Below are 72089 nucleotides of genomic sequence, written 5' to 3'. Positions count from 1 at the left end.
GGTAATTGAACTCGAAAAATTTGCAATCAACTCATTAAACTGATAAAATTTTGCAGTTAGGTAACTACCATTAACATACACTTACAGAATGAACATAAGTTTATTTAAATTTCTTGAATTTTATAATAAATTATATAATTTCATAAAAACGATAATTTCAAAAATTTTATAAATTTATAAGAATTTTTTTAAAAAATAAATAAAGTAAAAAAAGCAAACTAATTGATTTATTTAACAAAAAAAACTATCCAATTTAAGCATAATACCAACATATTTATTTACCAATAAAAACCACTTAATATATTTGGCAAAAAAACACTAATGTATTTAGCAAAAAACACTAATGGATATATTTAAAAAAAAACTACCATTAGGAATTTTTTTTAAAAAAATCAATTGGTTTATTTAGAAAAAAACGAAAGCAACTAGTGATTTATTTAGAAAAAATAAAAAAACTAACAGATTCCGTTTAATTCAAAGATGATTTAATGTTTGGGTAAAATTTTTAATGTTTAATGACTAAATTGCAAGTTGAATGTCACTACAAGAAAAACGGTTAAATACAACTGGTCCAGAACCGGCCGTATTTAGCTAAATTCGACCGCCAGCGTTCGAATTCAGTTAAATACGACCGGTTTTTGGACCGATCGTATATATGAGAGTGATATTTAGTAAGTCGGTTGTATTTAACGTAAATTCGATCGGCTAATTTCGGCCGACTAAATACGACGATCAAATTCGATTATCGATGGTCAAATTTAAATTTTCACTTAAAAATTGAAATCCCGCCTAAAAAATTGATTTTTTTTGAAAATATTCAAAATGTCAAGCTAATCAATAAATACGACCATATATAGACGAATATGTGGTTCTAAATTCGACCGGATGCGATCAATCGCCGGAACCGAAAAATTTCCAGATTCTGGTGAGCTTCAAAAATTCGTCTATCATTCCGGAAGTTCAGATTTTGCCTAAAACGAGATTTTTCGATTCATTTTCATACATCAAATTCGTCTACATCGAACCCACAATCCGGAAACAACCATATCAATAACGCATCATCAACATAATCTATTTTCCGATTACAATCAAAACAAAAAGAGTACATGACATTGGTGTGTGGTTAACAAATATATGTATATTTATCATTTATACATAATGTATGTCTACGATGTATTCTAGTATAAGGACTAATGTAGCGTTATTTTAATCGTTGTTAAGTTTTGTTCGTGAATTATTTCAGCTTTTTTTACATACTAATTTAATACTAATATATATTGTTATTCCAAGTAAAATTTATAAATTTGTTTAAAGTTTCATAAATATTAGTAATATTATATTCTTTTAAGCTCTCTATGAAAGAATTCATACAATAATTTATGTGAATAATTTAATCATTATTCTTTAGATAACATAAAAAGAAATAAATCAAGTGATATAATCGAGTGAATTTACAAGTTTTATTAATATATTGTAATTCTAAATATTAAAATAATTTTAAACATATTCAGTTAGATTGAAAAGTCTACAAAAGCAGCTTGAAGAGTGCAAGATCAAAGGCCAAGATTAACTGACAAAGGAAAATCACAGATTCACTGGATTTGCAAAGACACACTAAGCCAGAAATGGAAAGCTTTAGAGATAACTTAAAGTAGGGTTTAATACATCTTATTGCATACTGTGTAAACCTTTGTTTACTCATCTATAAAGTAAACACTGGTCCTTTGCTTTTAATTGTATCAAACAGATCTAGAATTTCTTGTAACTCTCTCAAGGAAGAAGCCAAGTTCTTTACTTACAAAGGACCCAGGATTTGTAGAAAAACACTACCTTGATTTTAATATAAAATTAAGTGAGTTTTGAAATATTATGTGCACTAATTATTTTCAGTTAATATAATATTGCTGCATTTTTATCTGCTTTGTTTATCAGCTAACAAACATTCAAAAAGCCTTAAAAATATCCAAAACACATTCACCCCTTCTGTGTTGTATTCATACCTAACAAGTGGTATCAGAGCAAAATCTGAAAGCAAACAGATTAAAGATTTTGGAAGAATGAATACACAGAAGATTAGCAGTATCAAGATTTCTGCCTTTGACAGATGTAACTGCACATTATGGAAAAAGAAAATGTTGCTGTTTATAAAGATGGTCAATCCACTATATGTTCAGATTCTCAAGAATGGCCCTTTCACCCCCGTGGAAAGAGTTGAATAATCTATAGATGGAGACATGGTCATTCCAGCTCATTATGCTCCTAAAGATCCTTTATAATATACTAAACCTGAAAAGGAGAAAGTCTCTCTGGATAGTGGCTTGCAACTAATTTTAATAGAGTCACTTGACAATGTAATGTATAATAACATTATCAACTGTGTCACAGCCAAACAGATATGGGATAAGATAGAAAATCCGTGTGAGGGAACATAGGAAGTTAGGTCAAACCAAAGGAGAATTTTGGTATTTCAGTATGAGGGTTTCATGGCTAAACCTAAGGAAAATATAACTGATGTTTTTGAAAGATTCAATAAGCTGATTAATGACTTGCAGTTTCATGACAAATACTATGAGGCTGTGGAGGTTAACTTGAAGTTTTTGCTCACCCTTCCTGAACATTTGGAATAGAATATCTCAGCTATTAGAGAAGGGAGAGACTTGAGCAGGATGACACTGGAGGTTTTATATGGTATCTTAAAAACCTATGAACTGGAAATGATTCAAAGAAAGTCCTTAAGAGATGGTCAATGGCACATTGTTGATGGATCAAGTGCTCTAGTGGTTAATGATATCCAGTCATCTGATGATGAACATGAAATCCAGACTCCAGTTGTCTCAAGCAATGAGCAAAAGAACAAGGAACCACAGAAGCAAATTATTCTTGAACTTGAAGAGAATAAATTTTTTACCTTAGATGAATTGGATGAGTTAGATACCAAAACACGGAACACCAAATAAGTATTGTTAAAAAAGTAAATATTATTTATTTCTCAAACCCTTACATAATACATAGCATAAAACCCCGTTGAGGTTACTACTCACAATACATTACAGGTTCTCTGTGGAATTAAGAAAGTGTCTTCGTTGTAAAATACAAGATGATCTTCCCTAAAGATTAGCTCCCCTTTTATAGAGTAAGGAAGAGATTCTATTACAAGATCAGTCGTCTTCTAATAATTCATAAAGTAGATGCTATCTGCTTTCCATAAAGTAGACGCCTTCTGCTTTTCATAAAGTAGATACCTTCTGCTTTTCATAAAGTAGATTCCTTATGCTTTTCATAAAGTAGATTCCTTCTACTTTTCATAAAGTAGATTCCTTCTACTTTTCATAAAGATAAGATGCTCCTATTAAAAACGATGTCCCGGTTCTGCTTTGAGCAGTATTCCTGCTTTGGGCAAAAGTCCTTTGTCTTCTGCTGAAGTGGAGGGGTCCTCCATTATTCTTTTTCCAGATTCTTTATCTGGGGTGGTGATACCGCAAATTTGACATTCGAGATGGATTCCAAATTTGTTTATTTCCTTTCTCTTTTTCTTGCAGAAGATTTCTTGATGCAATCCAACAACATCTTTATGTAACAATTGCCTTCTGAAAGTGACAACTTTGTTTTAGTCATCTTCACTTAATCCTTTATGGGAATAAGAGGTCATTAAGGCATGCTTGTTGCTAAATTGACTTTTAGCTTATCTTCCTTTTGAACACTAAATAACTTATTGATTAAAATCAATAACTTATTTTCAGCCAGTGCTCTTAAATCATTCTTCTCCAGTGTAGGTTCCATTGCTTGGCTTGGAGAATAGATCTTTTCCTTGGCAGGGCCAACCTGAAGATAATGTAAAGGTTGATTAGGTGGAAAATCATATTCTTCTTCATTTTCCCAACATATAATGGTACTAGTGGTTTTGACGAAGAGGTCGATCTCTTTTCCTTTAAGACAGTTATTTTTAAATGTCTTGACTGCCTTTCTAAATTCCTTGGGGAACTTAGAAATTTCCAAAAGGTTATTAGTAGGATAAACTTGTGCTAATAGTCTATATTGGTACGCTTCATAGACCATGTCTGGATCAGCATTTGGATAGAAATTGAAATAGCTGACATTCTTCTTGTCTGTGGTGAAGAAATATTCACTAACGAATTCCTTTTCAGTGGCTATTCTTCCATATTGATAAAGATAATTAAATCCTGAAAAATAAGATTCAATAGTATCTTCTTCCGTCTGCATTAACAGCTACTGAGATTTTGAGATGTTTCCCAAATTAGTTTTGCTAGAACTTTCTTTTAGGTGAGTTACTGTTCCCGCATAAGTTGGATGTATTGCTTTTACAGAATTAATTAACTGGAGAGGTGGCTTTAATTCTTGTATAGTATAAATATTTGCTGCAACTTTTGCTTCAGCAAAGGATTTGTACTTCTTATGTTTGATACCTGAGAATCCTTTTACAACTTTCTCAGCTATCTCCCATCTAGTGTATATTCCTGCATTAGAACCATTAAACACCACATAATAGGTTTTAGGGCCTTTGTATCCGTTTAGGACAGCTGAAGTATGACCTTCAGTCTTTGTAGAGATTTGAATTCCCCTGTAAGGCCTCAAATTTAAATTAGAGGTTTTTTCTAACGTTATGGAGGTTTGAACCTCAGTCTTGCTTTCTGGCAAAGCAACAGCCTTTAACGGATTTGTTATTTCTTTACCTGGAGCCATTTGCTCAGGAATAGACTTATCTTTGTTCATTTCTGAAGATGGTGATGAAGTAATCATTTTTTGTGAGGTATAAACCTCAGTCTGGATTTTTACCAAATCCACAGGTGTCAATGGATTTGTTGAGCCTTTACCGGTAGCCGTTTCCTCCGGGCTAGTTTCAGAATTGTTCATTACTGAAGAAGGTTCTGAAATAACCTTTTGTTGTTCAGAAGGTTGAAACCTTCTTACAAATTCCATATCAGCATGAATTATATGAAGTTCATCTTGTAACAGCTGAATTTTCATCATAGCAATAGCTTCTTGCATTGCTAGTTTGTCCATAGTTACTGGCTTATGGTAATCTCAAAGAAAGAGATGTATGTAGGCAAAGAAGCCTTATATGTATTCAAGGTTTGGAATAAATATTTGTTGGTGTTTTCTTTACCCTGAATTCCTCTGTATTTATAGCCTGAAAAGTGGCTTTGGATTCCTGAAAAGTAGTGTAAAACAGTGTAAAACATCACATTGTTACAATAATATGTTTACCTGATCTTTCCGAAATTCTCTTGTTAAAAAATCTGCTAAACAGTTTTTAACTCCTTCGATGTGCTCTACATTAAAACTATAGCGAGATAACCATTGCTGCCATCTTACTAATCTTCCTTGCTTATTATCTCCCTATAACTTAATACAAAGAAAATAAGTGAAGTTTCTATTATCAGTCCTTACCAAAAATTTGACCGGAGTTAGATAAATAGAAAATTTGTTAATGACTCTAATGACTGCCATATTTTCTTTTTCATTTGAATGATAATTTTTCTCGGCATCTTTAAAGCTTCCTGAGACATATCTACATATTAATTCTTTATCAGAATTAACTGTTTTGAGAACTCCTCCCTAGTATTCACCTGAAGCGTCAGTCTCAATGATAAGCTTGTCATCTGGCTCCGGATGATAGAGTTTTGGAAAACCATTGAGATTCTTTTTTACCTTACAAATGTAATCAGTGTCTGAATCTTTCCATTCCCATGGAATATCTTTCTTGAGCTTAACCTGCAAAGGTGCACGAATGGCTGCAAGTTTTGGAATATAATCAGATGCATAAGTTCATATACCTAAAAACCTTTGCAACTGTTTTTTGTCTTCAAGTTTTTTGGAAATTTATTAATATGTTCCAGAATATGAGCTTGAGGACAGTGCATTCCTTGATCAATTTCTAATCCTAAGAAATTAATATTTGTTTTAAAAAGTTGTGCTTTCTTCTTGGATACAATTATGCCAAGATGTTGACATCTCTTTAGAACTGCTGCTAAATGCCTTAAATGATCCTGTTCATTATCACTAAAGATTAGGATATCATCAACATAAACGCAATAAAATGATTCAAATGGCCTAAATGCATCCTGCACGTGTCTTTGAAAAATGGAAGGAGCCTGTTTAAGACCAAATGGCACCACAATCCATTGGTAATGTCCTTGGGGACATGTAAATGCTGTCAGTAACTGTGATTCTTCGTCTAGCAATACCTGCCAAAAACCAGATTTACAGTCTAATGAACTGAACATTTTCTTACCTCGGATAAGGGTGAGAAGTTCATCCTTATTTGGTAGGTTATGGTAGTCTCCTATTGTAGCCTCATTGATTGCTTTATAGTTGACTACCATTCTTTTCTTCCCTCTTCTCTTTTTAGCTTCATTTTCTACAAGAAATGCTGGAGACATATGAGGTGATTTACTGGGTATGATGATCTTCATATCCAGAAGCTCTTGAATTTGTATGCCAAGTTCTTTACGATCTTGTGGGTTGTACTTCATAGGTCGAACCTAGATTACAGATTTAGGATCTCTGTGTTTGATTGCTGATTTCATCCATTTCTTGGTCTTTGTAGGATCCAGTGGATTTTCTGAGCAGACAGAGTCTAATAATCCTTCGATTATAGTCTTCTTTTCTATATCAAGAATTAAATTTTTACATTCATTTAATTCTTTGAATCTTCTAATAACATCCTTCCCCCTTTATAAAAGAAGTTTTTTATTAGTGCTGATATTAATAGCATCAGGTTTTTTGGCTTTAGAATTCTTTTTCATTGATTCTAAAAAACCTGGAACCCCAACTTTACGAGTTGTTGTTATTTTTCTGATATATACTTCTTGACCTGAAAGGGTTAGTATAATCATTTCTGTATACTGAGTGAATGGTTCATATAATTAGCAAAAATTGTTACCAATTAAAAAATCTATTCCAGCTTCTTGTTGGTAAACAGTAGGAATATGAAATATTTCACCTGCTATTAGTATATTAAGGTTGAAAGGCATATGTCATAGCCTATTTGTTTATTCGAGGATTTAACTCAACTCAAATAAGGATGTAACAAGTAAATAGTGGTTCTATCGTCAAAGAGATCTCACTAAGTAACATATGTCAAAGGATTAAGTAATATTGTTCATCTACAGACTTGAGAACTTAATTCACTGGAAGAAGCTCAAGAAATTGATCAAGCCTCAGTGATATAAATCAAGATTGTGGATTTAATCAAGTGACAGAGATCTCGTCAGGGTATCAATTAATTACTGGGATTTAATCTGAAGAAAATCAAGACATGAAGAAACATCACAAATGTTAGTCATTCATGAACCAAACCGTACATCGAGTGTCAACATTGAAGTGGTGAAATGGATTCATAAGTTTCAGTGATTTTCAGAAGATTGTCAGAAAAGTGGTTGCTGTTCAAGATTAGTATTAATTCTCTATTAATTAATTAAGTCATATAATTTAATTAAGAAAATAAATTATATCTGCAAAGATTAATTTATTGATTAATTGAATTAATTGGTTAATTAATTCTGAATTAATATTATGCATTTTTCAGAAATGATTTTGAATTAATATTCAAAATTAACTCAGCAAGACAAATATTTGAACTGGTATGACATTGGATTGTCATACCGAAAGTCTTTCCAAGTCTTTTTAGATTGTCTTGCTGATACTCTTTCCAGCTTAAAGGATTGTCTTGCCGATAGTCTTGCCAGTTCAATCAATAGTCCTACCGAAAGTTCTACCAGCTGTGGGGATTGTCTTGCTGAGCTAAAATGATTGTCTTGCCAACAAATCAATTGTTTTGTCTGATTACTTAAGTACATAAGCTTTTTTTCAACAGAACAACATTGAATATCAAACCAACTGAAGAACACAGAACAAAAGCAGAGAACTTATTGCAATTTCTCAGGACATTAATTTTAGTATTTATTGTTAAATCTAAACCACTAGAAATCCTTCTCTTGTTCTTGTGTAACTATCCAGCGGATCAAAATCCCTAGAACTTAATCTCAAATTGCTTTTAGCATTTGATCCTTTTTATTTCAAAAATAGAAAAAGTTCATGTCGAATTTATTCTAGATTTGGAATAATTTATTTGAGATTAATCCCTTGTAAACGATAGCGTTGTTGTAACACCTTTCAAGTTTAATAATAGTTTTATTTAACTTGAATTTTGTTTCATTTTTTTTTATTCCGCATTTTATTCGATTAAACGGTATAGTTTGTATTCAACCCCCTTCTACAAACTTATTGGGACCTAACAATTGGTATCAGAGCCTTCTGATTAACGAACAAATCAAGATCCTAGACTTTTGTGATTCTTCCACTCCTTGAAGTTTTATTTACTCAAAAATTCATAATGACTACACAAAAAGTTGGAACCATTTAAATTCCACTATTCGATAAAGAAAATTATGTTATGTGGAAGAAGAAGATGCTCTTGTTTTTACAAGTTGCAAATCCCAAATATCTGGAAGTGTTAAAGAAGGGTCCAAAAATTCCGATGGTTATTGAACCAGAGGTAATATAAAATGATGTTGTGATTACCAAAACTAGAACCTATGTAAAGAATCCTGAGGATTTTTCTCCTGCTGAAAAAGAAGAAGCCTCCTTGGATGCTAGCCTTCAATTAATTTTAGTTGATTCCCTTGATCCCTTGATGAATAGAAATGTGATGAACTGTAAAGATTCCAAACACATCTGGGAAACTATTGAGGTGATTAATGAAGGCACAGAGGAAGTTAGGGAGAACAAATTAGAGATCCTAACCTCTGAGTATGAACATTTAAAATCCAATCCAGGAGAAGGAATCACTGAAGTGTTTGAGAGGTACAATGCATTGATCAACAACCTGAACATAAATGGTAAATATTATTCAATCAGGGAGGTCAACAAAAAGTTCCTTTTAACACTGCCAACTCATCTCGAACATAGAATCACTGCCATAAGAGAAGCAAGAGATCTGAGTGAGATTTCTTTGGAAAGGCTCTATGGTGTGTTAAAAACCTATGAGTTGGAGCAGATTCAGCAGAAGGAAGTCTACGGGAAAGGAAGAGTGGTCAGCACATCTACTGCTCTAGTAGCTGAACAACAACAACAACAACCACAACAACAACAACAATCTCAACAGTCAGAGAGAATGGTACAGTCTTCCAAGGCTGAAGAAAATGTGATAGTAGCAGAATTTGACCCTCCTACTACAAATCAATCAGGAGATGATTTTTACTCCTTGGAAGAACTTGAGCAATTGGAAGATGAGTCAATGGCCCTGATTGTCAAGAGATTCTTCAATGTCAGATTCAAGAGGAATCCCAAGTTCAAGTACAAGTCCAACTGCAACAGATTCTAGAAAGGTGGATCTTCATCCTCTAACACCAGTAGTGGATGGTCTATCAAATACTTTCATGTATTTGGTGCCAGATGCTTCGTGCTCAAGGATGGAGATGATCGTCGTGGTAAATTCGAGGCAAAGGCATATGAGAGTATTTTTGTTGGATATGGAAGAAGATCATACATGGTGTATATCATTGATCAACACAAAGTAACTGAAAGTGTCAATGTTACATTTGATGACACTAAACTTCCTAGTATCCAAACTGAAGATCCTTCTGAGAAACTGAAGTTTGATGATATGTCAGATTCAGAATCAGAACATGATCAAGAACCTGAGGTTGTTGCTGGTGAAGAACCTGTTAATCATGATGATACTCAAGGTAATGGTGATGGAAACATTGGCAACAATGGAGATACCACTGCTACTGACGAAGAATCATCAAGTCAACCTGACAACAACTCAGGGGGAGATGCTGAAGGATCAACTAGTAGGACACAACATCCCAATGAATTTCAAGGCGAATCATCAAGATCAAATCTTCCAAGACAGACTGTCTGAAATAAAGCTCATCCTTTTGAGTTGATTATTGGTGATCCAGATGTTGGAGTCAGAACTAGACGTGCTACTCAAAATGAATGTCTGTTCACAGGATTTCTTTCTGAGATGGAACCTAAGAAGATTGAAGAAGCACTGACTGATCCAGATTGGGTGATTGCCATACAAGATGAACTCAATCAGTTTGAACATCAACAAGTCTGGAAACTGGTACCTATACCTACACACAAGAAAGCTGTTGGTACTCGGTGGGTATTCAGGAATAAACTAGATGAAGATGGTGTGATTACAAGAAACAAAGCAAGACTGGTAGCTAAAGGGTATTCTCAAGCTGAAGGCATTGATTATGATGAAACCTATGCTCCAGTAGCTTGACTAGAGGCCATCAGGATATTTCTGGCATTTGCAGCATTCTCGAACTTTAAAGTTTATCAAATGGATGTCAAGAGTGCATTTCTGAATGGAAAGCTGGATGAAGAGGTGTATGTAGAGCAACCTTCTGGTTTTGAAGATCCAGATCATTTGGATTTTGTCTACTTTCTTTTTAAGGCTATCTATGGTCTCAAACAGTCTCCTAGAAAATGGTATGACACTCTCTCTGAATTTCTTATTGAAAATAGCTTTATAAGAGGTGTCATAGACAAACTCTCTTTTCTAAAAAAACACAAGAATGATACTATATTAGTCCAATTCTATGTGGATGATATAATATTTGGGTCTACTAATGATAATCTCTGTAAGAGATTTGCTAAGTTAATGCACAACAAATTTGAAATGAGCATGATGGGAGAGCTGAAGTTCTTTTTTGGATTACAAGTAAATCAAAGGTTAGATGGAACTTTTATTTGTCAATCCAAGTATCTCAAGGAACTCCTCAAAAAGTACAATCTAGAGGATTCTGCATCAGCAAGGACTCCGTCAACTACAGCTGTCAAGCTTGGACCATGTGAAAACTCCATTAAGGTAGATGTCACAAGCTACAGAGGTATGATTGGTTCGTTACTCTATCTTACTGCAAGTAGACCAGATATTATGTATGCTACATGCTTATGTGCAAGGTTCCAAGCGGATCCTAGAGATATTGATCTCGTTGCTGTTAAACGAATCTTGAGATATCTTAAGGGAACACCAAATCTAGGTATTTGGTACCCTAAAGAATCTGGTTTTAACCTTGTTGGATATACAGATTCAGATTACGCAGGAAGTGTTGTTGAAAGGAAAAGCACCTCAGGGAGTTGTCAATTCCTAGGTAGCAGACTAGTCTCATGGTACAGCAAGAAACAACAAACAGTTTCCAATTCAACGACCGAGGCTGAATATATTGCTGCTGGAAGCTGCTGTGCTCAGATCTTATGGATTAGGAATCAGCTACGGGACTATGGCTCTGTATTGAATAAAATACCTATTCTATGTGACAATACAAGTGCAATAGCCATCACCAACAACCCTGTGCAACATACAAGGACCAAACACATTGACATCAGGTATCATTTTATTAGAGAGCACGTCATGAATGGTACTGTTGAACTATTTTTTGTTCCAACAGAAGAACAAATAGCAGATATTTTCACTAAACCACTTGATGAATCCATATTTACCAAATTAGTTGGTAAATTGGGTATGTTGAATAGCTTTAGTGATTAAACTAGTTAATATCTGAGATCTGTTCTTGAATGAATTTACAAATGAATTTTTCATGAATGAAAAATTCATTTGCATATTTATTTTATCATATTTATCATTTTTCTTTCTTATTTCTATGTAAGTTTTATTATCTTATCTTCTTTATTTATTCTACTTGTTAATTTTAATATCTCAGAATAATTTATTTTCTCTAAAAATATTTTTCTATGAATTTTGTTTGCTAAAATTCAACAGAAATCTGTTTTTGGAATAAAATATAATTATTTCTAAGTAATTTAATTTTGTAAATATTTTGTGTTAGTGTAAATTCTGTTTATATTTGGTTTATTACTGCAATGTCAATCGGCAAGACAATTGAAATTGTCTTGCAGAAAGTCATTTCAGTGTATATGTGTATATGTGTTTAACTTTATTTTCAGTTTAATTTTATACTGGCAAGACAATCGGTATGACTATCAATAGTCTTGCCAGTTATAAAACTTATATTATATATATATATTTCTTTTTATTTTTGTACTAGAATGACAATCGGTATGACTATCGATTGTCTTTCTTGTATATTCTGTTTAACTTCATATTATTTTATATTGGTATGACAATCGGTATGACTATCAGATTGTCATACCAGTTATCTTTTTCCTTTTTAAATTCCAACCGTTTGCCTGGTATGACAATCGGGAAGACAATCGGTATGACTATCCTCGATTGTCATACCAGTTGTCCTACTTAATCATTTTTGTGATTGTATTCAGTTTTAAAATCAATTCAACATCCGTGTCTTTCTCTCTCTCCCTTCGATCAAATCCATCGCCATTGTTATCTTCTTGCTCGAGTTTTTACTCAGCACACTTAACTGTGATATATACATATACGTGTGTATACATACAGTGAGGAAGTGCTGCCCATTTTTTCTATTTTCACTTCATTTTTTTCTCTTCAAAATCAGTTTTTTTATTTCTTTATTTCAATTTGGTTTTGTGTCTTGTAAGTTTACAGATCTGCTATTGTGAGTTAAGAACATTAACGAGATACATTTCTTTCTAAATTTTTCGAATATAATTGATTTAATTCGAATTATTAATTTTTTTTAATTCGAATTTTCTTAATTTAATTCTTAAAATTTTGAAAGTGTGTGTTTTATTGTATTTTTAATGGCTCTCAATTTCCAAATTGTCTCGTATAATCATGTTGGTTATTTTAATCGAGAAAAGTGTGATGTGGAAAAATTTAAGCCGTGGATTAGATTTTTAAATGACCATTCGATTGTTAGCTCTGCTATTAAATCAAATGTGCTATTAAATGTCGATCTGCTTAGACTAATTTGCACAACCTCTACTGTGGCCGATGATTCAAAATCTTTTTCATTCACTGTGGCAAACACACAGTATGTAGTTGATGAAACAGTCATCAATCGAGCGTTAAATTTTCCAATGGACAATTTCTGTAATTTACCCTCTGAAAATGAGATTTCAAACTTTTTTCATGCCATTCACTATCAGGGGGTGATTAATTTAACCAAGCTTTCTAAATCCAATTTGGTTTTTGAATGGGACATTTTCTTTGATACTCTTTCCAAAGTGTTTGCCAACTGCACTAAATCAAATTTTCACAACATCACTTCCACTATGCAGTATATTGGTCTTGCGGTTGTTTTCAATCAAAGGATCAATGTTGGCAAATTACTTTTACCCATTCTTCTGAGATGTCTCATTTTAGCTAAGCGTGATCATTCCACAAATCGTAGGGTTTCTTGTTATTACGCTCGCTTTCTCATGCTTATAGCAGAACATCTTCTCACACCTGAGCATAAGGCTCTTTTTGCTAACTCATCAGTAGCTGAACCTCCTCCCGTAAGCAAAAATATCTACACACGTCAATACACTTCCTTCAAATTCATGCAAGTTCCAGTACTTGTATCTGCTTTCATGGCCACCTTCATTTCTTTACCAATTTCCAATCTTCCCGGTCATGAACAGCAACCTCAACCTCCAGTGGTTCAAGCCACCCAGGCTCAAACATCAGATGCTCTTCCACTGCAGGTAATAATTCCTCACTCTCACACCATTCCTACTTCTGTTGAAAGACCCCCAGTGGTTGATAGGGCTGACCATGAAGTTGTAGAACCGCAGCTTCAATCCCAGGTCATAGAGCAAAACACAGAGTCTCAACCTGTCTCAACCTCTCCCCCACTGTCGAAAATGTTACCGAGAAGGTTAGTAGGAAGTAGTATGTTGTTGGATGTGAATGAGCCCTCAGCTCTGCCTCCTCCCAAGAAAAGAAGAACATTTACTGAGGCATCTGAAAGCCCATCCTTGTCCTCCCAACAGGACATGGACTTTGATATGGCCAGTGAACAGTTACTAGAGACATTCTCTCAACAGGATGAATCTATTGAAATTCGCCATAGGGCCATGTCATCTTGTACTGAGTCAAGCACACTTCCATTACTCACAATGGAAGCATACATACCAATAGATGATACTCAGGACACAGAGAGAGGAGTGCACATTGAGTCGGTTACAGTGCCTACCATAGTTACGGCAGAAGAGCAGTCACATGCTTCTGAGGGAAAATCTGACTCTCAGCCACCTTTAATAGAGTCATTTTCTCCCCTCCCAGATCCAACACCTCTGGCTCCCTCACGGGATTCTCCACTCGCAGATTTATCTGGAGAAAGTGGAGGGTAACTCGGTCAATCTATCCCTGAAGCAATTCAGACATCTATTTCACATGAAAAGATAGATTTGACTAAGGATCGGGACTCGCGAATTCCCATTGCACCATCACTGACCTCTCTTGAAGAGGCTAGGGTGATTTCAATTGCAGGTACAGAAGATCAGCAACAGGATGGCTCCTCACGAGCACTTATATTGAGAGAAACACAAGCACGTGAGTTGAGTGAACCAAACACGAGAGATATTCAGGTGAGCGCACACACAGACACAAATACTGGAAATCTGTTAGCTCAAATTGCTGCTCTGAAAGAACAACTTGTAAAAAGTCAGGTTGAGGCTCAAACATTCAAAGCACAAGTGGTTGAACGGTCTTCTTCTTCCACCTCTGTCAACAATCAGCTGGCATTCATTCGAAATGATATCTCAGCTTTGAAGTCCACTGTTGTACCAAAGCTTAACTCAATCCAGGCATCTCCAACTTTATCAGCTGAAGATATTTCAAACTTCTGCTCTCTCCATACAAGAATGACTTCTCTTGAAGACCTGGTTGAAATGAATCATTCACTGGACTCTTCCAGATTTGTGAAGATAGAAAAGGGCATGGAACATCTCAATGAAGGGATGAAACACTTGTATTTCATGATAAAAAAATTCTCACTGCCCTAATGAAGAACAAAGGACTTTCTTTGAAGGGCCGTCTGGTGGATGCTCAGGCTCTGGAGGTAATGGAGGGTCTAAAGGAAAATCTGTAGAGGATTCCTCAACTAAGGGGGGGAAGCAAGGGAGAAGTGGAAAGGGTAAAGAAAAAGATTCTTCTGCTGAAGACACAAGGAAGGCTGATGATGTCTACTATAGTGGTGAACAGGATGACTTTGATATTTTTGACATTCCCACTGAACCAGTCTTGAAAGATAAAGATGGTTTCTTTGAAGCTGAGGAGGAAAGTGATTTTGAAGAATGGGAGGAGGAAGCTCAAGTGGATCCTGTTTTTGAGAAAGAGTTTCAGCTGCAACAGTCAGAGTTGAAGAGAAAAGAAGCTGAACTTAAAAAGATATCCCAGATCATTGACATGAGGAAAGACATTCAACGAACAGAAACTCTTGAAAAGCAACGTCTTCATGACATTAAAGCTAAATAAAGGAGAAGAGATGTCAAGCTGAAGATTGGTGAAAAATGGGATGAAGCTAGGAGAGTACTTGATATGCCTCAGCTGAGCACAAACAATGATAGGCAGTTTCTACACCTTCTTGACAAGCTGGAAATCTCTAATTCAAACAATGATGTGTACATGAATGCTATCAAGACTGAAGTCTCAAGGATCACAGCTGCCTTTGACAGATCCTTAAATGAAATGAACATCTTTGTATATTGTCATAATGAAGGATCTTTCAAAGTATCACTTCACTTGTTTGAGAATCGTTCTTTATCTGAGATTTGGGTTCTACTCAACAAAGTAAAAAGAAGCTCAGAATTTAATGAAGTTCTTCGAGAAAGGCTCAAAGAGTTTGCCAGCAGGGCTAGTCCTCAAGTGGTCAACAATCCTCATCAGGTAAGATTCTTTAAGTCTGACTGTCTTCAAATCTGCCATCTCGATGCACAATCTCTTAAAGACTACTCTGCTAAGCATCTTGTCTGGATGGAACATCACTTAAGAACTGCCGGATACTCATCCATTTTGAAAACTCAAGCTGCTGATCTGATTCAAGCTTATTGTGAAAAGAATATTAAAAGGTACAATCAGTTCAAGAATAAGCTAAAGTCAGTTGGAGTTCAACCAGTCAGACTAGCCAGCTTCACTTCAGAAAAGGATCGTGTCTTTGACAAGGAGTTGCTTCAAGATTTGGAAGAAGGTGAATTCAGAAGGGAAGACAACTGAATTCAATTAGCTCAAAACTTAATGTAATATGCTTAGAGCTTTATGAATCAAGATAGATAAATGTAGTCATATGTTCAGTCTAAAGGAACATCTATCTTGTATTCACTTGTAAATTTCTTTTGGAATCTGGAAAATGTTAAATATAATCCAGAACTTTTCTGCTATTTACTTTGCATTACTGTTTATATCTTTTTCTTATTTGTTAGTTGAGTTATCCTCTAGGTATTTGTTGTTATTGTCTAACAAACAAATAGGGGGAGATTGAAAGGCATATGTCATAGCCTATTTGTTTATTCGAGGATTTAACTCAACTCAAATAAGGATGTAATAAGTAAATAGTGGTTCTATCGTCAAAGAGATCTCACTAAGTAACATATGTCAAAGGATTAAGTAACATTGTTCATCTACAGACTTGAGGACTTAATTCACTGGAAGAAGTTCAAGAAATTGATCAAGCCTCAGTGATATAAATCAAGATTGTGGATTTAATCAAGTGATAGAGATCTCGTCAGGGTATCAATTAATTACAGGGATTTAATCTGAAGAAAATCAAGACATGAAGAAACATCACAGATGTTAGTCATTCATGAACCAGACAGTACATCGAGTGTCAACATTGAAGTGGTGAAATGGATTCATAAGTTTCAGTAATTTTCAGAAGATTGTCAGAAGAGTGGTTGCTGTTCAAGATTAGTATTAATTCTCTATTAATTAATTAAGTCATATAATTTAATTAAGAAAATAAATTATATATGCAAAGATTAATTTACTAATTAATTGAATTAATTGGTTAATTAATTCTGAATTAATATTATGCATTTTTTAGAAATGATTTTGAATTAATATTCAAAATTAACTCAGCAAGACAAATATTTGAACTGGTATGACAATTGGATTGTCATACCGAAAGTCTTTCCAAGTCTTTTTAGATTGTCTTGCTGATAGTATTTCCAGCTTAAAGGATTGTCTTGCCGATAGTCTTGCCAGTTCAATCAATAGTCCTACCGAAAGTTCTACCAGCTGTGGGGATTGTCTTGCTGAGCTAAAAGGATTGTCTTGCCAACAAATCAATTGTTTTGTCTGATTACTTAAGTACAGAAGCTTTTTTTTCAACAGAACAACATTGAATATCAAACCAACTGAAGAACACAGAACAAAAGCAGAGAACTTATTGCAATTTCCCAGGACATTAATTTCTAGTATTTATGGTTAAATCTAAACCACTAGAAATCCTTCTCTTGTTCTTGTGTAACTATCTACCGGATCAAAATCCCTAGAACTTAATCTCAAATTGCTTTTAGCATTTGATCCTTTTTATTTCAAAAATAGAAAAAGTTCATGTCGAATTTATTCTAGATTTGGAATAATTTATTTGAGATTAATCCCTTGTAAACAATACCGTTGTTGTAACACCTTTCAAGTTTAATAATAGTTTTATTTAACTTGAATTTTGTTTCACTTTTTTATTCCGCATTTTATTCGATTAAACGGTATAGTTTGTATTCAACCCCCTTCTACAAACTTATTGGGACCTAACAAAGGTCTTTACATACCTTGTTGATTGTAATGGTGCTCCCATTAGCAATTTTAGCTTGTATAGATCTTTCTGCGTTAATCCAATGTTCTTGTAACACCCCCAAATCCGGGGTCGGGGGTTCGGGTTGTCACGAGTTCCATTTCCCTTAATAACACCCAATCTTAATAAACAATCAACTACTCTGTACTATGACCCCACAATAAACACACACACCATAAGTTATAGTCTCAGAGATGAATATCCAAAAATAATCACAAGTCGTTTTATTCCACAATTATATGCCAATACACCTTAAAAGGGTTTCTGAATAAATTTACATTTCTTTGCCATTATTACAATTCATAAATATACATAAATCTTGTTCATCAATAGTTGAAAACCTAGCCTATTGGCAGCTCCTACCTCAGCTACGGCGGCATCAATGCTTCCAGAAAACTGCGGAACATTTTCTAACCGCTTGCGAATTGGAAGCTTGGTCCTGTTCATCTTGTCTATCTGATGTTGTGTGATGAAAGAAGAAAGCAAGGGTGAGCAACAAGCCCACCAAAATAATATGTATAGTGATTTACAATATATGAGCATTCTCATAGTACTCATGAAAGTCTTGGTCAAGAAGAAATGAACCAAGTTTGATATCTTACCGCGACCAAGTCGCAAAATATTCAGTATATATGTACATATATACTTTTCACAATCTTTGAAATCCTCTGACATGTATAATATACACAGATTTCCCGTTTATAACTGTAAAAAATATCGTTGCAAGGTGATCTCATATATCTAACCTTGTCTCAACATTTTTCCGAAAATCTTTGACATGCACAAGATAATCATTTGCTAGATATAAGTTTAAAAGATGAAGTTACAAGATACTCCAATATACTTATATCCGAATACTACTTGAACTACCACCGTTCAAGTTATAATCAGTTTCAAAAGTTCATCACCCAGATGAGACTACAAGATAAGACTTGAATAGATTCAATCCTTGAAATATCATTATAAATAATGAAGTTACGAGATACTTCATTAAGTCCCGATATATATATACACCTATATATATATCCATTTCATACACTCCTTGAAAACCTCTGTTATGAAAATTATAAACAGAGTTGCAATATCCAATGAATTTTGGAAAGGAGAAAACCTTGGCATAAACCTGATATATTGCTGATCAGGCAAAGATACCAATAAGTAACCTTTTCTACTAGTAGATGGACGAATTCCCCACTGGTCATCACCCTGGTCGCAATAGGACCTTATGCTAGACTGCCACTCAGCCACTTACGCATTTGATGGACTCCCACTGAGCCACTTACACTTTCATGGAAGCCCACTGAGCCCATATTGCTTATGCCGACTCGATAGATGGACTTACTTCCCGAACGTTGGGTAAGTAATCAATTCATTTACCAAAACAGCAACCTTGTTGCGAATATAAAATACACCACAGAGCCGGATCCCTCCGGTTTTGAGCGAGTATTTAAATCCCCTTTAAAAGGAATATCTTAAATATATAAAAAATGAGTTTTTGGGATCCGCTCTAACTTTTAAAAATCATTTTAAAGACTCAAAAATACTTTAAAGAGTGTTTGGAGTAATGCTGATTTAATAAAGTAAATCAACCCCAATATATTAGAAAATATCTGAATATTATTATTTAAATAATATTCCCATAAAGAATAATCTTTATAAAAATAATTGAAGTAGAAGTTGTAAAACTTATACTTGAAATGGGTATTAAATAACCAAAGATATACTTATACGAAAGTACTATCTTTATTTGAATAATCAAAGATAATTTTGATTATCGACACCTTATTCTTTAATAAAATAAAGAATATTATTCAGTAAATAATCAGAGTCATAGGTCCTCAAATGAATATTCAAATAATATTCATTAAATAATATAAACTGAGTCATAAGTCCTCGAATGAATATTCAAGTAATATTCATTAAATAATATAAACTGAGTCATAAGTCCTCGAATGAATATTCAAGTAATATTCATTAAATAATATAAACTGAGTCATAAGTCCTCGAATGAATATTCAAGTAATATTCATTAAATAATATAAACTGAGTCATAATTCCTCGAATGAATATTCAAGTAATATTCATTAAATAATATAAACTGAGTCATAAGTCCTCGAATGAATATTCAAGTAATATTCATTAAATAATATAAAGTTATCGAATAAACCTTATTCGATTAATAGTTTTGAAAACTATATCAATATATATATAATTATATATATATCATATACTCGGGAACATATACTCCCGGTTTTAGAAAAAGGTTCACCTTTGGGTCCCCTATACTAAGGGTGTACGCAACTGCTGCTTATCTCTGGCATAGGTATTATGCAACTAATAAGCATTTATACCAACAAATATATAAATCAAGAATACGAAATAGGCATGCATATATACCATATCACATGCTACAATATATCGCAAGAATTTGCTAATAACAAATATGCATTTATCACAAGATCATGCATATACACATATACATCACAACAACAGTTATACGGGTAGAAAACTTGCCTGAGCGACTGGGGGTTACAAATGGCTTGGGACGAGTCTGGTAACCTATAAACAACATATAAGTTGGAATTAAACCAAAGTCGCTTATGAATCTATACTTTAACTAATTTAGACTTTAACGCTCGCTTTGCGCTTAACGATTCACTTATGTCGCTCGAGTACCCTCGGCTCCACCATTTTTAATAAATTAACCATTACGAGTTTTAAGGAGATTCTTTCGCGAGTATCTTACCAACTGCCTATTACACTTTACTTAAATGTTTCATACTGCAGTTAGTCCTTTAAGGTCTTTAACCTATGTTTCAAAGTAAGGCGAGGGGTAATGGTTCGTTCGCGAAACGTCATTACTTAAAACGGCCGTTTCTCCTAAACCGTACATCGGAATCAAACAAACCACATATCAAAACGAAGCTCGTAACATGAACTATATAATCATGGCAATGGTAAAAACCTATCAGGGAGTTCTCGGGTCCTAATGTTAAGAACAAAACAGCCTAAAGTAAATCGGACATTACGACGGCTATGTTCACGCGATTTCCCAAATTTAAAACACTCCAATTCAACCCACAGTCAATCCCCAATCACAACCCAATCAAAACTCCATCCATACTACATAATAACAGCCCCAACAACTCAACATTAACAATTTTTACTTATTCTTAAACTTGAATTTAAAACTATACTTAAGTCCTTTAACTAATCAACAAGATTTCAACATCCAATTCACTACAACTCCCTCCCAAACTCTAAACATACAAGCATCAACTTCTCTTTTACCATAACAATCAAAACCATCCTAATATACAAAGAAAAGTTAGGGTTTGGAGATGTTATACCTTCCTTGAAGTGATTTGAGTAGCTAGGAAGCCTTAAGAAGCCTTGAGATATCTTAGGGATGCTTGGATCTTAAAGGAAAAACAAAGAAAATCATGTTAAAAATCTTGAAATCACTATTCATTATCTTCTTCATTGATTTCTTGGAAGAGATTGAGAATGAATTGGAGGCTTAAACTTATAGGATAGCCATATCTATGCATAAGGAGTATTAGATAATTACCTTATTAATTAAGGAAGCTTGGAACTTGAATTTTGAATTTTCCTCCTTCAAATGAAGAGAAAAGTCGAGAGCTTCTTGATGAAGAAGTGAAATGATTTTTGTGTTTGTGAGTTGTTTTGCCTAGCTTGGTTGCTTTTGATTTGTTTTTGGTTAATTACCTTTTTAACCTTGAACTTTGTGTTGTTTTAAATCAACCACACCTCCTTCCCCTTATGTCATGCTTATGTCACCTTGTGATGTCATCCTCCCTCACTTGCCCTCTTCTTATTGGTTGGATGACCTCATCATCCCTAACCTCCTTGAGAAACTCCTAATTGTTTGCCTAATGACCGCTGATCTGTTATACGGTTCGCTTAACTTTCGTTCTCGTTTCTCGTTTGAGGGATCATACCCGGGATCTTATTACTTGGGTTTCCTTAACCTTTCTCAATACATTATATTCCTTTTATGATCCTCTCTTATAATCCTTTAATTTAAATCCTTTTTATCCTGTTACCTTATACTCAATTCTTTCTGTATCTAGTGGATTTCTGGAAAAAATCAAAGTGTTCGGAATTAGATTCTAACGATCTTTACATACACTTATATACAATATAGAGTACCAATAAAATCTCAGAATATCCATATAAGAACCCCTACATAGTGTGGCATGAAAAGTTTTCTTGTTCAGAAATATCAGCAAAAACACTATTCATAAGGGGTACAAAAAGTTCAAAATTTTGGGGTTATTACAGTCTCCCCTCCTTAAAAGGATTCCGTCCCGGAATCAAATAGAAAACAATTGGGGGTACTTTTCAAGCATTGCGCTTTCTAACTCTCGAGTAAATTTTCCCACATTGTGGTCCTACCACCAAACTCTGCCTAGTTTGATAACCCTTCTCCTAAGCACTAGTTCCTTTTCACTCTATAACCCTTCCTGGTTGCTCATTATAGGTTACGTCGGGTTGCATGTCTATGCGCTCATATGCCCCTATTTATCTGGCATCCGAATTACACTTCCTTAACATTGATACGTGGAACACGTTATGAACTTGCTACAGGTTCGGGGGTAGGGCTAGCTCGTATGCTAACTTCCCAATACGTCTTAATATATCCAAGGGTCCCACAATTCGTGGGCTTAGCTTTCCTTTCTTTCCGAACCTTATCCATCCTTTCTAAGGGAATACTTATAACAGCACTAGGTCCCCTACTTCCTATTCTTTGTCCTTTTGTGTCAAATCAACATACGTTGTGTGCCCATCTTGGGCTACTACCAGCCGTCCTCTGATTAAATCTATTATATCCTTGGTCCTTTGGACCACTGCTGGTCCGAGCATCTTGCCCTCTCCAACTTCATCCTATCATAAGGGAGATCGACATTGTTTTCCCTCAAGGATCTTATAAGGTGATACCTCGATACTGACATACGATCGATTATCGTGAGAAAACTTAATCCGCGTTAAGTGATCATTCCAAATTCTTTCAAGTCTATTGCACCGACTCTCATCATAGCTTCTAGTATTATAGCTTTTGCTTCTCAATTCCCATTTTTTTCCAGTTCGTAGTCGTTACTATCTTTCATACATAATACTATACTAGTTACACTTTTGCTCGTTAGCGTTCTATAACCTTTTAATAACCACGTCAACCTTAGTATCACGAACGTGTTAGAATCAGAATACCACCGTACTGATACTACTTCCTTTCTAGCTGCTTCTATCTTCGAAAGCTTGATCCATCATATAGAAGTAAAGGAATTTGTTGAGAGATCACTATGATCATGAACACTTGTTATATCGCATAGTTAGTACAAAAGGTGGCCAGCCTTTAGTACTTGACAAGCAATTAAACAATAGATGGTATCCTACTAGGCTTCTATCACACAGATAAATAGTCATTCGGCAATACCTCCCCTTCTGGAAGGGTTGTTCTTCTCAGCTTACATGAAATGAAAAGGAGAGAAAAGAACGAATTGAAGAGAATTGTATATATATTAAAATATATACCGCCACAAAATATCTGGCTTGAAATCTACCTCTGAACTATAGAGGTTTATCATAGGAGAACAAAACATATATGTATATAAATCAACATTAAGCATTATAACATCGTATTTCACATGCCTAATTATTTATGATATTCCGTCCATCATTCTATGGACCCATGCTCTTGCTTGAGCTTATACACAATCACCTTTGAAACTCCCTTGACATCGAAAATCGAATCTGGGATTTCATTCTAGACATCATCGTTACTAGAATTCTATGCTTGCACCGCAACCTTCTTCGTAATAATATGACTCTCTATTCCTAAGAAGGAATAAATATTCAATAGGTAGATAATCGACTTGATTAGTCTATCAATGATAACTTATACATCACCACGACCCGATTAGTGGTACTCAATCTCAATATCCATTCTAATACAACTCTTACGGTTGTAATCGACTCATTACTCGCAGAATCATTGTTGCATTACTATGGTCCATCGCTGACCCACTAGTCATTCGTTTTCCTTGGATTTTAATAGCTAACCATACAGAGTCCATACCTGTCGTATCAAATTCTTCTAAGGAGTTAACATAATCACCATTCATAATTCATGAAGAACACTCCAGATCCTGACGTACTTTCATGACATGAAGCAGATAAAATTACAGAAGAGTTTCAATCAAAGCAACGATAGCAGGTTAATACCATTCCTAATCATATGTCCTCAATAAGAGACTGGAAACTCAAGGGTTCATTTAGTTCTTTCATAATATGGCCCTGGCTTATCTCAAGATATGACCTTCTAAGATAGATAGCCCTCTTACGGCGGTTGCATAAATTAAATCTTTACCAAACTACTATTATGGTTGAGTATCACACAATCATCAAAAGGAATGTCAATCCTTCATACCATAATACAACCTTCACGGCTTTAACCATTATCGCTGTATTCCTTTGGCACGAGCGCCTATAATTGTCCTCTTACACTTAAAGTGTCGGCCACCAATTTGGCCTTTCCTGATAGTAAAATTTCCTTACAATCAATGTCTTTTAAATGATCTTCAACTAAATTTTTCTACCTCATTTCCAATCACTACTTGCGTGAAAATGCTCTTCCTTACGCTTTGGTGAAAAATATATCACCATTTTTCCATAAGTTATTGCCTCGGTCTTTTAGAGGTTAACATTGTCACAACTGACTCTCGATCATACTTAGGGCGTCTCTTATCTTGGGTCTTACATGTTTTCACCAATCTCGACCTTCATTGGGTCGATCTATACTTTCTTATGGTTCAACACGTGCCCACCTGTCATCATTATAATTATGTCATATTTCCTTTATCAAAATTTCTATTCTTGAGAACTTTGAATATTATTTTTTTTCCTTGTAAAACCTCTTAGGTTATTCTTGAATCATTCCTCCTGTATTCCCTAGATACAGGGCATATCAAAATACCATTTACTAATACCAGAATCATTGTCTATATACTTCTGAAAAATTTCTCCACTGATCCTTAAAGGTTGTTGTTACCTTAATCCTTTCCAATTCATACTGTCAAACTCATACTATCCCTATTAAGGGTGAAATGTCAACCTTTATGCATTCCCCTAGGATTCATTTTAAGTTACCAATGTTCTATCCTTAATTCCACCTTTAGAAAAAATACATGCATCCTTCCATGGATAAATCAAGTCATATATCCTTGATAGATTATCTTATTTAATCATTCCCATCTCGATAGTCTATACCAAATTTCACAATAATATCCTTATTCAAAATGAGGTCAACCAATATGGCCTTCAAAAGATAACAACGGTTATCCGCTTTTCTTGCCTGATTTAGTAATGATAACAGGGATGTTCTAGAAGATATTGGTCATGTTCAACGTGAACTTCTTCTTAATAAATCCTTATTTTCTTTTGTTATTTATCTCAACAGTCATCTCAATGTTGGGATATCTTTCATACCCGGCGTCTCCCTTTCTGGGTATCATGCCCCCGGTCTTACACTTCACTTTGTTGAAGGTCACTTCCTTCATCCAATTTTCCTAATTTCTTACTTTCTTGTCTCCTCAGTCTATCCGCGTCTCATTATTTATCCTTCGAACTATCTCAAGGTTTCCCTGAATCCTTCCAACTTGAAGGGGTACAACATATATATCTCTTATGCCTTCAACCATCAACTTTAACTCATGGTAAATCATCCTCATCCTGACGATCATATACTTTTCTATTTCTATTATTACGAGTCTTTAGGGTTTCCTCATACCCAACTCCCTTATCATTCCTCAAACTCTATTGCCTTTATATTCCTTTCCACTTCAGTTTCTTTTTATTTTCCTTTCTCTTATCATTATTTCATGAACCCACTAATCATTGACTTCAAACATCACATCGTTCTGGGATTCTTGTCATCAGAACGAATCTTGACAACTTTTACAACTTAGCTTCATAATTCATCATACTCGTCCGCCTTTGTTCTGGCTCTAAAGCTTTTACACTATCTCCATAACCTTGGGATTTACTTTCCTGAAAACAATTGATTGAACTTTAATCAGTTTATTCTAACCTCTGGCTCCGTGCCTTTCTTGGTCTTTCACCAGCGGGTGGTCTCTCTCTTAGGAGGGTAAGTGACAAAAATAGTCTTTTGCGCTTCATCAATCATTTAGAATATAAAATCATTTCTCTATTTCCTTTGTCCAGGCTCTTGCCTCGGCTAGGTCAGCTTGTTCCTTGGAACTCTGAGAGCTTAGTGACTTAAAGGTCCTGAAAGAATTTCCCACTGCATTGTTTCCTCAGGGTGGTGTTTGGGAATAAAAGTATAATTTTTGTTTAGGCAGGTCCATGAATTGCCCCATAGGAGTACCATCCCGGTTCTCCCTATCTTGCTCGACTTCTGTTTTCTTAGTATGAAATGTTTTCTCATCCTCCCCATAATCGGGGTCATCTTACATGTTTTAAATCCTCATTTTCCACTTCATTATGTTATGGGTTCCTTCTATCTTGATGGCGTCCTCCCTGACTATCACATTCAGGGTTTGCCCTAAATCTTATTCCTCGAACTATGACTTTCATCTAAGATCCAGTCCTTAAGCTCTTGAACATTTGGAACCCAAATTCTGTAGGGATACCTCATTATTCCCTCATCATCTTTCTATGTATTAATCTTTTCTCCGGTCAATGGTTCTCTGCCTTTATTCATCACTTTTTTTTTCTTGGCACAATATGATCTTCTCCAATAATTCGGGCTGTATTGCAATCTCAAACAACTTTTCGGTACCGGCTCCGGTTACCTTCACTTCTATTTCCATTTTCTCAAAATCTCTTGTCAACTCTCCCAAAGACATTTTCATCTTGAGTCTCTCTTTTATACTAAGGGCATTAGCCACTATTTTTGCTTTCCCTGGATGATAAAGAATCTCATAATCGAAATCCTTGACTAGCTCTAACCACCTCCTCTGGCGCATGTTGAGCTCTTTCTGCGTGAAAATGTACTAGAGAACTTATGGTTTATGTAAATCTTACAATTTTCTCCATACAAGTAATGCCTCTAACCTTTATGGCAAAACTATTGCCACGAGCCCAAGCTCATGGGTGGGGATAACAAATTTTATATTCCCTTAGTTTTCTTGACGCGTACGTGATTACCTTGTTGTGCTGTATAAGAAGCACCCTAATTCCTTATGCGAAGCGTCACTACAAATCAAAAAAAATCTCCTTTTCCATCCGGCAACGCTAACATAGGGGCCGTCACCAACCTTTGCTTCAGTTCTTAAGAGCTGTTCTCGCATTTCTCTGTCCATTCGAACTTCTCAGTCTTACGAGTAAGCCGCGTTAAATGGGCTACTATCTTTACAAACTTAAACGAACCTCCGGTAGTGACCGACCAATCCTACCTCTGGTAGTCGCCCTAACCATGGTCATTAATTCCTCAGTGGTCCTTTATTCATTCTTGTCAGGATCCTTCACGACATCCTTCTCAGCAGTAATCCCTTCTAGGATAACATCCTCAACCGCTACATCCTCAATATGAACATCATCCGGTCCCGTGTTAGGACGCTCTATCGGATCTACAATCTGATCTCCAATACCTAATAAAATATCATCGCGTTGTTGCTCCTCAACCTCAGGGTTCGGAGTCCCGCTACCATATATGATAACGAACTACGCCTCTATCACGATATTTATAAGGGTTCCCCTAAGGGTTTTAACTGTCAGTACTACATTAGGTAGTCCGACTATGAACTTGGAAAGAGTTCTTATTTATCTTAGTGAACTTATTATTTTAACGTCACTTCATCTCTGAGGTTTATAACGCTTAGCTCTGATACCATTTCTGTAACACCCCCAAATCCGGGGTCGGGGATTCGGGTTGTCACGAGTTCCATTTCCCTTAATAACACCCAATCTTAATAAACAATCAACTACTCTGTACTGTGACCCCCTAATAAACACACACACCACAAGTTATAGTCTCAGAGATGAATATCCAATAATAATCACAAGTCGTTTTATTCCACAATTATATGCCAATACACCTTAAAAGGGTTTCTGAATAAATTTACATTTCTTTGCCATTATTACAATTCATAAATATACATAAATCTGGTTCATCAATAGTTGAAAACCTAGCCTATTGGTAGCTCCTACCTCAGCTACGGCGGCATCAACACTTCCAGAAAACTGCGAAACATTTTCTAACCGCTTGCGAATTGGAAGCTTGATCCTGTTCATCTTGTCTATCTGATGTTGTGTGATGAAAAAAGAAAGCAAGGGTGAGCAACAAGCCCACCAAAATAATATGTATAGTGATTTACAATATATGAGCATTCTCATAGTACTCATGAAAGTCTTGGTCAAGAAGAAATGAACTAAGTTTGATATCTTACCGTGACCAAGTCACAAAATATTCAGTATATATGTACATATACACTTTTCACAATCTTTGAAATCCTCTGACATGTATAATATACACAGAGTTCCCGTTTATAACTATATAAAATATCGTTGCAAGGTGATCTCATATATCTAACCTTGTCTCAACGTTTTTCCGAAAATCTTTGACATGCACAAGATAATCATTTGCTAGATATAATTTTAAAAGATGAAGTTACAAGATACTCCAATATACTTATATCCGAATACTACTTGAACTACCACCGTTCAAGTTATAATCAGTTTCAAAAGTTCATCACCCAGATGAGACTACAAGATAAGACTTGAATAGATTCAATCCTTGAAATATCATTATAAATAATGAAGTTACGAGATACTTTATTAAGTCCCGATATATATATACACCTATATATATATACATTTCATACACTCCTTGAAAACCTCTGTTATGAAAATTATAAACAGAGTTGCAATATCCAATGAATTTTGGAAAGGAGAAAACCTTGGCATGATATCTTGCTGATCAGGCAAAGATACCAATAAGTAACCTTTTCTACTAGTAGATGGACGAATTCCCCACTGGTCATCACCCTGGTCGTAATAGGACCTTATGCTAGACTGCCACTCAGCCACTTACGCATTTGATGGACTCCCACTGAGCCACTTACACTTTTATGGACGCCCACTGAGCCCATGTTGCTTATGCCGACTCAATAGATGGACTTACTTCCCGAACGTTGGGTAAGTAATCAATTCATTTACCAAAACAACAACCTTGTTGCGAATATAAAATACACCACAGAGCCGGATCCCTCCGGTTTTGAGCGAGTATTTAAATCCCCTTTAAAAGGAAGATCTTAAATATATAAACAAATGAGTTTTTGGGATCCGCTCTAACTTTTAAAAATCATTTTAAAGACTCGAAAACACTTTAAAGAGTGTTTGGAGTAATGCTGATTTAATATAGTAAACCAGTCCCAATATATTAGAAAATATCTGAATATAATTATTTAAATAATATTCCCATAAAAAATAATCTTTATAAAAATATTTGAAGTAGAAGTTGTAAAACTTATACTTGAAATGGGTATTAAATAACCAAAGATATACTTATACGAAAGTACTATCTTTATTTGAATAATCAAAGATAAGTTTGATTATCGACACCTTATTCTTTAATAAAATAAAGAATATTATTCAGTAAATACTCGGAGTCATAGGTCCTCAAATGAATATTCAAATAATATTCATTAAATAATATAAACTAAGTCATAAGTCCTCAAATGAATATTCAAGTAATATTCATTAAATAATATAAACTGAGTCATAAGTCCTCGAATGAATATTTAAGTAATATTCATTAAATAATATAAACTGAGTCATAAGTCCTCAAATGAATATTCAAGTAATATTCATTAAATAATATAAACTGAGTCATAAGTCCTCGAATGAATATTCAAGTAATATTCATTAAATAATATAAACTGAGTCATAAGTCCTCGAATGAATATTCAAGTAATATTCATTAAATAATATAAAGTTATCGAATAAACCTTATTCGATTAATAGTTTTGAAAACTATATCAATATATATATATAATTATATATATATATCATATACTCGGGAACATATACTCCCGGTTTTAGAAAAGAGTTCACCTTTGGGTCCCCTATACTAAGGGTATACGCAACTCCTGCTTATCTCTCGCATAGGTATTATGCAACTAATAAGCATTTGTACCAACAGATATATAAATCAAGAATACAAAACAGGCATGCATATATACCATATCACATGCTACAATATATCGCAAGAATTTGCTAATAACAAATATGCATTTATCATAAGATCATGCATATACACATATACATCACAACAACAGTTATACGGGTAGAAAACTTGCCTGAGCGACTGGGGGTTACAAATGGCTTGGGACGAGTCTGGTAACCTATAAACAACATATAAGTTGGAATTAAACCAAAGTCGCTTATGAATCTATACTTTAACTAATTTAGACTATAACGCTCGCTTTGCGCTTAACGATTCACTTAAGTCGCTCGAGTACCCTCGGCTCCACCATTTTTAATAAATTAACTATTACGAGTTTTAAGGCGATTCTTTCGCGAGTGTCTTACCAACTGCCTATTACACTTTACTTAAATGTTTCATACTCCAATTAGTCCTTTAAGGTCTTTAACCTATATTTCAAAGTAAGGCGAGGGGTAATGGCTTGTTTGCGAAACGTCGTTACTTAAAACGGCCGTTTCTCCTAAAACGTACATCGGAATCAAACGAACCACATATTAAAACGAATCTCGTAATATCAACTATCTAATCATGGCAATGGTCAAAACCTAGCAGGGATGTCTCGGGTCCTAATGTTAAGAACAAAACAGCCTAAAGTAAATTGGACATTACGACGGCTATGTTTACGCGATTTCCCAAATTTAAAACACTCCAATTCAACCCACAATCAATCCCCAATAACAACCCAATCAAAACTCCATCCATAATACATCATAAAAGCCCCAACAACTCAACATTAACAATTTTTACTTATTCTTAAACTTGAATTTAAAACTATACTTAAGTCCTTTAACTAATCAACAAGATTTCAACATCCAATTCACTACAACTCCCTCCTAAACTCTAAACATACAAGCATCAAGCTTCTCTTTTACCATAACAATCAAAACCATCCTAATATATTAAGTAAAGTTAGGGTTTGGAGATGTTATACCTTCCTTGAAGTGATTTGAGTAGCTAGGAAGCCTTAAGAAGCCTTGAGATATCTTAGGGATGCTTGGATCTTAAAGGAAAAACAAAGAAAATCATGTTAAAAATCTTGAAATCACTATTCATTATCTTCTTCATTGATTTCTTGGAAGAGATTGAGAATGAATTGGAGGCTTAAACTTATAGGATAGCCATATCTATGCATAAGGAGTATTAGATAATTACCTTACTAATTAAGGAAGCTTGGAACTTGAATTTTGAATTTTCCTCCTTGAAATGAAGAGAAAAGCCGAGAGCTTCTTGATGAAGAAGTGAAATGATTTTTGTGTTTGTGAGTTGTTTTGCCTAGCTTGGTTGCTTTTGATTTGTTTTTGGTTAATTACCTTTTTAACCTTGAACTTTGTGTGGTTTTAAATCAACCACACCTCCTTCCCCTTATGTCATGCTTATGTCACCTTGTGATGTCATCCTCCCTCACTTGCCCTCTTCTTATTGGTTGGATGACCTCATCATCCCTAACCTCCTTGATTAACTCCTAATTGTTTGCCTAATGACCGCTGATCTGTTATACGGTTCGCTTAACTTTCGTTCTCATTTCTCGTTTGAGGGATCATACCCGGGATCTTATTACTTGGGTTTCCTTAACCTTTCTCAATACATTATATTCCTTTTATGATCCTCTCTTATAATCCTTTAATTTAAATCCTTTTTATCCTGTTACCTTATACTCAATTCTTTCTGTATCTAGTGGATTTCCAGGAAAAATCAAAGTGTTCGGAATTGGATTCTGACGATCTTTACATACACTTATATACAATATAGAGTACCAATAAAATCTCAGAATATCCATATAAGAACCACTACATAGTGTGGCATGAAAAGTTTTCTTGTTCAGGAATATCAGCAAAAACACTATTCATAAGGGTTACAAAAAGTTCAAAATTTTGGGGTTATTATAGTTCTGGTGGAATAACATGCTTAATTGCTATGCAAAGGCTGGAGCCTGTATCAACATAACAATGTAATTCAATTTGTTTATATCCTGTAAATTTTAATTTACCTGAGATATAAATAGATTTTGTATTAGTGATGTTGGTCATCACTTCTTCTTTTTCAGTCGAATTCTGAGGAAGTTGACTCATTAGAATCTGACTCTATTGGTCTAGGGACCAATTCTTCAATTGAATATACTTCTTGAGTTTCTTCATCAGGATCTTCAATAAGAATATATCCTAAAGAATAAACTCGTTCTAGCATTTGGACCTTGCCGTCATGCTTCTTCCTATTAGGGCATTCATTTGCATAATGTCCTTCTTCGTTACAGATCCAAGACCTGCAATTTTTCTTGCCTTTTGGGCAAAACTTTTTCTTATCATTAGAAAATTTCTTGGACGATTTTTTCTTGAAATACTTACCTGGTTTATAAGGATTTTTCTTCTTGATAAACTTGTAAGTAGTCTTATGTTTATAAGACTTCTTCCTGTAGGGCTTTTTGTAAGAAGATTTTCTACATCCATATTCAAATGGTTTTTCAATAATCTTTTCACAACATTGTTTGCTAAAAGATTTTAACTGCTTTTGTTTCTTTGTTAAATCGTAAATTTTTGAGATTTCCTCTTTAACAATTCTTTGAGCATAGGCTAAACTATACTCTGCTGGACCAGTAGCTTCTAGATTAAATCTTTCTAGAGCTTTTAATCCTACCAGTGGAATTTTGAGGAGATAGTATTTTACATACTTCACATATTCCGCTTGGTCATCTAACTGGTATAGATATTTTTCATAATCACAGAAAAATTGATATAGGAAACATATATCGCAAAGCTGCATATTAGTGATCCTAGTTCTTGCTTTTTCTTTTATCCTTAATAACTCTTGCAGCTTATCAGATGCTTGATTAATTCCTAAGAACATTGTATAAATGCCATCTAATACATTTTCAAAGGTTGTAACGGGGCTCATGACTGGTTCCCAAGTGCTGTTTTTAATAAAATTATTAATGACACCTAAAGTTTTATGTTCGATCAATAATAAAACTGTTTTGATTATCATAAGCATTTTATTAGTCTGAATAATATGACTAATTTCTTTTGCCCAACGTCTCTGAGCTCTTTCCTGTTTGGCTTTCCATCAATATTTAAGATATTATTACCAAAAATATTAGAATTTCCTTTAGCCTCAGAATTATTAAAAGGATAAAAATTACCTTTCCTTTTTATGTTTCCTTCATGTTTCTTTGTACCTGACGTTTCTCCAAATTCTCTTTTTGGTAAAGGAGGTTTTGAAGTTTGATGAGTGTCCATCCTGGGGTTTTACATTTCTTCATCTCCAGAACTATCAACTTCTGTTTCTTGAAGGTCTTCCTGTTCTTCAAAATTGAAACTTTCAATTGTGTTAAGAATATTGCAATCATTAAAACCAAATAAAGATTTTAATTCGTTGTTGTCTTCTATATCTTGGTTGGCTTTAAATTCATCATCTAACTCCATTAACCTGATTGCTTGTTCGAGGAACTTATAGTTGTCATCGTTAACCTGCAATTCTTCTTCTTCTATGTTATCCCAGAAGAATTTTTCTACCATTTTTATGTAATTCATGTTAATTTCTTATCAACACCGAATGGCCATGTCAGACTGCCAGGATTTTTTCCTGTTCCTAGCTCTTCGTTACCGACACTATAGTTGGGGTAACTATATTTCCAGATTCTTGATTTGTGCTCTGGATCTTCATCTGTCGTGATGATTTCTTTTCCTTTTTGCTGCCTTTCTTTGAGCTTGAGGTCTAAAGCCTCATTGTTATGCTTAGTGTTTCTAAGCTGTGACAGTTGAACTTCTAGCTTTTCAATATTAGAGTTTTGTTTTATCAAGAGCTTTTTTATGTCTCTTAGAATTTCTATTTCCACATCACTCCCCCTTCTAAAAGAAGCGGAATATCTGTTAAAGATACTAGGCGATTTTGAAATTTTTTCACCGGGATCTTTACTTAGTCCGAAATAGGACAGTAAGTTGTAGATTCCTAGTAAACATCTTCCTATAATCTGGTTGAGATTATTCGTTGAAGAAACAATAGTGTTAAGGCTATTACTTCCTACTAAACCACTGAAGACGTACTTCCTTGGTTCAAGGTCTATCCCTTCATTTAATTTCTTAAACTCTAGAATTTTTCCTTTTTTATAAATATGCGGGTGCATATTAGTATTTAAAACGACTATAGATGATCCAATTTCTGACATAAATCATCAACTCTTCTGGACATGCTATGAAGTAATTCTTTATTAGAAGTATTAGAAGATTCACCAACCTCTAAGGTTCTTCCTCTAAAATTCATTCTAGGTTTTTGTCCTAGGATTGGCTTATTCTTTGCAATATAAATTGCCCAAGAATTATCTAAAGGACTGATTTCTGAAAATTGTTTTTCTTCCACAGATCCTATTTATGAGAATACATCGTCCAATTCAATATATTCATTTTTCTTATAGTCGATGCTATGATGACTATTGGTTAAAGCATAAGCAACAACATAAGTTAAGCTAAATACTTTATCACCTGCATTCATCAGATTATGTCTCTCAAAGTCATGCACGAAAGATAATATCTGATCAATATTTTTAGTTTCTAAACTAAAACCAAATTTAGGATAGACAGTAAACATGAATTTTTGGTATGCTAAATTACCTCTAGCAGCACCTAAAATACAATCTCTTCGGTCATTGATTCTATTATCTATTAAAGCCATTTTTATAGGAGAATCTATTCCTTCTTGAAAATATGCTTTAAGCAAAATTTTTATAGCACCTAAGTGAACTACACTGATAGTAGATCTTATCTTAGAGTCTATTTTCAACAAATTTTTACTTATCTCTTCCTTAGTGATTAAAGGAAGATAAACTAAACCTGTAGTATCTTTTATATCTACATGCATTTCTTTGGTAGAGATATAATAAAATATATTTTTTTTCCTTTTAAAACGATTTAACATAGGAATGTTAGATATTTTTTCTTTTCTTAAATCGAGCCTGCTACTTTTGATTTTAGAAAGAATTTCTTGCTTTACCAAAAAGATTGCTTGAAAACCTTTTTCATTTTCTGAAAACTCGATTTCCAAATTGTTCTCATCTTGAGTTTCCTCAGGAAGTTTTTCTGTTAATAAACTCATTTACGGATTCCTAATAAGATCATAACTGAGAATTCTTTTAAGAGAAGATATCTCTGTTTCAATTTGCATAGAATATCTATTATAGAATCAAATTTGTTCAGTTTTAAATTCTTCTAGATCCCAGATAAGAAATCTAATCCTTCTATTGTTTTTATTACTGACAATCTTTCTAGAAACTTGTAAAAGGTGTTCTAAGTATTGATGGTTATTCATGGAAATCATGGAATTACTAGATATATTTACTAACCATGGATGATTATTGCTACTCATGAAATGAGAAGATTTTTAAGAAGATTTAAAACTTATTAAAAATACAGAGTTCTAAGCATTTATATTTGTAGTAAGGTTCAATAATATAATACCTAATTTTGACATACCTGAGTCTTTTTAAGATATGATCCGAGCATTCATTCAATTCTGTAGTTAACCCGGGTGTTGATTACTCCAAGGATGCACCTGCTTTTTCCCTCAACGGCCTCCTGCCTAAACGGTATTTTGCTATGACTTACTCCCTCCAGGATATAATCAAACCTTGATACTGAAGAATTAAATAAACAACAAGGCTCTGATATCAAAACACGGAACACCAAATAAGTATTGTCAAAAAAGGTGTCCATGGCTTACTTAGCAAGAAAATTCTCTAACATTAGAGTAAAGAAGCCAAAGTTCTTCAAGAATAAGGGACAAACATCCAACAAGGACAATATCTGAAAAGGAAAAACTCAGTATAACTCTGGAAGCAAAAATGGTTACAAAACAGGATCTGTTGACATGTTAAAGATCAGGTGCTTCAATTGTGATAAATTGGGCCATTTTGCTACAGAATGCAGGAAGCCAAAAAAAGTGACAAAGGACAAGGCTTATCTTGAATTGGAGGCAAAGTATGAGGCTCTTCTAAGGAACATGGAAAAGCTTATATTGCAGAAGTAAAGAGTTGGGATGATTCTGAAAATGATGAAGATGAGGAAGTAGGAAACTATGCACTCATGGCCTTGGAGCAAGGAAAGTCATTCTCATCAAAAACAAAGGTACCAACTCTTACCACCATTGATTTAAATGAAAGTCAATATAAGGGAACTGTTGAAAAGATGGGCATAGAAATGTTCCACATCCATACTAGCATGGTAGCAGCTAGAAAGGAGGTCAGTAGGTTGTCAAAATCTAATGAGAAGCTTGAGAGAGAAAAAAATTTTAATCTACTACTTGTGGACCTTGAGACAGTCAATGTAATAATCCCAAAATTTTGGACTTTTTGTAACCCTTATGAATAGTGAATTTACTGATTATGTTGAATAAGAAAACTTTTCATGCCACACTTTGTAGGGGTTCTTTTGTTGTTATTCTGAGATCTTATTAGTACTCTATATGGTATATAAGTGTATGTAAAGATCGTCAGAATCCAAATTCGAACACTTTGATTTTTCCCGAAAATCCACCAGATACCGAAAGAATTGAGTATAAGGTAACCGGATAAAAAGGATTTAAATTCAAGGATTATAAGAGAGGATCATAAAAGGAATATAATGTATTGAGAAAGGTTAAGGGAACCCAAGTAATAAGATCCCGGGTATAATCCCTCAAACGATAAACGAAAATGAAAGTTAAGCGAACCGTATAACAGATCAGCGATCATTAGCCAAGTAATTAGGAGTTAATCAAAGAGGTTAGTGATGATGATGTCATCACACCAACAAGAAGAAGACAAGTGTGGGAAGATGACATAAGAGGATGACATAAGCATGACACAATGGGAAGGAATTGTTGGTTGATTATAAGCCACACAAATTTTACCATGGTAAAAGGTTAATTAACAACAAAAACAAAGCAACCAAGCCAAAACAAATCAAAAACACAAAACACAAGTTGACTTTCACTTTCCAAGCAAAGAAGCTCTCGGCCTTTGTCCATTTCAAGAAAGAAGAAAATCCAAATTTAAGTTCCAAGGTTTGTTAATTAGTGAGGTAATTATCCAAGGTTCCTTGTACATAGATATAGATATCCTATGAATCTAAGCTTCCAATTCCTTCACAATCTCTTCCAGTAATTCATGGAAGAAGAGAGTGAATAGTGTTTTTTAAGAACTTAAAATTTTGATCTTGTGTTTTTGTTTAGATAAAGTTTTAGTAAGGATTTTCCAAGGTTGTTTCAAGCTCATTAGTTACTCCTACTCACAAGGAAGGTATAATCTCTTAACCTAGCCTTATTATTGAATGTTAAGAGCTTGTTATGAGTAGTATAGTTCATGAGAGGCATGATTATTGCATATTTAGAGATTGGTTGATTTTGTAATGTTTTTGGAGTTGTAAATCTTGATTATTAGTTAATGAACTTAAGTATAAGCTTTTAGTTCATGATTGAGAGTAGTATAAATTGGAAATCTTGAGATATTGGGGCTGTTGTAGTAGAGTATGGATGGAGTTTGGTTGTAGTAATGATTGTGGGATTGATTTGGAGTTGTACAAATTTGGTAATCACGTAAACATAGCCGTCGTAATGCCCGATTTACCTTAGACTGCTTTTGTTCTTAACATCAGGACCCGTGAACTCACTGTTAGATTTTGACCATTGCCATGATTAGATAGTTCATGTTACGAGTTTCTTTTTGATATGTGGTTCGCTTAAATCCGATGTACGGTTTAGGAGAAACGACCGTTTTAAGTAACGGCATTTCGCGACCGAACCATTACCCCTCGCCTTACTTTGAAACCTTGGTCAAGGCCCTTAAATGACTAACTGGAATATGAAACAATTATGTAAAGTGGATTAGTCAGTTGGTAGGGTACTCGCGAAAGAATCGCCTTAAAATTCCTGATGGTTAATTTATTAAAAATGGTGGAGCCGAGGGTACTCGAGTGACTTAAGTGAATCGTTAAGCGCGAAAGCGAACGTTAGGGTCTAATTGGTTAAAGTATAGATTCTTAACCGACTTTGGTTTAATTCCAACTTATATGTTGTTTATAGGTTACCAGACTCATCCCAGGACTTTTACCACCCCCAGTCGCTCAGACAAGTTTTCTACCCGTTATATTGTGATGTATATATGTATATGCATTATCTTGTGATAGATGCATGATGGTTAATTAGCAAATCTTGCGATATATTGGAGCATGCTGATATGGTTTATATGCATGTCTGTTTCGTAATCTTGATATCTATCTGTTGATTCCAATGCTTATAATTGCATAATACCTATGCTAGAGATAAGCAGTAGTTGCGTATACCTTAGTATAGGGGACTCAAAGGCGAACATTTTCTAAAACCGGGAATCGATGTTCCCGAGTATATTATATATATATATATATAGATATAGATATAGTTTTCAAAACTATTAATCGAATAAGGTTTATTCTATAACTTTATTTTTATTAATGAATATTATTTTGAATATTCATTCGAGGACTTATGACTCCGCTTATTTACTAAATAATATTCTTTATTTTATTAAAGAATAATGTTTCGATAATCAAACTTATTTTCGATTATTCAAATAAAGATCGTAGTTCGTATAAGTATACCTTTGGTTATTTATTATTCATTTCAAGTATGAATTTTAAAACTCCTACTTCAAATTATTTATATAGAGATTATCCTTATGGGAATATTATTTAAATAATAATATTCAGATATTTTCAAATATATCGGGACTGATTTATTTCATTAAATCAGCATTACTCCAAACATTCTTAAAAATGTTTTCGAGTCTTCAAAATGATTTTAAAAGTTAGAGCGGATCCCAAAACTCATTTTTATATTTAAGATCTTCCTTTCAAAGGGGATTTAAATACTCGCTCAAAACCTGAGGGATCCGGCTCTGTGGTGTATTTTATATTTGCAACGAGGTTGTTGTTTTGATAAATGAATTGATTACTTACAAAACGTTCGGGAAGTAAGTCCATCTATTGAGTCGGCATAAGCAACATGGGCTCAGTGGGCGTCCATGAAAGTGTAAGTGGTTCAGTGGGAGTCCATCAAATGCGTAAGTGGCTGAGTGGCAGTCCAGCATAAGGTCCTATTGCGTCCAGGGTGATGACCAGTGGGGAATTCGTCCATCTACTAGTAGAAAAGGTTACTTATTGGTATCTTTGCCTGATCATCAAGATATCGGGTTTATGCCAAAATTCTTTTCTTTCCAAAATTCATTGGATATTACAAACTCTATTCATACTTTACATGACAGAGGTTTCCAGGAAATGTATAAGAGATATATATGTGGATATATATATCGGGACTTAATGAATTATCTCGTAACTTCATTTCATTCAATAATATTTCAAAGATTTAATCTATTCAAGTCTTAACTTGTGGTCTCATCTATGGGATGAACTTTTGAAACCTATTATACTCTTAACAGTGGTAGTTCAAGTAGTTTTCTAAAATGGTATAAGTATAGTGAAGTAATTGGTAACTTCATCTTCCTTTAGGCTTATATCCAGTAAGTAATTACCTTACACTTGATAAAGGGTTCTAGTAAGTTATCTATTTAAATACTTGCATTATTGTTTACACTATATATTATCTTGATATTGTAGCTGCTATAGCTGTAGGGGTAGATCTATTTGTAGATCAGGCATTCTACTTTTGGGAATCAATTATGTATAATTATAACTTGTGGCAGATAATGGCAATTAACTGTAAACTTATCAAGTAATCATTTTGGGTTGTAATAAATTTTAAATTGTGGATTCAAGGACTTGTACTTATTTCAATTTCATTTCTGAGACTATAACGTGTTGTGGTGTGTGGTAGTGTGGGGTCACAGCATGAGGTTATTTATTATTAATTAAGTTAAGTTATATTGTGGAAAGAAAGACCGTGATGACCCGGATCCCCGACCCCGGATCTGGGGGTGTTACAGAAATGGTATCAGAGCTTAGCGTTATAAACCTCAGAGATGATGCGACGATATAATAATAAACTCACAAAGATAATGAGAACTCTTGCCAAGTTCATAGTCGGACTACTTAAAGTAGCACTAACAGTTAAAACCCTTACGGGAACCCTTATAAGTATCATGATAGTAACTTAGCTCGTTTAATGTATAGGCACATGAGATAGAGGACCCAGAGATGTTCGAGTGTGAGCATGATGAGGCACTGCTAGATGCCGAGGATCAGGAGGAGCCTGAGATGGAGGAGGAGGAGGAGGACCCCTGAGAGGAGTCAGAGACAGAGGTTATTACGAGTTCAGATGAGGAGGACCCGGATGAGGTCCTAGTAGCTAAGGAGCATGTCGGAGCTATGGTAGAGTACATTGGTACCCCTTTACCTTCGCTTCCGGTGGTTAGAGCTCCTACCCCTCCACCACTATCTTGGAGACTCTATGATGACATCTCTGAGACCCATACTCCCGAGCCTTGGCAGACCGAGGAGGCACCCCCAGCGGCTCCGAATTCACCACCTCTCGACCCTGCCCATAGGCAGTCTTTGTTAGCTCACAGCTATGTTCAGGATGTACAGAAGACTCGAGTGGCTGTTGCTGAGGCCCGACTGGATGAGGTCAGGAGGGAGTTGGAGGTGGAGAGGGCTGGTAGGCGTGCTCGAGCTTATGAGGCTAGAGCTACCATACCCCGATCCCTGAGGAGGGACAGGCATGGCAGGATCTTTAGGAGGCAGGCTGACTATATTTTCCGTCGTGCGATGGAAATAGTGTGGGAGCTGACCCGCTCCGGTGTGTGATTCAGGACCAGTGATGTGGTAGTCTAGTCGTCTAGTTAGTCGAGGCTATAATAAGAGCTAATTTTCCGGGACAGTTGACTTGTATATAGTATCCCTTTCTCTGACTAGATAGATAGAACTATGTATTTCTCGCATTATGTATATATTTGTTTCCTTTCAGTTCAGTTCCTTAGTCACGAGATCACTATTTTTATCATTATTATTACTGCACTTCTTATTAGAACTGTCATAATATAATGGAATTGCGAGATACATTCTCCCCATTATAGAAACTGTGCAAGGCATAATTTTATGTATGATTGTGACCTAACGTTGAATTTCCCAAAAATTTATCAGTATCATGCTGCCAAGAAAGATTGGAACTAGGGCGAACCCTGGATCTGAGGACCAGGGAAACCATAACCAGGACGGTAGGAACCAAAAACACAGTGAAGAGGAAGATGAGGATTATGTTGAAGAGGATGACTCCCTGTATGAAGAGGAGGAGGAAACATATGATGTTGAAGGATTTAAGATAGAGGCTGAAGAAGGAGAAACTGAGGTTGAGCAACTAGTACCAAACCCAGGCATGGATCCCATGGGACAGTTCATGCAACTACTAAGGCAGAACTTGGAACGTCAACCCAACCCACCCCCTCAAGGAAATAACAATGATATGGTAAACTCTTTCAGGGCTTTCAAGTCCCTTAAGCCCCCTGAGTTCCATGGATCAACCGACGCAGTTGAGGCAAGGGCATGGCTAAAGGAAATGAAAAAATCCTTTGAGATTCTGAGTACCGATGAGGCACATAAGACTATATTTGCTACCTACCTTCTGAAAGGAGAGACCAACTACTGGTGGGAGGCCAAGAAAAACATGGAGACAGATGCTATCATAACCTAGGAGAGGTTTAGTCAGTTGTTTTTGGGAAAATATTTCCCGAGGTTTATGGAGAACCAGATGGAGCTCAAGTTCTTGGAGCTAAAGCAAAATAATTTATCTGTGGCAGAGTACGAAGCAAAATTTACTGAGTTATCAAGGTTTGTGCCGAAGTTTGTGAGCACCGAGGAAAAGAAAGCTAGGAGGTTTCAGCAGGGATTGAAATCATGGATTCAGAATAGGGTGGAAATCCTTGAGCTTACTGATTATGCCAGTCTAGTGCAAAAGGCAACAATTGTAGAAGACAGAAGTGAACAGATACAGAAGGAAAGAGAGAAGAAGGGAATAAAGAGGAAAAGTATGAGCATGGGTGGAGGTTCCGTAGAAGGGAGCTTCCCAACTAGATTTAATCGAGGAGCAGTATCCCTACCGGGAAAGAGCACTGGGTTTAAGCGGCCAATGAGTGTGAATGTGAGCCAGAGCGGACAGAAGTCAGGAAGGTCCTATTCCAACCAGTCTCGACCCCCATTGCCAGCCTGTAACACTTGTGGAAGGATGCATTCTGGGGAGTGTAAAGGAAAGCCAATAACCTGCTTTAAGTGCGGTCGAGAGGGTCACTATTCCACTAAGTGCCCTTCATCAACCCCTGCTGTCATTCCAACCACCACTTGTCATCTGTGCGGACGCCCGGGTCATTGGAAGAGGGAATGCCCAATGAACAAACCAGCAGCTTCAGGAGCAAGCAGAGCTGCTTCTAATAAGCCACCTAATGCGAGGACTTTCAACATGATAGTCCAAGATGCTATGAAAGACTCAGATGTGATAGCACGTACCCTTTCTCTAAATTCAGTTAGTGCAAATGTTTTATTTGATTCTGGAGCAACTAAATCTTTTATATCAAAGGACTTTGTGCATAAATTAAGACTTAAGGCTGAACCCTTGATAGAACCCTTACAAGTGGAAATAACCAACCATGAAATTATTCCTGTTAACCAGATTCACCCCGCCTGTGAGTTAGGCATAGGGGAACAATCTTTTAGTGTTGATCTGATTCTTTTTAAATTAGGGGAGTTTGATGTAATTTTGAGAATGGACTGGCTATCTAGCAATGATGCTCAGATAAAATGTAAGGGGAAGAAAGTTAAGTTGAATATCCCAAGGAAGAAAGAAGTCATATTTAGAGGAAATAGGCAGACACAGAAATTTTTGACCATGGCCCAGGCCAATAAGATGCTACGAAAAGGAAATGAGGCTTATCTAGCCCATGTGGTGGACACACAGAAAGAGGTGCCTAACTTGCAAGATATTCCGGTAGTCAACAAATTTGAAGATGTATTCCCACAAGACCTTCCGGGACTACCACCCGATAGAGTGATTGAATTTGCTATTGAGTTGGCCCCAGGGACGACGCCCGTTTCAAAGGCACCTTACTGGTTAGCCCCATTAGAAATGAAGGAATTAGCTACCCAATTGCAGGAACTTTTGGATAAGGGTATGATAAGACCCAGTGTGTCTCCGTGGGGAGCACCAGTGTTATTCGTTAAGAAGAAAGATGGGAGCATGAGGCTGTGCATCGACTACCGAGAGTTGAACAAGCTAGCCATAAAGAACAGGTACCCATTACCTAGAATAGACGATCTGTTCGACCAGCTAAAGGATGCTGTTTATTTTTCCAAGATTGACCTGAGAACTGGATATCACCAACTAAAGATTAAACCCGAAGATATTCCCAAGACCGCATTCCGTACCAGGTATGGGCACTATGAGTTCTTGGTAATGTCCTTTGGATTAACCAATGCCCCAGCGGCTTTTATGGATTTAATGAACAGATTATTCAAGAAGTACTTGGACAATTGTGTGATAGTTTTTATCGATGATATTTTAATCTACTCAAGGACCGAGGTAGAAAATACAGAGCATTTGAGGATAGCTCTAGGAATACTCAGAGAGGAACAATTATTTGCCAAATTCTAGAAGTGTAAATTCTGGCAGAATGAAGTACAGTTTTTAGGACATGTGATCAATAAAGAAGGAGTATTGGTTGACCCCTCCAAGATAGAGGCGGTCTCAAATTGGGAAAGGCCAACCACACCCACAGAGGTAAGGAGTTTCATAGGATTGGCCGGCTACTATCGTAGATTTGAACAGGACTTTGCGAAGATCGCAGCCCCTTTGACATGACTTACTCGTAAGACAGAGAAGTTTGAATGGACAGAAAAATGCGAGAACAGTTTTCAAGAATTAAAGGAAAGGTTGGTAACGGCCCCGGTGTTGGCATTGCCAGACGGAAAGGAGATTTTGTTATATATAGTGATGCGTCGCACAAAGGATTAGGGTGTGTGCTTATGCAACACGGTAAGGTGATTGCGTATACGTCGAGACAACTGAAGGAATACACGATTAGATATCCTACTCATGACCTGGAGCTCGCGGCAATAGTTTTTGCCTTAAAAATTTGGAGGCACTACTTGTATGGAGAGAAGTGCGAGATTTTCACAGACCATAAGAGCCTCAAGTACATATTTACGCAGAATGAGCTCAACATGCGCCAGAGGAGATGGTTAGAACTAATCAAGGACTATGATTGTGAGATTTTCTATCATCCAGGGAAAGCCAATGTGGTGGTTGACGCCCTTAGCAGGAAGGAAAGACTCAAAATGATAATGACTTCGGAGGAATTATTAAGCGATTTCGAGAGAATGGAAATAGAAGTAAAGGTAACTGGAGCCGGAACTGAAAAGCTGTTTGAGATCTCGATGCAGCCAGAGTTATTGGAAAAGATTAGATTGTGCCAAGAGAAAGTAATGAATGAAGGCAGAGAGTCAATGACTGGAGAAGAGATCCATACTGAGAGAGATGATAAAGGGATAATGAGGTACTCCTACTGGATTTGGGTTCCGAATGTTCAAGAGCTTAAAGACGAGATTTTGGATGAAAGCCATAGTTCAAGGTATTCCATTCACCCGGGAAGCACTAAGATGTATAGGGATTTGAAGGAGTATTACTGGTGGCCTAACATGAAGAGGGACGTAGCAGAATGGGTAAGCAAATGTTTGACTTGCCAAAGAGTAAAGGCAGAGCACCAGAGACCCAGTGGACTTTTATGACCCCTGGAGATTCCCGAATGGAAATGGGAATTGATAGCCATGGATTTTGTTGTCGGCTTACCAAGGACGAAAGCCAATCATGATGCCATATGGGTGATTATAGACCGACTGACAAAGTCAGCTCATTTCATTCCTATCAATGAGAGATACACGGTCGATAGACTGGGTGACATTTACCTTAAGGAAATAGTGACGCGACATGGAGTCCCAGCGTCCATTGTCTCAGACCGAGACCCCAGGTTCAACTCCAGATTTTGGAGGAGCTTTCAAGAATTTGTGGGGACCAAATTAAATATGAGTACCGCTTACCATCCCCAAACGGATGGGCAGAGTGAAAGGACCATCCAGACACTAGAGGATATGTTGAGAGTCTGTGCAATAGACTTTAAAGGAAGTTGGGATGATCACTTGCCGTTGATCGAGTTTTCTTATAATAACAGCTTTCATGCCAGCATCGGAATGCCGCCTTATGAGGCCCTGTACGGAAGAAGGTGTCGATCTACCTTATACTGGGATGAAGTAGGAGAGCGGAAGATGCTCGGACCCGAAGTGGTCCAAAGGACCAAAGACATAGTGGATCTCATTAGAGGATGACTGGTAGGAGCCCAAGACAGACAGAAGAAATATGCAGACCTAGCCCTAAAGGACAAGGAGTATGAAGTAGGGGACTTAGTACTGTTAAAAGTATCCCCTTGGAAGGGATTAATGAGGTTCGGAAAGAAAGGGAAACTAAGCCCAAGATACATTGGACCTTTTGAGATACTAAGACGGATTGGGAAGTTGGCTTACAAGCTAGCCTTACCCCTGAACCTACAACAAGTTCATAATGTGTTCCATGTGTCAATGCTAAGGAAGTATCATCGGGATGCCAGACACATAGTGGAGTACGAGCAGGTGGATATGCAACCAGATCTGACTTACGTGGAGAAACCAGTAAAGATTATGGATAAGAAGGAGCAGGTGCTTCGGAACAAAGTGATCAAGCTAGTCAGAGTGCTATGGTAGAATCATAATGTGGAAGAATCAACTTAGTAACTAGAGAGCGTAATGCTAGAAAAGTACCCCCATTTGTTTTCTATTTGATTCCGGGACGGAATCCTTTTAAGGAGGGGAGACTGTAATAACCCCAAAATTTTGGACTTTTTGTAACCCTTATGAATAGTGATTTTGCTGATTATGCTGAATAAGAAAACTTTTCATGCCACACTTTGTAGGGGTTCTTTTATTGTTATTCTGAGATCTTATTAGTACTCTATATGATATATAAGTGTATGTAAAGATCGCTAGAATCCAAATTCGAACACTTTGATTTTTCCCGAAAATCCACCAGATACCGAAAGAATTGAGTATAAGGTAACAGGATAAAAAGGATTTAAATTCAAGGATTATAAGAGAGGATCATAAAAGGAAAATAATGTATTGAGAAAGGTTAAGGGAACCCAAGTAATAAGATCCCGGGTATGATACCTCAAACGATAAACGAAGACGAAAGTTAAGCGAACCGTATAACAAATCAGCGATCATTAGCCAAGTAATTATGAGTTAATCAAAGAGGTTAGTGATGATTATGTCATCACACCAAAAAGAGGAAGACAAGTGTGGGAAGATGACATAAGAGGATGACATAAGAATGACAAAATGGGAAGGAATTGTTGGTTGATTATAAGCCACACAAATTTTACCATGGTAAAAGGTTAATTAACAACAAAAACAAAGCAACCAAGTCAAAACAAATCAAAAACACAAAACACAAGTTGACTTTCACTTTCCAAGCAAAGAAGCTCTCGGCCTTTGTCCATTTCAAGAAAGAAGAAAATCCAAATTTAAGTTCCAAGCTTTGTTAATTAGTGAGGTAATTATCCAAGGTTCCTTGTACATAGATATAGATATCCTATGAATCTAAGCTTCTAATTCCTTCATAATCTCTTCCAATAATTCATGGAAGAAGAGACTGAATAGTGTTTTTCAAGAACTTGAAATTTTGATCTTGTGTTTTTGTTTAGATAAAGCTTTAGTAAGGATTTTCCAAGGTTGTTTCAAGCTCATTAGTTACTCCTACTCACAAGGAAGGTATAATCTCTTAACCTAGCCTTATTATTGAATGTTAAGAGCTTGTTATGAGTAGTATAGTTCATTAGAGGTATGATTATTGTATATTTAGAGATTGGATGGTTTTGTAATGTTTTTGGAGTTGTAAATCTTGATTATTAGTTAATGAACTTAAGTATAAGCTTTTAGTTCATGATTAAGAGTAGTATAAATTGGAAAACTTGAGATGTTGGGGCTGTTGTAGTAGATTATGGATGGAGTTTGGTTGTAGTAATGACAGTGGGATTGATTGTGGATTGATTTGGAGTTCTACAAATTTGGTAATCGCGTAAACATAGTCGTCGTAATGCCCGATTTACTTTAGACTGCTTTTGTTCTTAACATCAGGACCCGTGAACTCACTATTAGGTTTTGACCATTGCCATGATTAGATAATTCATATTACGAGTTTCTTTTTGATATGTGGTTCGCTTAAATCCGATGTACGGTTTAGGAGAAACGACCGGTTTAAGTAACGGCGTTTCGCGACCGAACCATTACCCCTCGCCTTACTTTGAAACCTTGGTTAAGGCCCTTAAATGACTAATTGGAATATGAAACAATTATGTAAAGTGGATTAGGCAGTTGGTAGGGTACTCGTGAAAGAATCTCCTTAAAATTCCTAATGGTTAATTTATTAAAAATGGTGGAGCCGAGGGTACTCGAGCGACTTAAGTGAATCGTTAAGCGCGAAAGCGAACGTTAGGGTCTAATTGGTTAAAGTATAGATTCTTAAGCGACTTTGGTTTAATTCCAACTTATATGTTGTTTATAGGTTACCAGACTCATCCCAGGACTTTTACCACCCCTAGTCGCTCAGGCAAGTTTTCTACCCGTTATACTGTTGTTGTGATGTATATATGTATATGCATTATCTTGTGATAGATGCATGATGGTTAATTAGCAAATCTTGCGATATATTGGAGCATGCTGATATGGTTTATATGCATGTCTGTTTCGTAATCTTGATATCTATCTGTTTATTCCAATGCTTATAATTGCATAATACCTATGCTAGAGATAAGCAGTAGTTGCGTATACCTTAGTATAGGGGACCCAAAGGCGAACATTTTCTAAAACCGGGAGTCGATGTTCCCGAGTATATTATATATATTTATATATATATATAGATATAGTTTTCAAACTATTAATCTAATAAGGTTTATTCGATAACTTTATTTTTATTAATGAATATTATTTTGAATATTCATTCGAGGACTTATGACTCCGCTTATTTAGTAAATAATATTCTTTATTTTATTAAAGAATAATGTTTCGATAATCAAACTTATTTTCGATTATTCAAATAAAGATCGTAGTTCGTATAGGTATACCTTTGGTTATTTATTATTCATTTCAAGTATGAGTTTTAAAACTTCTACTTCAAATTATTTATATAGAGATTATCCTAATGAGAATATTATTTAAATAATGATATTAAGATATTTTCTAATATATCGGGACTGATTTATTTCATTAAATCAGCATTACTCCAAACATTCTTAAAAATGTTTTCGAGTCTTCAAAATGATTTTAAAAGTTAGAGCGAATCCCAAAACTCATTTTTATATTTAAGATCTTCCTTTCAAAGGGGATTTAAATACTCGCTCAAAACCTGAAGGATCCGGCTCTGTGGTGTATTTTATATTCGCAACGAGGTTGCTGTTTTGATAAATGAATTGATTACTTACCCAACGTTCGGGAAGTAAGTCCATCTATTGAGTCGGCATAAGCAACATGGGCTCAGTGGGCGTCCATGAAAGTGTAAGTGGCTCAGTGGAAGTCCATCAAATGCGTAAGTGGCTGAGTGGCAGTCCAGCATAAGGTCCTATTGCGGCGAGGTTGATGACCAGTGGGGAATTCGTCCATCTACTAGTAGAAAAGGTTACTTATTGGTATCTTTTCCTGATCAGCAAGATATCGGGTTTATGCCAAAATTCTTTTCTTTCCAAAATTCATTGGATATTACAAACTCTATTCATACTTTACATGACAGAGGTTTCCAGGAAATGTATAAGAGATATATATGTGGATATATATATCGGGACTTAATGAAGTATCTCGTAACTTCATTTCATTCAATAATATTTCAAAGATTTAATCTATTCAAGTCTTAACTTGTGGTCTCACCTATGGGATGAACTTTTGAAACCTATTATACTCTTAACAGTGGTAGTTCAAGTAGTTTTCTAAAATGGTATAAGTATAGTGAAGTAATTGGTAACTTCATCTTCCTTTAAGCTTATATCCAGTAAGTAATTACCTTACACTTGATAAAGGGTTCTAGTAAGTTATCTATTTAGATACTTGCATTATTGTTTACACTATATATTATCTTGCGAGCTGTAATGCTCACTCTTGCTTCATTTCTTCATCACACAATAACATTTAGGAAAGATAGCCAGACTCAAGCAGACCCAGCGCAAGCGCGTGGGAAGCGTCCCGCGTCTTCCTGTTGATATCGTAGCTGCTATAGCTGCAGAGGTAGATCTATTTGTAGATCAGGCATTCTACTTTTGGGAATCAATTATGTATAATTATAACTTGTGGCAGAGAATGGTAATTAACTGTAAACTTATCAAGTAATCATTTTGGGTTGTAATAACTTTTAAATTGTGGATTCAAGGACTTGTACTTATTTCAAATTCATCTCTGAGACTATAACGTGTTGTGGTGTATGTTAGTGTGGGGTCACAGCATGAGGTTATTTATTATTAATTAAGTTAAGTGATATTGTGGAAAGAAAGTCCGTGACGACCCGGATCCCCGACCCCGGATCTGGGGGTGTTACAGTCAAGCAAGAAAATGAATATCTAAAGAAAAGCTGAAGTGTGCTACTGAGATATAAGCTGTGTTGAGGGAGAAGCTAGAGAAGAATGAAGTGAAACTGAAATTATTCAGAAATGCATCCCAGTTAGTTGGTCAGTACCATGAGAAGAATAAGTCATGTGCTGACATATCTATTGGCTTGGATTATGATGCATCGAACATCAACAGGAAAGTTGAAGGTGATTAGGGAAAAGCAACTGCCAGTGAAGATGTCCCAGCTATGCTGAGAAAGGTTGGTTCACCTAAGTTCAAAGCATGTGAAATAAATTTTTAGTAAAGAAGAGTTGATCATAAAGCAAGAAATTGCTGATGAAGATAATGAAAAGAAATGTACAGAAACAACTCCAACTTCTAAAGCTGAGAAGAAGCCCATGGTTGATCAAATTCCTAAGAAGCCAATTAAGGAAGTTAAAACTAAAGATGCAAGTAAGAAGAAGAAAAACAGAAATGAAAAGATTGGGATAAACAAAAGCAACACTTTGCATTTGTTGCTAATGCTACTAGGAAACAATGTCAGAAATGTGGCTCTACAAATCATATAACTCACCTTTGTAAAAAGGTTGTTAGTGAGCCAAGATTAGGAGCATGCAAGTATTGTGAAGCAAAGACTGAAGATCCCTATTCCTTCTGTGATAAGTTTGATTGCATTCCTTGCAACATAAAAGTAATGACAAGCTGCCATAAGCCGAGAGTAGACCTCAAGGAAATCAATATTGGGTCTGCAGCAAAAAAGGAGCATGCAAATCAAGCAATGAACACCATTCTTTCTGAATCAACTCATTCTAATTCTGCACATTCTGTTAACAAGAAGAAAGTACCCAACACTGTTTGGGTAGATAAAAATACTTAATCCTCATTGTGTACAGGGATAAATGAAGAAAGTCATATGGATCATAGACAGTGGATGCTCAAGATATATGACATGTGATATGGCCCTGCTATTACAGTTTGAGGAAATGGCTGAGCTATTAATGACTTTTGGAGATAACATCAAAGTTTTCATAATGGGATATGGTAAATTAATTTCTGGAAATGTTGTCATTGAAGATGTAGCATTGGTTGTTGGTTTGGAATTAAATCTACTAAGTGTTAGTCAGTTCACAAATAGAGGATTCAATGTCAAATTTGACAAAGGAGAATGGTTAATCATCAGCAAAAAGACTAATGAAGTTGCTCTCAAAGGAGTAAGAAAGGGAAGCTTATTTATTGTAGACTTGAAGTAAGCAAATGAGGATGGAATTTGTTGCTTCTACACCAAGGCATCTGAAGAACAAAGCAAGCTGTGGCATAAAAAGCTCTCTCACTTGAATTTTAAAGCAATCAACACTCTAGTCAAAAAGGAGTTAGTAAGAGATATGCCAAATCTGGAGTTTGCTCAGAATGAGGTCTATGAGGCTTGTCAAAAGGGTAAGATGAAGAAATCAAGTCACAAGAGTAAAATTGTGAATTCCATAAGTTCACCTTTGCAACTTATTCACATGGACTTATTTGGACTAGTTAATGTCTTATCAATTTCAAGAAAGAAATATGCACTTGTGATGGTGGATGATTACTCAAGGTACACATGAGTATAATTTATGTATTCTAAAGATGAAACTCCACACATTATAATTGAACACATCAAGAAGATTGAGAAACATGCTGAAGATCATAATTGTGTGAAAAGATTGAGGAGTGACAATGGCACATAATTCAGAAATGCAACCTTAAAAGAATTCTGCAAAGACAAGGGTATTGTTCAAGAATTCTCAGCAGCTAGGACACCTCAACAGAATGGTGTTGTTGAAAAGAAAAGTAGAACATTAGTGGAGGCTGCTAGAATAATTCTACAAGATGCCAAATTGCCAACAAGTTTTTGGGAAGAATCTGTGAATACTGCATGATCTACTCAAAACAGATATCTCATCAACAAGAATCTTGGAAAATCACCGTACTCAATCTTATCTAAAAGAAAGCCTACTATAAAGCATCTTTATGTGTTTGGAAGCAAGTGTTATGTTTTGAAAGACAACTCTGAATATGTGGGAAAATTTGACTCTAAAGTTTTTGAAGAAATTTTTCTAGGATATTCATTGGAGAGAACTGCCTACAAAGTCTATGTGCTTGAACAAAAGAAAATTATGGAAAGCACAAATATAACTTTTGATGATGACAAGTGTCCATGCTTGGAATGCCTTGATGAAAATGAAGCTGAGACCCTGAAATTTGAAAATCTCAACATTGATAGTGATTCTGAGGATGAAGCTGAAGTCAACACAAATCACATAATGGATGAAGAGTCAACTGAACTAGTGAATCATGAGAATGGAAGCTCATCTCAAATACCTGAATTTGATAACACAAACTCAGGGGGAGAAAGAGAAGAAGGTTTTGCAAGTCATGCCAGTGGTGAAGAAAATGCAGAAAACTCAAATCAACAAACTCACACCAGGAAGTGGGATATGAGTCACACAAGAGAAGCAATTATTGGTTATCCAACTATTGGAGTGAGGACTAGAAGTGCAACTGCAAATGAATTTTTTCATGCATGTTTTCTTTCACAAGTTGAGCCTAGTAAAATAGAGGAAGCTCTACTTGATCCTGATTGGATATCTGCTATGCAAGAGGAGTTAAATCAGTTTGAAAGAAACAAAGTTTGGGAGTTGGTTCCTGCACCAAAGAACAGAAGTGTAATTGGAACAAAGTGGGTCTTCAGGAACAAAATGGATGAAAATGGGATTGTCACCAGAAACAAAGCAAGGTATGTTATAAAAGGCCACTCATAAGAGGAAGGAATTGATTATGATGAAACTTTTGCTCTAGTTGCAAGACTTGAAGTAATAAGGATTTTTCTTGCATTTGCTGCACACTCAAATTTTATGGTATATCAAATGGATGTGAAGAGTGCATTCCTTAATAGTGAGTTGAAAGAAGAAATTTATATACAAAAGCCGCCTGGCTTTGAAGATCCAGAATTTCCCAACTTTGTGTACAAGCTACTCAAGGATCTCTATGGACTAAAGCAAGCATCTAGAGCTTGGTATGACACATGCTAGAGGTACAATAGACAAGACTCTCTTCTACAAGCAGCATGGTAATGATATGATTCTAGTTCAGATCTATGTAGATGATATCATATTTGGTTCTACTAATGAAAAGCTATGTCAAAGATTCTCAAATCTCATGCAAAGTGAATATGAAATGAGTATGATAGGAGAACTTAGTTACTTTTTTGGACTTCAAGTCAGTCAAAGAAGTGATGGGATATTCATCAGCCAAACTAAATATATCAAGGATTTATAGAAGAAGTTTGCTATGTTTGATTGTTCACCTGCATCTACACCTATGTCTACAACTACTAAGTTGAATGAAGATAAGAAAAGAAAAAATGTAGACATTTTAGTTTATAGAGGAATGATTGGATCTTTGTTGTATTTAACTGCTAGTAGACCAGATATCATGTTTGCAACATATCTGTGTGCAAGATTTAAAGCCAATCCAAAGGAATCACATTTGATACTTGTGAAGAGAATTTCCAGATACTTAAAAGGGACTCCAAACTTGGTATTATGGTATCCTAAGGGAACAAGTTTTGAAGCTGTTGGACACACAGATGCAGATTTTGCTGGATGCAAGGTTGATAAAAAGAGTACTACTGGAAGCTGTCAGTTTCTAGGATAAAGACTTGTATCCTGGTATAGCAAGAAATAATAATCTGTGTCAATTTCCACAGCTGAGGGTGAATACATAGCTTCTGGAAGTTGTTGTGCTCAAGTGCTTTGGATTAGAAATTGGATAATGGATTATGACCTAGTGTTACACAAAATTCCAATTATGTGTGACAATGCTAGTGCAATATCTATTGTGGCTAATCCAGTTAATCATTCTAGAACAAAGCACATTGATGTAAGGTACCATTTTATTAGAGAAGTTCCTGCAAATGGTACCATTGAGCTCATTTTTGTTCCAACGGAAAAATATTTAGTTGACATTTTTACTAAACCTTTGGATGAAGCAACTTTCACTAGACTTGTAGGTGAAATTGGAATGCTAAATTCTCCATCCTAAAGGAAAGAACTCAACTAATATTTTGCAGCAGATTAATTTCTAGTAAATCAAAATTAATTTGATTTAATTGGAAATTAACTGGAATATAAGTTATAAATATTTCAGAAATCTTTGTATATTTATTTTTCAAAAATTCAAAATTTAGCTTGGAATTTTTCAATTATAAGAAAACTGTCTAAGTGTTGATTTATATTTTCAATATGTGAAATTGGCACAAGACAGGGTCAAAACGAATAAATGTATTTAAAGAACTGAGTTCTCGATAAGTCTAATTGACTTCTCGACAAGCTATTTTAAGACTTCTCAAGTGAGTTCTCGATAAGTCATATTTCTGACTTCTCGAAGGACTTCTTGACAAGCTTTATTATAACTTATCGATAAGTCATTGTAGAGTTCTCTATAAGTGTTAACTCACAGAGTTCTCTACAAGTATAACTTTAGATTTGTCAAGAACTCAGAACTGGGATAATTTAATTTAATAAATTATTTTGGTAAAATATTTTTGAGAAAATCATTCTGATTTTATTTTGATTTATTTAAATAAAAATTTGAAATAATTCAGTTCATTCAGGACAAACTGGGTATTTATTTGACATCTCGACAAGTTATTTTCTAGTTCTCGATAAGAGTTAGGAAAATAACATATTGATATGTATCTATTCTTTTAATATGACTTTTCGATAAGAAAATTCCAAACGTCCAATTTTAGTTCTCGATAATTCATTTAGCTTTTACTATAAATACCCAGACATCTCGACATTCACCTCTTTACGCCTTCGAGATCTCTAAGTGACCTAAATTTTCCAATTCTCAACCGCTCTCTCTCGTTTAAAACTCTTTCTCTCTAATTTTTCTTACCCACTCAAATTTACTCCTCTAAAATAGCAATAAAAATTGTTAGAGCTATAAGCCCCAAGGATGAAACCAATTATCTCCCTTTCACAGATTCTAATTAAGCTCCTGACAGTTTCAAGGGGTTTGTTAAGTTTTTATCTGAATCTTATCTTGCAGGAGCTCTAACTTCTAATCCCACCCTTTACTTGGACGTTCTGCATAAATTCTGGACAACAGCTGTAGTGAGGACAGTTGTGCATGACAACTCTGTGTCCATGGCGGTGAACTGCTCTATTGCAGGCCAACAAGTGGATTTTAATGAAAAAGATGTGAATCAAGCTTTGGGAATTCCAACTGAACAAATAGTGGAGGTTCCAACACAGGATGAGCTAGCCGAGTTCATGGACTTCATCAACTATGGTGGAAGAATCAACCTAGCAAGTATGAATAGGAAGAACCTAAGGAAGTAATGGTCTTTCTTGTTTGATTCTATTGTGAGGGCCTTCACTTGCAGGAATAGAGGATATGAAAACATATCAAGTGTGGTCCAGAAGCTAGTGTTCTCCATAGCTCATAACAGACACTTGAATGTTGGTCTATTGATCCTGGAAGAACTTAACACCAGGCTCACATTGCCACTAGCTACAAGAGGTAAGGAAATATTTTTCTCTAGATTTATTATGTCTGCTTTAAATCATAAAGTGCATGACATTCATATGCTTAATGGTATAGATTGGACTAAAATAGGCAATTGTAAGCAAGTGTCCAAAATTTTATTTGGCTCACTTACTACAAAGAACAAGGTAACTGTAAGTCTCAACATTACTCCATTTATGTTGGAGAAATTTAGGACTTGCCCTTACCGCATGCCTGACATGAGGCCTACTATTACATCTAGTGCAGTAATGGTTCCCGTACCTGTGGAAGAACAAATACAGGAACACCAACATGGACCTTCCCATACTGAGACCCTTTCTTCTTTACCATTAGAAGCTAGGAAACCAACCATTTCATCCTCTCAAAAGGTGAAATGAGAAAAAAGAAGAGAAAGCAGGTACCTTTAGAAATAATAAATAAGAGTGGTGAGGATCAAACTGAACAAGAGTCACCCTTGGTCAAGAAAACAAAGAAGGTGAAACAAACTGAGCTGACCACTCAAGCCACCTCAGTATCCTCCCTAAAGGATGTAGTTGTAAACAAGAGAAGTAAACAGACTCTAGAGGCATCCTCTCAACAGGGTGTCTCTATTGAACAAAGCATCCACCCTAATGCAACCTATACAGAGTCTGCACCATCATTTGAATAAATTCAAGTGTATGAAAGGAGAAATAAGGAATGCATACACAAAGAGAGCACATCTCTTGAAGCTCCCTCATTCACTCAGGGGGAGTTGCCAAAACTCAACTCTGAAATTCAAACTCTAATTTCTCAAATTTCTTCTTCATATAATGAAACGCTTGAAACTAATTCTCAAATGTTGCCAACTTCAAGTGACATAGTTCATGAAACTATGCTCACCACCCATGAACTAAATTTAGTTGGTGAGAGGCTACATACTGAGGTAGACCTTGCTGACACCAACAAAAACACAGGGGTTTCATTAGTGTTTACTGAAGTCCCTGTGGTGGTTACAAATGCACCTTCTGTTAAGACAAAGGATTTCTACCCTGCGTTTTACGATATGAATTTTTATTGAGAGTTCGAACAGAACGTTAACCTTAATCGCTATGGCACAAGCGATTCAAATCCATGTCTTCTACTGTATTCCTCGATTTCTTCTTGGACGAAGTGTGGGCTTCGATCTCCCAAGGTTTACCTCTCCCAAAAGCTCCGAAAATCCAAAACCCTAGATGGCTCCTTGAGAAAAATGTTTGCCTCTCTCAAACCCTAGGATGTTATTTTATATGTTCTCGCATACACATGCATGCACACACACGCGCATTCAGCTTCAGGAGAATTAGAATATTTATAGGCTACAGTAGGGATCATGGATAATTAGGTCGGGCCTCTCAATGACATTCTGGGCCAAGCCCAATGTCATTAAATATTAATCCAATCTACTAAAGAATTAATATTTGCACTACCTTTCCTAATTCCACAATTAGTTATTTAATTCGGCTCCCATATTATTTGCTTATTAAATTCCCCCTGTTTAAGATATCGCATGTCCATTAAATAAATTAATTTCTAACAATTAATTTAATCAACATCTTTTATCCTTGATCATCCACTCAACCTTATAATTATGCAAGAACAAATCTGCCTGTAGGACTAAAGCACAATTATCTTTATGAGCTTTCAAGGGGACATCATCACTCGAATATATTCTTCGGACACGGTTTCCTTTTATAGTCAATATCCCACTCTGTATATAATGTCATTACCCAATATATAAATTCGCAATTTAAAATAAATTACTTATTGTATGAATCAAGGCATGTGCATTAAATACAAGTGTCAATCACTACATCCGGATTAAGAACCTAAACAATAATAATATTGTAGAATCTTAGTTCTTCTTTATTGTCAGAAAAAAGAAAGAATTATTCTACCTTTTTGATCCCGTTCAATATACACAAGTATTATTCAATAGTCAAGATATACTATTTCTAAATAATACTTCAGTCGTTCCAGTGGTTTGTCTAACACCACTTAGACTGTGAACTTTTACTATATTATATAAGGGGTCTGACAATGTAATCTTTTGCTATTGTAATATCCGGGAAAATTATGTGAATATTCTATGTTAAATGAATATATATTATGTGTTTTATAGATTTAAAGTGATTATTAACATGATCTTAAATATTATAACTCTTATTGGTGTTCCTGTGCGGGCCCGAATTTTTTTCCGAGTAATTGTTATGTGTTTAAACTGCAATTATATGAATTGATATGTAATTGGGAATTGTATTTACTTGCGTCTTTATCGAGGTATTCGTTTTATCTCGTTTATGTGCATTTGAATGTATTTTATGCGTGTTCGGGTTTTTCTGTTAATTTAAGTATCGTTTTTCTTTTTTAAAACCAACAGACCGGGCCCCACCGGGACATCAAAGTCCACAAAATTTGTATTTTTATTTTTATAAAATCCATCGTATTTCAAATACCCAGGATTTCTGTATTTTTGAATTATTCATAATTTTTGGGGAACTTTGACATTAATTTTGTATTTTATTACTTTTAAAATTATTCCCCGTAAGTATAATTTTGGGGCTTAATTATCCTAATTATGGGAATAAAAACACCCTTAATTAATTTGGGGATATAATTTTCTGATTAATATAAATAGCTGCAGTTTTTAGTTATTTTATTTATTTTTATAATTTCTTTTTTAGAAATTAAAAAGATAATCAAGAACAAGTTTTTGGGGGTGAAATTTCTTTCTCCAACTTGAATCACTGATTCTGATCGATTTAAGGAACCAAATCGGACGTTCTAGTAGTCAAAATCATCCTCTCGATGAGATCTTTCTATTGGTATCAATATCTTGATCTGAGGTGATGTATGTCTAAAAATCGAATTTTTGGTGTTCTTGTTCTTAATAATTCATTTTTGATTCTAGAAGGATTGTTTGATGTTTTGGATGATTGATTGTTGTTTCTGAGTTCATGAGAGTCAATTTAGTACAAAGATTTGTTAATTTTGGTTAAGATTTCATAGAGTTCGAGTTTTGAGTTTTGTTGTTTTTATTCGAATTTGTGTTCATGTTAGTGATTATCGAATAATATGGTTAGGGGTATTAAATTCTTATTTTATTCGTAATAAATAAACCGTTCGTCCGTTTAATATTTTTAAGCTTTTAAAAATTTAAATTATTTCTAAGCTTTTAAAATTTTTATTTTGGTATTTAAAAATTAATTAATATTATTATTAATTGATTTATTTCTATTTAATTCTTATTTATTCGTAATAAATAAACCGTTCTTTCGTTTAATACTTAACGAACGCGTACAGACTCATAAAAAATATTACGCTTTCAATAAAAATACTTTCGAGACCTAATTTCTTTTGTAATGCAATGTCATTTGAATTGTGTATCAGTCTGAATCAGTATTTAAACGTTAAACACTGTTATTGATCTAATTTTAATTCTAAACGTACTGAGACATATCTTTTAACGATCTAACTTATGTGTTACATTAAATATGTGATTACGTGATACATGAATAACATGATTACGTATTACGTGATATGCATGCTATCTGTTGACAGTTTTAAAATGCCATGATTAGTTATAAACGATTGGGTAGACGTAAAGATGTATAGTTACGTCAATTGAGTTTGGTTTTGTCAATTAAGATAGTCCTTTTGTTTATAGAATCGTATAGCAAGGAGTGCAGTCAAGTGTTAGACGGAGTAGTAGCCAGCAGCTATTAGCCAGAGTTATAGTGAGAAATCATCGAGTATACCAGGCAAGTTTTCTCCCCTATTCTAAATTCAGAATAGCTTATTGTTTACATATTCAAAATATTAGAACTGTTTATGAATACTCTGATAGCGCATCGAATACGAATACTCCTATATTTATTGAAATTCTTTTATTCTAGAAATCATTCAGCTAGACCCAATCTTTTGATTCGATAGATAGTGAATAACTATACTATCCAGATATACTCTATACAGTGAAACGTTGAGTTGAGATTAGCGAATAACTAATTGTTCTAGTTATTTCGCCATCAGTTGTTGAGATAATTCCGGACCATGTGAAATGGGGAGTTGAATGGATAAGGATGTCATTGATACGACTCCTTTAATCAAAATTGTTTTATGAATTGGTTATTGGTTAGCATAAGAGGCCGATGCGCCGGTCCAGTGTGAGCTATTATACGAAAGTGTAATATCTTGCTAGGCGAGTATATGCATTTTTATGGATATCCAATAGGTACGATATCGCTGCGGGATATCGATACCTATATTTACGGTATGGATGCGGGATACCGGTGCTGTTTCATGCCTGATCATTAGGAACATCATAGTGCATAATCGTGTTTTGTTAAAATGTCGCTTAAACGTTAAAGTTATATCAGCTTCTGGTTTTACTCAGATATTGTTATTGTTGTTCACGTATAAACTATATACTACTTGCTGAGCATTTCTTTCGCTCATACTTGTTTATTATTCTAATCTTTCAGCTAAGCCAGAGCAGGCTTGAGTTCCAGGTTTGACCAGGAGAAGTGTACTTGTAGATAGTTTGGTGTGTTTTCCAGGTAGTCAGTTTGGGATGCTTAAATAGTCTAGAGGTTGTAATAAAATTTGAATAAGTTGTAAAACTAATTAGACTTATGGTTTGTAATAACATTTGGTTTGTATTATTGTCTGTTTTATACTATAACATGTGATAGAACCAGTTGCATGCAAGGGGTCATATTTATTAATTTATTCCGCTGTGCGTATTATATTGTAGTTTATCGTATAGTGACCCCCAAATCTAGACCCCGGGTTTGGAGGGCGTCATAGGTTGGTATCAGAGCTATAGGTTATGGTCACTGAAACATGCTTAAGATTGTCATAAGTGAGTCATAGGAAGATCACATAAGATAGGCGCGTGTAGTTTAGCTCTTATAGGGTTAAATTTAGGTTATTGGGCTGGGTTATAGTTAAGTTATTTAGGTTCCCTGTTTTATGTTTAGCTCTTGGCTTTTGTGCCATTGCTTTGCTATTTTGCTGGATTCTGAGGATAATAAGAAGTGATGAAAAAAAGATTGGAAGGTTGTGTTGCAACCCTATCCACCGTTTATTGGTTTATTTGAGATTTTCAGCAAGGGTTTAAAAGGTTTGGATAATTTTTCGTTAATTTTATTTGTGTTATTATTCTCGAGATAATAAGCAGGATTATGTGATAATCATGTCGTATGTGTTAATATGGTAGCAAGTTTATGATATTTTGAAAAGATATAATGCTTGGGAATTTTGATATATTAAAGGATTGCTACATATTTGACATAATGCTTGACAGGTTGTTATATATGTTGCTTATTTCTTACCAGAATAATGGCACCAAAGAGGAGGAATAATTCAGGAGAGGATCGTACCGAGAGTCGTACAGATCCAACAGTTGTCCAGATGTTGGGACTGATGCAGCAACAGGTGTTGCATCTTACGCAACAGCAACAACAGCAGCAACAGCAACAACAGCAAGCAGCATCACCACCTACAGTGACTTTTAAGCAGTTTCAAGCTATGAAACCACCTTAGTTCAAGGGAAGTGCTGATCCTGTGGAGGCCAATGCGTGGCTTAAAGAGATTGAGAAAGCTTTTGACTTAGTCGGAGCAGGAGCTGAACAGAAGACCAAGTTTGTAAGCTACTTTCTAAAGGGTGAGGCAAATTATTGGTGAGAATCCACACGAGCATTGGAAGGAGATGAGTTTGTGACTTGGTAAAGATTTACAGAGCTGGTTTTGGAGAAGTATTTCTCGAGGTACAGGAAGAATCAAATGGAGATCAAGTTCTTGAACCTGACACATGGTGATATTACAGTTGTGGAGTATGAGGCCAAGTTTACTGAGTTGGCGCGGTTTATGCCAGATCAGGTTGATAAAGATGAAAAGAAAGCAAGAAGGTTTGAACAAGGATTAAAGTTTTGGATTCAGAATAGAGTGGCCATGTTTGAGCTGACTACATACGTGGCAGTGGTTCATAAAGCGATGGTAATTGAAAGTAGAAGTGACATATCTCAGAAAGGAAAGGATGGGAAGAAAAGGAAAATAGAAACCTCGGGAGGAGGTCAGCAACATGGTAATTTCCAGGCCGTTTCAGGAAAAGGCCAGAGTTTCAAGTTAATAGGAATATGGGATTCAGAAGACCACAAACATGAAATATATGACAAGGCAACTATTTTCAGAATTCAAATCAGCAGAGGTCCAATCGTCCACCAATTCCAGATTGCAAGTTTTGTGGCAGGAAGCACTTTGGGGTTTGTAAAGCTAATTCTGTGTGCTACAAGTGTAATATGAAGGGACATCATGCATATGAGTGCCGTAATCAGATGTCAGAAGTTACATGTTTCCGATGCGGGAAGACAGGGCATTATGCTAACAACTGCAAAGAGCAAGCACAAGGTGTAAATGTTCCAAGGATTGCAGGACCATCATCTCAGGATGTGGCAAGGATTGAAGGAACACTAGCAAAGAACCAGCCAAAAGCCAGAACATTCAATATGACTATGCAAGATGCTATTCAGAGTTTTGACATGGTTGCAGGTACGCTTCCAGTCAACTTTGTAGATGCTAAAGTTTTATTTGATTCTGGTGCTACAAGGTCATTTATTTCTCAAGATTTTGTCGATAAACTACATTGTGAAGTTGAATTGTTAGAACAAGCATTAATGATAGAACTAGCTAATAAGAACCAAGTTCCCGTCGACCGAGTGTGTCCGAGATGCGACATTGAGATGGGGGGACATCACTTGTATGCCAACTTAATACCTGTTAAGTTGGGAGAATTTGATGTTATCTTAGGAATGGATTGGTTGTCAAATAATAACGTTCATATTGATTGTAAGAATAGGAAAGTAAGACTTTAGACCTTGGATAGTAAGAAGAAAGTGATATTTCAAAGGAGTAAGCAAGAAAAGAAGTTCTTAACGATAGCTCAAGCGAAGAAGTTATTGCGTCAGAATTGCGAAGCGTATTTAGCCCATGTGGTAGACACCAGCAAAGAGGTTCCTGTGTTCGAAGTAATTTCAGTTGTCAATAAATTTCCAGATGTCTTTCCAGACGATCTTCCAGGTTTACCTCCCGAAAGAGAAATTGAGTTTGCAATTGATTTAGTACCCGGAACAGAACTAGTTTCTAAAGCTCCGTATCGGATGGCACCAGTGGAGATGAAATAATTGGCAACTCAACTGCAAGATCTTTTGGAGAAGGGAGTTATAAGACCCAGTGTATCCCTGTGGGGCGCACTAGTGTTGTTTGTTAAGAAGAAAGACGGGAGCATGCGATTGTGTATTGATTATCGAGAATTGAATAAGTTGACCATTAAGAACAAGTATCAGTTACCAAGAATCGATGATTTATTTGATCAACTGAGAGGCGCTGTATGGTTTTCTAAGATTGATTTAAGATCCGGATATCATCAACTGAAGATCAAGCCAGAAGACATTCATAAGACAACATTCATGACCAGATATGGGCATTATGAGTTTTTGGTAATGGCATTTGGATTAACCAACGCCCCAACAACTTTCATGGATCTAATGAATCGAGTATTCAAGAAGTATTTGGATAAATTCGTGATTGTGTTCATAGACGATATTCTGATCTATTCCAAGATGGAAGAAGAGCATGCAGAACATTTGAGGATAGTAGTGGAGACACTACGACAGGAGAAATTGTACGCAAAGTTTTCCAAGTGTGAATTTTGGTTAAAAGAAGTACAATTTCTTGGGCACGTGATTAGAAATAAATGAGTGAAAGTAGTTCCGTCAAAGATTGGAGCTATAATCAACTGGGAGAGACCAAAAACACCCACAGAATTAAGAAGTTTCATGGGATTGGCAGGTTACTATAGAAGATTCGTGCAAAATTTTGCAAAGATAGCTACGCGATTGACAAAGTTTATCAGAAAGAACCAGAAATTTGAATGGGACGAGAAGTGCGAGGAGAGTTTCGAAGAATTAAAGAATAGATTAGTTTCTTCTCCAGTACTAGTCTTACCAGATGATCAAGGAAATTTTGTGATCTACAGTGACGCGTCGTACAAAGGATTGGGATGTATTTTGATGCAACATGACAAAGTGATAGCCTACGCTTCAAGACAATTAAAACCATATGAAGAGAAGTATCCAACTCATGATCTAGAATTAGCAGCTATAATGTTTGCATTGAAGATATGGAGGCATTATTTGTTTGGGAAAAAGTGTGAGATCTACACAGACCACAAGATTTGAAGTATATCTTTACCCAGAAGGAATTGAACATGAGGCAGAGAAGATGGCTAGAATTGATCAACGACTACGACTATACCATCAACTATCATCCAGGAAAAGCAAAGGTGGTGGCAGATGCACTGAGCAGAAAAGAAAGGTTAAACATGATCACTTTATCTGAGGAACTGATCAAGGAATTTTAGAAGCTTGAAATAGAGGTCATTACCTGTAACGCCCCCAAATCCGGGGTCAGGAATCTGGGTCGTCATGCCATCCTTCACTCATGTGTAACCTGTATAGATTCAATAATCCAACAGACCCCAATCTCATGCACACACACACATAAGTTATAGCCTTAGAAATGATGTACAAAATATAATCTTCTTTTATTACACTCAAATGTACTTTACAGGATCTCAAACAATTATTCATAACCTCTACACGAAGTTACAATAATTATGACTGATATCATATACCTATCTGATACTCTTGCCCACCTGAGACAAAGCTGCGAAGGATTCTCCCCATGACTACAAGCGACTAAGTCCCACACCGACATACTGGTTATCTGTTGTGTTGTGTCATTCAAAAGAAAGCAAGAGTGAGCTATAATGCCCAGCATAATAATGTACAGTATGAAATGACTGTATGATAAACTCAAGTAAAACGTCATATATGATAAACATGTTTTATTCAAAAAAATAATTTTCCATGGTGATACACACCTTCTTTTGAAAACAATTCTTTGGTGAATTTATTATCCTGTGAATACCTTAATGGTAAACCCAGCACCTACGCTTGGGTTACGATATTGCATCACAATTCCAATTGAAAGAATAGGACATTCGTTGGAGCCATAACATACGATAATCAGTCGTACTACGATAATAGTAACCTTTTCTACTAGTAGAAGGATGACACCTTCGTATCCCGGTTATCACCCTTGCCGCATACGGGCTATGTGTCCTCATTTCGGATGTACACACACTTCGCAGGTCCTTAGGTACATATAGTACTGTCTCCTACGGTACCAGCAGTCTATCCAATACACGAATTACTTGGATCCTACCCCTCCCTTGTCATTAAGGAAATCCTATCATATTCTTGGAATCATCAAACTATATCGAAGTTCCCCAAGCGTTTTGCTTGTTGATAGGAGAACCTTGTCTCATATGTATATATATATATATATGTACTTCCGAGAATTTTCGGAGAAAGTACTAAGGATGTGAGTTGAACGATCAACAAATAAGTAAATAAGGGGGAGTTTCTTTTAAAACTATGATCAAAATATTTAAAATAAGTTGATATAATATTCTTCGATGTTCTAAAATTATTCGAATGATTTTCTGAAAATTATAAAGTATTTACATTAGGTTTTATGAATTTTAAATCATAAATAAATCCTTTAATAAATAATAAATAATAAATAATTAAATATTAATCAATAAACAACTAAACCTCGAATGAGTTTACTTTAAAAGAACATTTAAAGTAATATTCTTCAACTAATTTATGTCTACGTAATTTAATAATCTTTAATATTTAATCGGGTTTGAAATAAATAATCGTTGGAGAATACTTCTCCTATAATAAATGAACAATGAATTAATATCCATTATTCGAGTAATTAAATCTAGTTGAGGGAATACGATCTTTAGAAATCGTTTCAATAAAAGATCGAGGTATTTAATATTTCGTAAGTGGACATCGAGTCCCTTGGAATAAAATAAGTGCGGACTTTTGATCGTCCAAAACATCACCGAGATGATTTTCGGGTTTTTACTATAATATATATACCGACCGACTCTCGGTCTATAATATACATGTCATGCTACCCTCTAGCGTTAACATTTCTCAAATATAACAACTCCGGAATACTTTCGGGTTTTTTTATAAACTTACACCAACCAATCCTCGGTCTAAATATATCGTTTCAAATCCGGTACTTTTATTATACCAAAATCATCATATCTTATGATTCAATATATAACAATTTATAAATCTCCGTAAAACATTTATCATGCATATATTTCAATATTTAAAAGCAATCACAACATAACAGTTCTAAAAAGGTAGGGTTTGAAAACTTGCTTGGAGTCCAAGACACGTTTCCCGACTTCCTCTCGTTCCGGGTTTTCTAATCAACAAACATCATGATCTTAATCAGTATTCCTACTCTCATCACCAATTTATATTTCTGATAAGTTCAATACTTCATAACTTTCATCATTCGACCAACTCGAAATAAGTATCATTCCTTGGTCGAAACGGACGGTCAAAGTGGTCTTCTAGATTTGACTTTACCGAATATTACTATTACGCAACTCACACTCTATCATTTTTAATAAATAGTAAAATTAATATTTTAATATGAACCCACCTCGAAGAGCTGCTTGAGTGCTTGTAATATTTATCCTAAAAGTTTCATTTTGATAAAATGAATTTAATTAGGTGAAAAGCATTTCAAAAGTTCGGTCAACTACAAAGTTTTACTATTCAAACCGCTTTCACTAAAACGTTGATATCTCTCAAAACGTTAACTCAATTGATGCACCGTTTTCGCGTGCGCGATATAGAAAAAATTTAGAACACATCATTTGAAAATAGTTTTTTGGTAACAGGGGTGAAAATCCCGAAGTGGCAGTTTCCTAACACGGGGTTGTTTTTGACATTCGTACTCCGCGCGACCTCGGCTCCGACATTTTTATAAAATTGAAAAATTAACAATTTTACTTGAAATTTTTATGGAAGCTAATAAAATCTATTTCTTACTCTCTGTAAAAATTTTATGATTTTTCAATATTTTTAAGTCGATAATTTATATTTAGAAAGTTCGTAATTTGTAGCAGTGTTGTCGCGTAAATCCCTTTTACTAAAACGGTCATAACTTTTGATCCGTAAATCGGAATCATGCGATTCAAGCGAATAAACAATCCTCATAACATTATATATAATAATAAAGTATCACTTATACATTCAGGAACTTCTGCAGAAACTGAAGTTGAATTTTGTTCGTTTTTAACGAGATTACGGTTACGATCAGAGTTTTGTTTATGCCTTAAATCTTTATACTACCACCAAAAATCAACATATCACCATCACCAAACTAAATCCTCTCAAGAACATCATGTTCTTGACGCAACAAAAATCAACCTTAAATATACTTAGCTAAACATCAAGATGACAACAATACTTCCACCAAAACTAGGTTTACAACTATGTCCTAAAAGAATCTTGAACTTAAATCTTAAATAAGGTTGGGTCAAATATTTATGCCTTTATTGAGAGCTTGAGATGTGTTCTTAATGATGGTGAAGTCTTAGGAGTGCTTAGTATGGTTGTTGCAACCTAAAACAACCATTAAAATCAAGAAACCAAAGAAGAGTTACTATTAACACTATTCACTATCATCTTTGTTGAATTTATTTCATCCATTAAACCTTGATAAAAAGAGCTCAAAGATTTATCTTACCTTATTTTAGGTGGTATGAAGCTTGAGAATTAATGGGAGGATTTATCCATGGCTAGAGCTTGAAGTTTTGAATTTGATTTTATTGTTTTTAGAGAAAGGGCTGAATGAAGCTTCTTTGGGAGAAAGGGAGTGTTATTGTGCTTGCTTCTTGGAAATAATGCAAGTGATTTATTCTCTAGTATATATCCTAGGATTTATTCTTGTTTCCAAATCCTTGGACAAATCTAGCTAGGCTTCCTAGTTTACTAGCTAACCTAATTAGCTTAGCCATTTAGCTTACTATTTTCTAACCCTTGGTTGATCATCCTATATCTCTAGCTCACTATCTGATAAAGTAACCATGGTTACTTTTCTACCATGGTTAGTTAGTGTGTTACATTTATTTAATCGTTTACGCATTCGTTTGATCGCTTAAATGTTTTCGTAATACTTTCTCGTAAATGGTTCACGACGTAAATCCTTTCATATTTATTTCTTATATTTTGAAATATCGTACTTGGATATAAATCCATAGGGTTTTAAATTCATAATTATATTTTGATCCTCGTAAACCTCGATGATTCGTAAATATGGTCATTTTTCAAAGTTCATTTTCTTAGAAAACTAATAGCGTTTACATCCACTCATTTGGTATGTATAATCATAATATCAACTCGGAATCTTAAATTAAAAACTCATATATGGTGTGGTCGCAAAAGTTTTATTAAACCGCAAGGTTACTATTCATAAGGTCTTTTACCGATGTCAAAAATTTGCGTTTTTACAGTACCCCAAGTATTTCTACAGATGTATTGTGTACAATGTCTTTTCAACCAGAACTATTAGAGAAGATAAGAAGATGTCAGGAATAAGTAATGAGTTATGAACGAGACAGTTTGACATGAGAAGAGATAGGGAGTCAAAAGGATGATAAATGGATATTATTATTTTCTTCCAGAATATAGATACCCAACGTAGCCGAGCTAAAAGATGAAATTCTTCGAGACGCTCACAACTCCAGATACTCAATTCATCCCGGGAGTAAGAAGATGTACAGAGATCTAAGGGAAAACTTTTGGTGGCCAAGTATGAAGAAATAAATTGCGGAATGGGTGAGTAAGTGTTACACTTGCCAGCGAGTTAAAGCGGAACATCAAAGGCCCAGTGGATTGAGACAACTATTGGACAATCCAGAATGGAAGTGAGAACATATTACGATGAATTTTGTAGTTGGATTACCGAGGACCAGGGCAAATCATGATGCTATTTGGGTTATTATTGACAGATTGACGAAGTCAGTGCATTTTCTTCCTATCAATGAGAGATTCTCATTGGATAAATTGGTTCAGCTATACCTGAAGGAAATTGTAGTTCGACATGGAGTTCCAGTATCCATAGTTTCAGACAGAGATCCTCGATTTAATTCAAGATTTTGGAGAAGTTTTCAAGATTGTCTCGGAACAAAGATGAATATGAGTACTGCGTATCATTCGCAGACAGACGGTCAAAGTGAAAGGACAATTCAGACTATAGAAGATATGCTAAGGGTGTGTGCTCTAGATTTTGAAGGAAGTTGGGACGAACATTTGCCATTGGTTGAATTCTCCTACAATAACAGTTATTATGCCTATATTGGAATGCCGCCTTACGAAGCTTTGTATGGGAGAAGATGCAGATCTCCAATCTGTTGGGAAGAAGTTGGCGAGAGAAAGATTTTGGGTCCAGAATTGATCCAGCTGATGAAAGAAAAAGTAGAACTCATTCGGAAAAGATTAGTGGCAGCTCAAGATCGTCAACGCTAATATGCTGATCCTGCCAGAAAAGATATGAAATTTGAAGTTGGAAAAGCAGTGCTATTAAAGGTTTCACCTTGGAAAGGTTTATCAAGATTTGGGAAGAAAGGAAAGCTGAGTCCGTGTTATGTTGGCCCTTTTAAGATTTTGAGGCGTGTGGGAAAGGTTGTTTACGAGTTAGCTTTACCACCACATATGCAACATATCCACAATGTATTCCATGTGTCAATGTTGAAGCGTTATTTACCTGATTCGAATCATGTGATAGAATATGAGCCAATTGAGATTCAGCCAGATTTGTCTTTTGTAGAGTGACCAGTGCAGATTTTAGATAAGAAAGAAAGAGTGCTTAGGAATAAGTCTGTATCTTTAGTTCGAGTCTTGTGGAGGAATCCCAAGGTTGAGGAGTCGACCTGGGAGTTGGAAAGCGAAATGCGATCCAAGTATCCTTACTTGTTTTCCTAGGCTGATTCTGAGCACAGAATTCTGTAAAGGGGGGAAGGATGTAATATCCGGGAAAATTATATGAATATTCTATGTTAAATGAATAAATATTATATGTTTTATAGGTTTAAAGTGATTATTACCATGATAATAAATGTTATAACTGTTATTGGTGTTCCTGTGCGGGCCAAAAAATTTTTCGAGTAATTATTATGTGTTTAAATTGCAATTTTATGAATTAATCTGTAATTGGGACTCATATTTACTTGCGTCTTTATCGATGTATTCGTTTTATCTCGTTTATGTGTATTTGAATGTATTTTATGCATGTTCGGGTTTTTCTGTTAATTTAAGTATCGTTTTTGTTTTTTTAAAACCAACAGACCGGGACCCCACCGGGACGTCAAAGTCCACAAAATTCGTGTTTTTATTTTTATAAAATCCATCGTATTTCAAATACCCAGGATTTCTGCATTTTTGAATTATTCACAATTTTTGGAGAATTTTGACATTAATTTTGTATTTTATTACTTTTAAAATTATACCTCGTAAGTATAATTTTGGGGCTTAATTATCCTAATTATGGGAATAAAAACACCCTTAATTAATTTGGGGATATAATTTTCTGATTATTATAAATAGCTGCTATTTTTAGTTATTTTATTTATTTTTATAATTTTTTTTAGAAATTAAAAAAATATCAAGAACAAGTTTTTGGGGGTGAAATTTCTTTCTCCAACTTGGATCACTGATTCTGATCGAATGCATCATGGAACGTGCTGATGTGATCAAATGCATCCAGATGAGCGTCGGACGGATATTCACCCCTCCGAGTATTGATCATATCGATCAGGAAAGAATACCTTGATCGAATAGAGAATTTATTCGACTTCCTAGCCACGTTTATCTTAGCTAATCGAGCTGATTTCTTATCTGCCACCTGGAACTTAGGCCTGCTCTAGCTTAGCTGAAAGATTAGAATAATAAACAAGTATAAGCGAAAGAAATGCTCAGCAAGCAGTATATAGTTTATAAGTGAACAACAATAACAATATTTGAGTAAACCCAGAAGCTGATATTAACTTTAACATTTAGCCACATTTTAACAAAACACAATTATGCACTATATTGTTCCTGATGATCAGTCATGAAACAGCACCGGTATCCTGCAACCATACCGTAAATATAGGTATCGATATCCCGCAGCCATACCGTACCTATTGGATATCCATAAAAAGGCATATACTCGCCTAGCAAGATATTACACTTTCGTATAATAGCTCACACTGGACCGGTGCCTCGGCCTCTTACGCTAACCAATAACCAATTCACAAAACAATTTTGATTAAATGAGTCGTATCAATGACATCGTTATCCATTCAACTCCCTATTTCACGTGGTCCAAAGTTATCTCAACAACTGATGGCGAAATAACCAGAACAATTAGTTATTCGCTAATCTCAACTCAAAGTTTCACTGTATAGAGTATATCTGGATAGAATAGTTATTCACTATCTATCGATCAAAAGATTGGGTCTAGCAGAATGATTGCTAGAATAAAAGAATTTTAATAAATATAGGAGTATTGGTATTTGATGCGCTATCAGAGTATTTATAAACAGTTCTCATATTTTGAATATGTAAACAATAAGCTATTCTGAATTTAGAATAGGGGAGAAAACTTGCCTGGTATACTCGATGACTTCTCACTATAACTCTGGCTTATAGCTGTTGGCTACTACTCCGTCTAACACTTGACTGAACTCCTTGCTATACGATTTCAAAAACAAAAGGACTATCTTAATTGACAGAACCAAACTCAATTGATGTAACTATACGTCTTTAAGTCTACCCAATCGTTTGTAACTAATCATGGCATTTTAAAACTGTCAACATATAGCATGCATATCACGTAATACGTAATCATGTTATTCATGTATAACGTAATCACATATTTCATGTAACACATAAGTCAGATCGTTAAAAGATATGTCTCAGTACGTTCAGAATTAAAACTAGATCAATAACAGTGTTTAACGTTTAAATACCGATTCAGACTAATACACAATTCAAATGACATTGCATTACGAAAGAAATTAGGCCTCGAAAGTATTTTTATTGAAAGCGTAATGTTTTTATGAGTCTGTAGGCGTTCGTTTCGTATTAAACGGACATACGGTTTATTTATTACGAATAAAATAAGAATTAAATAGAAATAAATCAATTAATAATAATATTAATTGTTTTTTAAATACCAAAATATAATTTTTAAAAGCTTAAAAATAATTTTTAGGAATTATTTGAATTATATATAAATAATTTACATTTATTTAACAATTTATAAATAAAATTAATTGATTAAATGAATTAATCAATTAATTAAATTCATAAATAATTAACTAAAATAAATTATAAATAATTTAATTAAATTATATTTTTGAAAATAATAAAAGAAAATAATTTTAGGAATTTATTAAATAATTTTTTACTATTTAAAATAATTATTAACTGATTTTTAGAAATAATTATATTGATTTTTAAAAATAGGAAAAAGGATTTTAATTAAAAGTAAAAAGAATTATCAGAAATATTTTTCAGAATGGGGAAATGGACTGGGAAGGATCAAACCCGGGTTTTAAAATAACCCAACGGGTCGGGTGGCGGGTCACGAAGAACAGCCGCCGGAAACCCACCATTTTCTGGGAAATCCTCAGAATCCGGTCGGTTCCCGGCCGGCGTTCAAACTCCGGCTACTCCGATTCATCCCCAAAACAGCACAATTCCAGCGGGGGTTTTACCCGTTTTCGTTCCAAATCATCTCAGGAACTTCAAAACAACAACCACTTCACCAACGAACAAAAACTCGCCGATTCCGACGAGTTTACCATAAAATCCGGTGACTCAAGAACATCAACTCTGGCCAAACACGAAATCAGCGAATACTTTACCAAAATCGATGGGTTTTATATCAAAATGAAGCTAAAGAAGCAGGGAATCTGATACCCCTAACCATATCATTCGATAATCACTTACATGAACATAAATTCGAATAAAAAAACAACAAAACTCAAAACTCGAACTCCATGAAATCTTAACCAAAATT

The sequence above is a fragment of the Apium graveolens genome, chromosome 7, assembly GCF_009905375.1.
Source record: "Apium graveolens cultivar Ventura chromosome 7, ASM990537v1, whole genome shotgun sequence".
Taxonomy (NCBI): Eukaryota; Viridiplantae; Streptophyta; class Magnoliopsida; order Apiales; family Apiaceae; genus Apium; species Apium graveolens.
Note: the sequence above shows the minus strand (reverse complement) of the source record.